The 52,271-nt window shown below is 38.9% G+C and overlaps 2 pseudogenes; both read left to right on the top strand.

Annotated features, from left to right (window-relative positions):
- Positions 1–21,366: 21,366 nt before the first annotated feature.
- On the top strand, positions 21,367–22,591 carry LOC115506187 (annotated as a pseudogene).
- A 7,686-nt stretch (positions 22,592–30,277) lies between these two features.
- Positions 30,278–30,564, top strand: LOC115506188 (annotated as a pseudogene).
- The last annotated feature ends 21,707 nt before the right edge of the window (positions 30,565–52,271 follow it).

The raw sequence follows: 52,271 nt of genomic DNA, 5'->3' as shown, positions 1-52,271 counted from the left end.
ATAGCTTTCTGAGTGCCACACACATCACTATACCAAAACATTTAGGTTTATTACTGGTGCGTACCTACCACGTCAAAACAAGAAAAGAAGAGAAAAGTAGGTTTCAAGTGTTATGGCTTTTTTTTTGTTGTTTTTTCCATTTATTTATTTTTGAGAGACAGAGTGAGACAGCACAAGCAGAGGAGGGACAGAAAGAGAGGGACACACAGAATCTGAAGCAGGCTCCGGGCTCTGAGCTGTCAGCACAGAGCCTGAGGTGGGGCTTGAACCCATGAACCGTGAGATCATGACCTGACCTGAAGTTGGACACTTAACCGACTGAGCCACCCAAGCACCCCTCAAATGGTATGTTTCAAGGCAAAATGGAGGGTGGATTATTTTGTTACTATGTGTCAAAGCACTGCATTTATTATGTGACCACACAATGGCTGCACTGAAAGAATATACTACACATTGATGTTACTAGGCTAAACCCTTGTCTCAGCATTCCAACTCACAGGAAAGTAAGAGAAAAAAATAGAGAATTTTAATTTAAAACAGAGTGTCTCATCACAGCAAAATTTCTGCACAAAATAAAAAATGAAAATGAGGCTGCAATTAAGTAACTTTCCAAGTGATTTGTTATTCAAGCAGAAAGCCATCTACCAATATGAATTAATTAAATTGTGCTTGATTCCAGCATTTAACGAAATGTGCACTTACAAAAAAAAAAAAAACAAAAAACAAAAACATGTTTAAGACTATTAGCCTTTCTGTGAGAGCAGTTGCTTGCAGAGTTGAGAGCATGAGGAACAAGGTCAACAACCAATTTAAAAACAAGGCAAATGATTTTAAATTATTTCCCTTGGCTCTTGATGAGTTGGCAGATGTTACTCATACTCCTTAATGATTGGTTATTCAAGGAGCCAGGCCATGTTTGAAATGACTGAAGGATTAGCCTCTATGAAAAGTAGGCCTAGAAAAAGGATAGGCAAGGTAATTGAGAAAATGCTAATTCAGTATAAGCTGAAGTGGAATCTACCATGATGTGTTACAGCTGATGGTGGTAAAAATACGTGTGCAGCAGAAAAATGTTAAGTTGGAAAAATTTACACAGTTTTGTAAAATGGTAAGGTTGTTCATTGTATTGTTCCATCAGCAACTATTTTGCAGAAAGTCTGTGAATCTATTGTGGGCTACTGAAACAGTAATGTCAACAGTGAACTTCAATTGCTTTTAAGAACTTAACAATTGTTGGTTCCATGAACTTTTGTCAGAAATAGAATCTGAACATCTTGACTTGCCTAATTACACATCAGTTCAAAGGCTTAACAGTGAAATTTTATTGTGATTTTTTAAAATTTAGGGATAAACTTATTTTTTTTTCCTGAATGAGAACCATCCTCAACTACTAGTTGTTGTTTTGTTTTTTTTTTTAATGTTTATTTATTTTTGAGAGAGAGAGAGAATGCAAGCAGGGTAGGGGCAGAGAGAGAGATGGAGACCCAGAATCCTTAGCAAGATTCTGTCTGAGTTGTCAGCTCAGAGCCCGACGTGGTGCTCGAACCCATGAACTGTGAGATCATGACCTGAGCTGAAGTTGGATGCTTAACTGACTGAGCCACCCAGGTGCCCCCTGCCCAACTACTATTATTGAACACCAAATGGCTTTGTAATAGATTTTGCTTCAAATCTGATGATGTTTCTTAATAAAATGAACCTAAAATTACAAGTTAAAAGAGTTTTCTTATGTGAAACTTATATTGCAGAAGAGTCTTTTTGAAGACAATATTGTTTAAATAGTAAATAATGTCAAGTTGCTTTATACACTTCCCATGTTATAAAAAGTGAAACAAGAAGAAAAATCTCTATTTCTACATAAGTCTACACAGGGTATATCTTCCACGTTCTAAAACCAGTAGCATTTTTTTGCATCTCAGTGTAAGATCCAAAGGAAATTTCCATATTTCAGTATCAATTTACCTGTGCAATTGAGGAGCTTCTATACTTCAATTAGAAGTGATTAATTTTCTGGTGAAGCCACTCTGGAAAACAGTGTGGAGATTCCTCAAAAAATTAAAAATAGACCTGCCCTATGACCCAGCAATAGCACTGCTAGGAATTTACCCAAGGGATACAGGAGTACTGATGCATAGGGGCACTTTCACCCCAATGTTTATAGCAGCACTCTCAACAATAGCCAAATTATGGAAAGAGCCTAACTGTCCATCAACTGATGAATGGATAAGGAAATTGTGGTTTATATACACAATGGAGTACTATGTGGCAATGAGAAAGAATGAAATATGGCCCTTTGTAGCAACGTGGATGGAACTGGAGAGTGTTATGCTAAGTGAAATAAGCCATACAGAGAAAGACAGATACCATATGGTTTCACTCTTATATGGATCCTGAGAAACTTAACAGAAACCCATGGAGGAGGGGAAGGAAAAAAAAAAAAAGAGGTTAGAGTGGAAGAGAGCCAAAGCATAAGAGACTCTTAAAAACTGAGAACAAACTGAGGGTTGATGGGGGGTGGAAGGGAGGGGAGGGTGGGTGATGGGTATTGAGGAGGGCACCTTTTGGAATGAGCACTGGGTGTTGTATGGAAACCAATTTGACAATAAACTTCATATATTGAAAAAAATAAAATAAAATAAATGTTTAAAAAAATTAAAAAAAGAAGTGATTAATTTGCAATGTAATAACATTGTTGAAAGGCAAATATTAAGAAAAGAATCTAATAGAATTCTTTAAATGTCGTCTAAGCAATAAATATGTTTGATTAAAAGTGTATGCTAATGGATTAATAACAGTATTTGGCAATATCTATCTGCAAAAGACATTTCAAAGACACAATCCATAAAATCTCATTATAGAGTAGCATCAACAGATGAAAAATTGCAATCAATTTTAGTAATAGGGAATGCCCAATCAAGCAAAATGTTATTACCCCCCCCATTCCATTCTTCTCATTAGTAGACAAAATTGTACTCAATTATTATTACTGTTTTTTAGATATCATTAATAAAATTTTGAGGAAATTTGTTTTATCTCTCTTTCTACAAATATGTACATAATATCATCAATTTTGTCTTTTGGGCTACAGAGCCTAAAATATTAACCTACCCTTTACAAAAAAAAAAGTTTGCTGACCCCTACTATAGAGTTATAGGTGAAGTGTAAGTTCCTCTACGGGCAGAGTAGCTTGTACTAAACTAGCCTTCCCACAAGTAACATGTACAAAATACAAAAACCAACTATTTGAAGACACTGGAGAGCAATTAAAAGTGGGCAGACCCGGGAAGGGATTAAACCACTGAAAGATGGGACCTTCTGTGTGAGACTCAAGTTTATGTGGCATTTCCGTGAGGTATTTCCCAGTCTACATGACTGCAGTGCAAGCCTACTTGGCTTGAGATGTCAGCTGGCAGAATTCAAAGCTGCTAGAGTACTTTGGAAATTGTAGAGGTTATCTCAGAGATGAGGGAGTCACAGAGGAAGAGTCCCCCAATCCCTGTATAAATGCCACTCAAATTCAGACTTTGTTACAAGAAATGCCAAAGGAAGTTCTTAAGCTTGAATAAAATGTTATGAGAAGAAAATCTGGATCTCAGATAAAAAAATCAAGAGCACTAAAAATTTTCATTATGTGGGCAAATAAAAATATCATATATTTTTTCTCCTTTTAATGTCGTTAAAAGACATGAGTGGTTAAAGCAGAAATTATAATGCCATTCTGTGGGACTTATAATGTGTATAGATTCAAATTAGTGCAAAGAAGACTGTTTCAAGGAGCTTACATTTTACGCGAAGTGGTACTATATTAACTCAAAGTAGATTCTTTTTTTTTTTTTAATTTTTTTTTCAACGTTTATTTATTTTTGGGACAGAGAGAGACAGAGCATGAACGGGGGAGGGGCAGAGAGAGAGGGAGACACAGAATCTGAAACAGGCTCCAGGCTCTGAGCCATCAGCCCAGAGCCTGACGTGGGGCTCGAACTCACGGACCGTGAGATCGTGACCTGGCTGAAGTCGGACGCTTAACCGACTGCACCACCTAGGCGCCCCTCAAAGTAGATTCTAATAAGGTAAGGATGTGTCTTGTAACCCAACAACAAAAAAAAGGCACCGATATAGTAAGCCAACAGAGAAATGATTTTTATCAAAAATTACCCGATGAATACAAAAGAAGACAGGAGAGGAGAAACAGGGAAATGGAGAACAGATGGAACAGATAGAAGACAAGCAGTAAGGGGCGCCTGAGTGGCTCAGTCGGTTGAGTGTCCGACTCTTGATTTCTACTCAGGTCATGATCTCACAGTGTCATGAGTTTGAGCCCCACATCAGGCTCTGCACTGACCCTGCAGAGCCTCCTTGGGATTTTCTCTCTCTGTCCCTCCCCCACTCACGCTCTCTGTCTCTCTCAAAAATAAATAAACTTAGAAGAAAAAAAAGAAAACAAGTAGCAAAATTAAAAACCTAAACTCAACCTTAGCAATAATTACATTTTTGTGAGTGGACTAAACACTCCAATTAACAGGAAGATATTTATACCCTGGGTTAAAAAGCAAGACCCAACCATCTACTGTTTATGGAAGATGCACATTAAGTCTAAAAATTGGTATGGTTATATTAATACCAAATACAGTAGACTATAAGATGAGGAGTAACACTAGAAACTAGGAAGGATATTTCAAAATGATAAAAGGACCAATTTATTAAGAGGACATTACAATAGTAAGTATGGATTACCAAATGATAAACCTTCAGTATATACAAACTAAAAGAAACAGACAAACAATGGCAGTTGGAGATTTTGCCACCAACCTCTTAGTAAATGATAGAACAATAAATAAAAATATTAGTATGGATATGGAAAATCTTAACAACACTTTCAACCACCTTAACCTAGTAGACATGTATAGACGACTACCTCCAACAACCACAGAATACATGTTCTGTATGGAGAATACACATTCACAGAGCATGCACCACAATAAGCCATATGCTAGGCCATAAACACCGTTTCAGTTAATATCAAAAGACTAAAATCTTACATAGTTTTAAAAGCGAATTAGAAATCAGTCATGATAAGAAATCCAAGAGAGTCTCAAATATGTGGAAATTAAACAGCACACTTCAAATAACATCTTGGTCAGAAAAGGAATCACAAAGAATGTTATAAACTATTCTGAACTGAATGATGAAAACCCAAGCTAACAAAATCTGTGTTTTATAGTTAAAGCAGTGTTTAGAACAAAATTTGTAGCTTGAAATGCTTATGTTAGAAGATATTAAAGTTTTAGGGGTGTCTGGGTGGCTCAGTCAGTTAAGTGTCCGACTTCAGCTCAGGTCATCATCTCACGGTCAGTGAGTTCGAGCCCCGTGTCGGGCTCTAAGCTGACAGCTCAGAGCCTGGAACCTGCTTCGCATTCTGTGTCTCCTTCTCTCTCTGCCCTTCCTCCACTCACACTTTGTCTCTCTCTCTCCCTCTCTCTCAAAAGTAAATAAACATTAAAAAAAATTTAAGGAGATAATAAAAGATCAGTGATCTAAGTATCTATATTAAGAAACATGGAAAACAAAAAGAAATTAAATTTAAGATAGAAAAAAAGGAAATAATATTAAAGCAGAAACTAAAAATAGTAAACATAAGTAGAGACCATTACCAAAGCCAAAATTGATTCTTTGACAAAATTAATAAAACTCATAAATACCTAGAAAGTTTGAACATGAAAAAAAGAAAGAAGATACCAATTGCCAATATCAGACGTAAAACAGGGAATATCACTGTAATTCCAATAAATTAACAATTTAGGTGAAAGGGACAAATGTACTAAAAAAGGCAATTTATAAAGACTGATACAAGGAGAAATTTTTGTATAATTCTATATCTATCAAAGATATTTAATATACTATTAAAAATCTCCCCACATGAGTTTCACCTCAGTAAAATTCCTATAAAGAAAAAAACAATAACCTCCCTCCCAAACCCACTCCAGGTCCCAAGGATTTCTGGTTAATTTTATGAAACATTTAGGAAAAAAAAAATGGGGGTAAAACAATTCCAATCCACACATAGAGGATGAGGGAACACGTCCCGACTCATTTTCTGAGGCCAGAATTAACCTACAACGCCAAATGCTTTACAAGAAAAGAAAATGACGAGCAAACATTCCCCATGAATCCAGATGCAAAAATTCTTAAGAAAACATAAGCAAATCACATCTAGAAATGTACTGAAAAGATAAGACATCATGACCAAGTTGGGTTTGCTATAGGAATCTGCTTTTGAAAAATCAATGCAATCTACTATGTTAGCAGAATAAAGGAGAAAAACTACATGCATATCTCAATAGATGCAGAAAAAGTGTTTTACAAAATCTAATATCCATTCATGATAAAAATTCTTAGCAAAATAATAGAAAGGAATTCCCTGAATCTGATAAAGATCGTTGTTAGCTATTATACCTTCTACTGAAAAACTGAATTCTCTCCTTTTAAGATCAAGAACAAGGCAAAGAAGGATGTTCAGTCTTACCACTTTTATTCAACATTACATGAGACATGCTAGTTAGTGAAATAATACAAACAAAGAAATAAATGACTATACATAGAAATGAAAGGAAAAAAAAACCTGTATTTCTTCATACATTAACATAATCATGCACATAGAAAATCCTAAAGAGTTTACCAAAAGCTGTTAGAGCTCATAAATAAGTTTAGCAAGTTAGCAGGATAGTCAATACACAAATATGTGTGTTGCTATGCACTATGTGCACAATTGTAAATTGAAAGTACTTAAAATTGTATTTATAGTAGCACTAACTTATATAATAGCATCAAAGAATATTAATTACTTAAGGATAAATTTAACAAACTATGGACAAGTCTTGTACAATGAAAACTATTGAAACACTGCTGAGAGAAGTTGAAGAACTAAATGAATGGAAAGATAAATTTTATTACTGTATTGAATGACTCAGTATGGTTAAAAATGTCAACTTCCAGGTCTCCTGGGTGGCTCAGTCAGTTAAGCATCTGGCTCTTAGTTTTGGCTCAGATCACAATCTTACAGTTCCCGAGTTCAAGCCCTGAGTCGGGCTCTCTGCTGACAGTGAGGAAGGAGCCTGCTTGGAATCTCAATCTCTCCCTCTCTCTCTGCCCCTCCCTTGCTCTCTCTCTCAAAAACAAAAACAAAAACAAAAACATAAACTTAAAAACAAAAGTCACCCCCAACACTGATATATAGAATCTATGCATTCCCAGTCACAATCCCAAAAGGATTTACTATAAAATTGATAAGTTTTTTCTTTAAAAACACTTTTTTTTTTTAAGTTTATTTATTTTGAGTGGGTGAGGGGCAGAGAGCATGCACTGTCAGCACAGAGCCCTACTCAGGGCTCGAACTCATGAACCATGAGATCATGACCTGAGCCAAAACCAAGAGCTGATGTGTAACTGACTGAGCCACCCAAGTGCCCCAATAAGTTTTTTCTACAGTTTAAACAGATATGCAAAAGATGTAAAATATCCAAAACTGGGGTGCCTGGGTGGCTCAGTCAGTTAAACATCCCACTCTTGTTTGATTTAGGCTCAGGTCATGATCTCACAGTTGTGAGAGCCTGCTTAAGATTCTCTCTCTCCCTCTCCTTCTGTCCCTCCAACTCGTACATGCTCTCTCTCAAAAAAAAAAAAAAAAAAAAAAAAAAATAAAAAATGAAATTAAATTAAAAAAATAGCCAAAATAATCTTGAAGGTAAAGAAGAATGTTGGAGGATTCATACAATTATATTTCAGGACTTAATATAAAGTTACAATATAAGGCAGTAATCAAGATAGGGTGGTGTTACTGGCATAGACAAAGATAGTTCTATAGATCAGTGAAACAGAATAGAGTCCAGAAATAGACCCACACTTATATGGTCAATAGATTTTCATAAATGTACTTTTTCAATGGGAAAATAATATCTTCTCAACAAATGATTCTGGAATAACTGAATAAATATGTAAAAACAATTGGAGTATGATCCCTATGTCATACTACATATTGAAGCTAATTCGAGATGAATCTTAGTCCTAAATGTTAAAGCTGAAACTTATAGAGTTTCCAGAAGAAAACATAGGAGAATATTTCTGCAAACTTCAGCAGGCAGATTTTTTTCTTTTTTTAGAAAAAGTACCAAGAAAGCACTAAACATAAAAGAAAACTAACTTCATAAAAAATTTAAATTTTAAAGGTCTGCTCTTCATGAGTAAATGAAAAGGCAACTAACCAAAGACTAACAAAAGTCTTGTTACCAGAACATATAAAGAATTACAAATCAATAATAAAGAGACAACCCAATAAATAAACACTCAAGACTGAAACAGGCACTTAGCAGAAGATGACAAATCGTCAAGAAAGACATGAAAAGATGATCAACATTATTAGTCATCAGAGAAAGGCCAAATAAAACCACAAATGGATTCCATTGTATCCTATAGAGTAACTAAAATTTTAAAAACTGACAACACTAAGTACTGGTGAGGATGTACAATACCTGGAACTGTCATACATTGCTGATGGGCATTACAGTGGCAGAAACATTTTGAAAAACTATTTGGCAATTCCTTATAAAAGAAACCTAGAAATTCTACTCCTATGTGTTTGTTTAGCCAAGGGAAGTAGAAACAAATGTGCACTGAAAGACCTGTATAAGAATGTTCCTAGTAGCTTTATCCTTATTAGCCAAAACATGGAAACAACTCAAACACCCATCAAAAGAAGAATGGATAAACAAATTGTGATATATTTATACAACATGATATTTATTCTGCAGCAACTTAAAAAAAGTGAAGTATTGATACACAGAATAAAATAGAAGTCAGGCATGATTGAGTACACAGTGTATGATTCCATTTATAGTAAGTGTAAGAACAGGCAAAACTAAACTGTGGAGATGGAAATTAGAGCATGTGGAATGGGCATCAACTTGTGGGGTGATGGAATGTTCTATATTTTGACAGGAAGGTTGATTACATAGACACATTTTTCAGAACTCATTGTACACTTAAGTTTTGTGCATTTCATTATATATTAAGTATTAGCTCAATTAGGCAAGTGCAAATAAGTAAGAATAGCAAAGAAGAGACTGGAAAGACAGTTAAACATAAAGGGCCTTGAACACCATGCTAACGAGGTCAGATTTAGCTCTGTAAGCAACGGGGAGCTACAGACGGGCAACTACTGACAGGCAACAAGTAGGATGGTGCCTTAAGGACTACATTTTAGAAAGGTTACTAAGGTGCTTCACATGCAGAAAGAAGGTATTTTTCCTAATATTCTTTTTTTAATTGAGAGAAAAACAGAGAAAACACGAACGAGTGCACACAAGTGGGGAAGGGGCAGAGAGAGAGGGAGACAGAGAATTGCAAGCAGGCTCCACACTCAGCACAGAGCCTGACTCTGGGCTTGATCTCATGACTGTGAGATCATGATTACCTGAGCCAAGCTGGACGCTCAACGGACTGAGCCACCCAGTCGCCCCTTCCTAATACTCATTTTCTTATGTCACTGATGGAAATGTTTGAGATCTTTGTTGTTAAGCGTAGGATAGCACACAAATCCTCATGCTTATTCTCCCTCCACCACTCTATTCCCAGGAGATCCTGTGTATATCCTGTAATTTTGTTTTCCAGATAATTAAACATTACAATTCCTATATCAGAATTATTTTCATAAGTGTATTCTATAGGCTGATGTGGAAATCTGGCAAGAGACCCAGAATTTCATTTATTTACAGAATGGAGTAGATGCTACACTCCAGAAAGCAAAGGCTTTGGATTTAGAAATGTAGTTTTAGTTACAGTCCAGGAGCCTTATGGGGAAAAAAAAAAGAGTCAACATAAAAAATGAGACGATTTTACATAAAGATGCAAATCTGTGGTAAGTTCTGTGCCCGTACTCTCCACTTTGTAGCAGCTCCCTCCACCCTGCTCTACTCAGACCTTGTCCCTCTCTTGGTTGTCAATGGCATAGAGGCTGTGGTTTCAAAGGATATGGTGCTGCCCGGAGCAGCCTTCACAAAGCCTCTGTGGGGTTATTTTATTTTTGTTAGTGTTGTCTCTTTCATTTATAGTTGTAGAGAATGTAAATTAGGATTAAAGACGTGAGGGAGGCCTTGGGCCCATATGGCTCACAGAGCATGGTTTGGTTAGGTCTGCTCTGTTTTATAAATATGCAATCAAACTGGATTTCTGGAGTCACTGCTGTGGCTCTTCCATAATTTTCTGGAAACGTCCATTACCTATCCATCTTCTCCTCTGATAAGTTTGCAGAAGTCAAGCCCAGCAGGCCACCAGTTCTCAATGAAGTAGCTATTTCTATGAGGTAAAGCAAAACTTCTGGTTAAAATGAAACAGGTCTGCTCACTCAGCTGTATCACTTCAAAGAGAAAAACAAATAAAACCCAGCTTCCTGTCATCTCCCAGCATTAAAGGATGACAAACTACAATTGCTTTCCATTTTGACTAGAAGCAAAACTACAGATGAATAACAGAATAGATTAAAAAGCCAAACACACTGAAGTAACCTCTTCATCAGCAAAAGTTAACTAGTTAAAAAGAGTGAAAGAGTCCCACACCAATACCTCTCCACCTCCCAAAGAAGGTAAGAAAATAAACTTTTTTCTAAACATAACCTAAATAAAACCTTCTAAATTATAACCCAATACTATACCTAAGCTACTTAAATCTGCAATACTTTTCAACTATCTACAAGGGACAAAAAATAAACTACTAAAATAATAGAATCGTACAAGCTTATCCTATTCTAAAGAGGACTTCCTCTTCCTGCTACCTGACAGAGGTTTTGACTATTAGTGACCACAATGGGGACTTTTCAGGCACTCTGAGACACGTCACCACTCTACCTGAATGTCTTCCATCCTGACTCACTGGCCACTCATTCATGTATTCACCATGTACTCATTCATTCATTCAGTGTCTATTCTCTGTCCCCAAATACTGTTAAAGGGGCCACATGGAAATATTATACACACTTTTATGGTCATTGCTTTAAAAAAATTTTTTTTTAAGTTTATTTATTTTTGAGAGAGAGACAGAGTGTGTACAAGGGTGGGGGAGGGCCAGAAAGAGGGATACAGAGGATCCAAAGCAGACTCTGTGCAGTGAGTGCACAGCCATACACAGGGCTCGAGCTCATGAACGTGAGATCATGACCTGAACCAAAATCAAGAGTCAGCCCCTGTGGTTGTTGCTTTTGGATGATGCCCACATTTGATTACTCTGTAGAGCAATAGCATGTGCTTTTTCACAACTTTCCAACCCCACCCTGACCCCTTAAGGCAAGAATGGAAGCTTTTCATGAGAAGGCAACCACGTTTTGATCCCTGTTCTTTTAGAATATAAGTTAGAGGGATGTCAAGAACAGCTGTGGAAACACTTTGATGACAATTACATTAATTAGATCACCAAAGATCCTGGGCAAGCCATACTTTCTACCCTCCGCATCCTTACCTATAGAAGAGTTGAGAGTAATTAAGGGTATTTTTTGATGTGTGGCTCACAACTACTTGGGGTGCTTTTTTTTTTTTTAATTTTTTTTTGATGTTTTATTTATTTTTGAGACAGAGAGAAAGCACGAGCTGGGGAGGGGCATTGAGAGAGGGAGACAGGAACTGAAGCAGGCTCTGCACTGACAGCAGAGATCCAAATGCGGGGCTTGAACTCAAGAGAGGTGAGATCATGACCCAAGCAGAAGTTGGGATGCTTAATGGACTGAGCCACCCAGGCACCCCTGGGGTGCTTTAAAGAAAAAAAAAGTACATTCCTAGACTCTACTCCCAGAGTAGAGCACCCCAAAGAGAGTCTTATATGCTGCAAAGTTTGACAACCACTGAACTAATGATCTCCAAGGTCACCTCTAGTTCTAAAGGTCATGACCAGGTCTGCCATGTAGCAGAGAGACTGGCACTGAGAGGGTGAGATTTTTTATTGAGGTTGGAGACTTGGGGGTAGGGAGATAATTTTGGAAAACAGAACTTGAGAAATTATACAGTTGAGTATACATAAAAAAATTATACAGAAACAAGTGTGATATCTACCCCTCAGAAGAGTAAAAACAATATCATTTTGAAATGAATACTTCTGGTGTGTTTTGTAATGGAGAATGCTACTAAGAATAACCATTTTAAAAATGTGTGGTTGATAAATTAAGCTATAATTAGAAGGAGAATAAGAGAATAAATTCCAGATGCCTCTATTTCATGTAGCAGCACCACGACACTTAAGCAAGGGCTGTTGTACTGAAGTTGGAAATGACAAGTGTTTGCCACAGAATGGAGTAAATATTTTTGGTAGAATGCCTTTAATCATCATTCTGGTGGTGGATTATACTTCACTGGTGAGAGAAGGAAAACAAACTGAAGAATCTTAGCATTAACTGAGGAAACATAACATTTTGATTTACAGTTAACGGTGATTGTTTGGAAACTGTCATTTATTCAGCTGTTTTGAGAGCTGCTGAAATAAAAAGCATATTTCTGGGTCAGAAAAATTACAAGAAGGAAAACATAAATCCTGTCGCTAAGTAAACCGACCTCTCTAGGCTGGAAGTAGCCATACACATTCGCTGGGATTTTCAGTCTCTCCCAGAAATATGATTAATTATTGAAGAAGCAGGGTTAGATGGGTTAGATGATGTCCTCAAAACGGACACAGTGAGCTCTTGCCATATCAACACTTTAGACCACGTCTATTATCTCTTTCTCTGACCTAAAAATTACTTTCGAAAATACACATGTCCTTCCAAGTTTTGATATGATGGCCCTCTAGAGGGGTCTAACCTTATTACATTTGCAAACCTGTGCATCTTTTAGAGCTCCCAGGACATCCTGACAGATGCAAAATTTATATAATTATTTTCTACTTAGAGCTCAGTGAGCACTGCATCCTCTCTGGTAGCACAACAGCTATTAACTTGTGGAATATGTTGCACGGTACTTTTGTAAATAATGTTATGCATCCCAATTCGCATTGTTGCCCAGAAAAATCATGTACAGCCCAAATTTCAACTACTTTGTCCCACTGTCTGCTTAAGAACACTATCTGCTTATAGCACCATTAAATATAAAAAAGAGTACAGGTCTCATTTCAATCTTCAAAAAAAATTTTTTTTCAGTTTATTTTTGAGAGAGAGAGCCAGCGCGTGAGCGGAGGAGGGGCGGAGAGAGGGAGACACAGAATCTCAAGCAGGCTCCAGACTCTGAGTTGCCAGCACAGAGCCGGACACGGGGCTTGAACTCACGAGACTGTGACCTGAGCTGAAGTCCAACGCTTAACTGAGCCATCTAGACGCCCCACGGGTCTCATTTCAATCTTTTACAACGGATCTTTAGGTAACCCCCTCACCATCTCCCCTTTGAGTAAGTCATTCTACATTTCCGTTGCCTCCTCGATCCATGCCTTCTTTGGATCAGCCCTCAACCAGTTGAAAAAAAAGAAAAAAGAAAAAAACACTATCTACAGCACTAGAAGGGTGCCTGGTATTCCACAGGAACTCAGCAATGCCTCTCCAATAAATAAATGGGTTATAGGGGCGCCTGGGCGGCGCAGTCGGTTAAGCGTCCGACTTCAGCCAGGTCACGATCTCACGGTCCGTGAGTTCGAGCCCCGCGTCGGGCTCTGGGCTGATGGCTCAGAGCCTGGAGCCTGTTTCCGATTCTGTGTCTCCCTCTCTCTCTGCCCCTCCCCCGTTCATGCTCTGTCTCTCTCTGTCCCAAAAATAAATAAACGTTGAAAAAAAATTAAAAAAATAAATAAATAAATAAAAATAAAAAAATAAAAAAAAATAAATAAATGGGTTATACTACTTATCACATTGCTATAATAATTTGTCTCACATGCCTCTCTTGGTGAGAGCTGTTCTATTCATAGTTATATGACTAGCACTTAGTATGATGCCTGTACACAGTAGGCAGCTAATAAAATATCAGTTGAATGAATGAGCTGCAGTCAGCAAATCAGAAGAGCTGTATCTTTTTACCGAGCTCATGTAGGCATCTCTGACTCACTCACTTTAAAGCCCTCAGTTCCCCTGCCTAGGAGTGTAGACCCACGGGTCATATAGGTATGTTATTGTCAATAAAAATGGATTTCTCCCACTGGAAACCTAAGTTGGTTCAAGTTTGGTTTCTCTCTCTCAGTCTTCAAACGTTTTGAGAGTGACATTAAATTATAGGTTAGTCTTTGTCCAAAAAGGAGTGGGTGGAGAATATGCCATAAAAAGAGTATCAAAGGAGAAGGAAGACAAGCGGAACTAAGATCTAATATTCGCACTATGAGCCTAACTGTACTACTTACTATAACTCCATGAGGCAATATAATCATGCTCATTTTCACAGATCAGAAAAATAATGTTCAGTTGGTTGGGAAATCTGATGAAGACAGGTTAGCCATTAAATCTCATACTTTTGCTACTATAGCATACAATGTAGGCACAAAAGACGCCTTCTTACTTCAATATTCTCTTTCGTGTTGTACTTCTTCCACTTATAATTACTTATTATCCAACCAAATTAGCTAACATTTACTCAGAGCCTACCATGAGCCAGATACTAAAGCTCATTGCTTTAGATATATATTATCTCTGAAAAATCGTATGAGCTTTGTACTGTCCCCATACCATTGATATCAAAACTGAGTCTTAGACTTACTTTGAATATAGTTCATAAGCAGTAAGCAACAGAACAAGAATTCAAACCCTGATTTGTATGAATATAACCCCTGGTCTTCCCACTTTACCACGGTGAGCATTGCATTTTTGTTAAAATAAATAAGGGTGAAACTTCAGATAACCCACCCAGAATTGTCTCTGAATCTTGCCATTGCCTTGGAAGGGAAGGAAAAGTTCTGGTAAGGGAAAAACATTCCAGCTCATCAGCCGGTACCTTTGACCTCTTCAGTGTACAAACCATGTCATAGTAATAAGCCCTCAGCCTTTAGGGCAGAAAAAGGATGAATGGAGTGGAGAAGTTTTGTGCAAGTCACTTTATATAGAATAAATAGGAAAGTGAGTTTAAGTCACCAGATAACAGATATGTGATGATGCAAAGTACTTCATGACAGGTATATATTAGTTCTGAACAATAACTGAAAAACACAAGGATGATCCTCAAAACGATATCACCATAACTTGCAAAATATATAATAAAATATTGACCATCCTTGCAGAATACACCTAATAAGCTTTGAACTCTTTAGTAAGTTTAATATAAATAAGGAAGTAGCATTTCTGTATGCTAAACCACCTCTTTTCAAAAGCATTTGGAATTGATAAAATTAGTTTAAAAGCATTTTGAAATTGATAAAATTTTTCAAATTGTTTCATGACTTCTACCTCTACAGAGACTCTCTGAAGCTTCACTTTTAATCCAAATCAGTTTTCAGCAAGGTATGAATTTCAAATTAAAATTTTGACCCTTTTTCATCTAAAGGCATTTTTTCCCCATGTGACCTCATGGCCATTAGAATCAAGAGTAATCTAAGTATCATACTGTTCCTGATTAGCAACTTTGTATCATGTACATTCCAGAACTTCCTTAAGAGTTTCTTTCAGATTCTAAGAAACAGCAACAGCAACTGCGTTACACTAAAATGCTACTTCTCACATGCCCTTCAAAAATACTTATGTGCCTCTGCATGTTATGCTGATGGAATTGGCAATCATAAAGTCCCACTGCAATAATATGAAAATTGCTCAAGTAATCATCAGTCTATGCCCAAGAGCTAAGCTGTTCAGGCTGCTTTCCCATAATGTGTAAGAATGGAATTTTACTTTTCTTAAGATAATTTTTTTAATTTATATATATTTTTAAAAGTTTATTTATTTTGAGAGTGAGAGAGCACATGTGCATGTGCATGCATGCAAATGAGGAAGAGGCAGAGAGAGAGGGAGAGAGAGAATCCCAAGCAGGCTCTGGGCTGTCAGCACAAAGCCTGACACGGGGTTCCATCCCACAAACTGCAAGTTCATGACCTGAGTGTAAATCAAGAGCTGGACACTCAACCAAGTAAGCAACTCAGGTGCCCCAAAATTTATGTAATATTTTAAAAACAATTTCTTTGATTCTGGAAACTATTAAATGCACTAAGAATAACAATGAACTTTTAAAAACATATTTTCCAAATCTGATGCACAGACTGACAAAAAGGAGTGTAATTACAGATATCTTTTTTAATGTTTATTTATTTTTGAGAGAGAGAGGGAGAGAGAGACAGAGCATGAGTGGGGGAGGGGCAGAGAGACAGGGAGACACAGAATAAGAAGCAGGCTCCCGGCTCTGAGCTGTCAGTACAGAGCCTGACTTGGGGCTTGAAGCAAGAACCATGAGATCATGACCTGAGCCGAAGTCATACACTCAACCAACTGAGCTACCCAGGTGCCCCAAAAGGAGTGTAATTAAAGGATAACAAGGTAGAATTTTTGAAATTGGGACTGTTCTGAAAAATCTTGGGACTTAAGAGTGACCATGACAATCATATAGCATTTTTCACTTTTCATTATCCTTTAAACAAGTAGTCTGCAATTCCTCAATGTTAGCAATGCAGTGCTCTGAATTTAAAATGATAGTAGTAAATCATCAGAATCTGTTCTTTATGTCTGAAAAAGAATTAAGTCATGCAGAAAATGCCTTATGGTGTCTTTGAGTGCTCATGCATCAGTACACTCTATTGCTCTGAAAAACTTCTTGGAGAAGACGCAGAGGCAGATTCATATTTGCTTCTTAAGAGAGTCATAATATGCGTCCTCTACTTTCAAGTTTATTTCCATTTGCTCAATCAGTGATTCTGCTTCATTCATAAGAATCTTAGAGTTAGGAAATCAGAAAAGATGAATCTATAAGCTGTTTGCTGCCACTTACTGGATAACCACTCTTCTTGCCTAAATAAATGGAGAGGAATTTTTAACTATTTCCTGACAGTCATATTTATGAACGTTCAAATTTCTACAAGGGTCAGAAAAATGTCTGGGACAAAATTGATAAGAAAATTAATTTTCAAATCTGTTATATGTCTTCTTGATAAAATACATACTCCCTCCTGGTATCTAGTTTATTTTTTGCCCAGGAGAAGAAAAGGAGAGTTTGTATCTAAAGGAGAAGATCTAGGAAAGAGACGAAGGGTAGAATACCCTACAGAATAAGGAGCGAAGAAGAACATTAGCAGTTAATTATAACTCCTAGAGTGTTCCGACAGCACAAAGCTACAAAATGGGAAGCTCTTCTCTGAATGAGTATTGTCTGTTGCCTCCACCACCGATGTTTGTACAGTTTATTTGCTTTGGTACAGAATATTCCAGTCGCATGGTCATGTCATTTACCACAGGTCAGCTCCCCCACTTATGCAGTCCCCAAAATGTATGAAAAAGAAGCCTTTGACCACTGTCACAAACAGGTGTCTAATCTTTCTACTATTACATTTTTTTGCTCTTGGTTGTGCCTCAGCTGTTACTGAGGTCTGCATACTTGAAGCTAGGAACATCAGCTCATCCAAATATCCTACTTGGGGGTGGGGAGTGATTTTGGCTTATGAGGTAATTGTAGTCTTTTGTGGACATCTGTGTAAATTTAGTCAGAATGCCTACAGTTCTCATCCCCAAAAAAGTTTTATCAAAAAATGTTATCAGAAAAAAAATTTGAGTTAAATTAGCCCTGCATGACAGAATGTTATATATCTGAGCTGGAATCACCTTTAAAGGCAACTCATAATTCTTAGATAATGGAGTAGTTTCTTCTCCAAGAAGCTAGTAGTTTCTTTCTCTCATACAGGAAGATGTTTTTGAAGTGAAGGACAATGCTGATATTGATGATAATTAACAACATGGAGCTCTTTGCATGTGCTAATAAGCATCATGCATAGACCATTGCATTTACTCTGTACAACACCATGAGTAGGTAGAAGAATACGATTTGACAGATAAAGAAACTGATACTCCAAAAGGCAGAGCAACTTTTACAGGGTGCACAGCTATGTAAGTGCAGAGATGGGACTGTTACTGATGTTGACAACAGAGCACACCTCTTAACCACTATGCTTTCTTACAACCCCAATTAATTTAGGTAAGTATTAATATTCTTGGCATAATAATTTTCTGGCTACAATTTGTCAATATTACAATTAATGAAATATATTAGCTTGTATATTTTTTAAGATGTGTACAGAATAAGCATCTATATCTCTAAACCAGATACATTTGGGGGGATTATGACTCTCACTGGGCTACCTCTACTCTCGTCTCTCTCCTCACACTCAGTCTATCCCAAGCAGACTTTGTGCTGACCCTCAAGGGTGCTCCTCATTCTGCGTCCCCGTGGCAGCAAAGGCAATGTCTCTACTAGAGAAAGAGAAGAAAGATTGTTGGATAGATCTGGTACATTTCACAGTGGGGACTGGCATGACCTGCCAGCGATTTGGATGTGGATGTTCTGGAAAGGAAGGAATAAAGGCTATCTCCAGGTTCTTGGCCAAAAGTCCTAAGTGGGCCATTTTATGAAAAGGGAAGCTTGGGTAAAGAGCAGGCTTAGGCTCCAAAAACTTTTTTTTGAACATGTTAAGTTTGAGGTGTTTATGAAACACTGAAGTGGAAGAGTCAAGGAGGCAATTGGTTTGGGGTGTGGAATCAAAAGACAGGACTGGGTCAGAAATTAAGAGTGGGGATGTGTATTCATAGAGATAGCACATGTAAACACCTCCAGCAGTCTTCTCCTGACTTCCAGTCTGGGTTGGAACCTCCCTGTGTCCAGCATTGCACTCTGAACTTCCCCCTCTACTGTGAGGATGATTTCCTCCTTTACTGACACCATCCCACAGCCAGAAAGTGTCCCCCATTCAACAGTGAGCTAGTTTCATGGGGCCAGTGACTGGTCTCCCAATCTGGTTCGGTGAATGCTATTCACCCAAAAAGAAAGTGGGTATCCAACATTAGCCCACACTCAAGGCAAGAAAAATAAGCTACACCCCTTGAAGGGAGGAGTTTTAAAGAATCTGTGGACGTGTCTTTAAAACCACCGCACTTGACAAAACATTCTTATGCTTTCGTTGGTTTTGAGTTTACACAAGCAATCTCTGAGTGAGTTGAACACTGAAATTTCACTCTCAATTTTTGAGATGACTAGTTATGAACCAAATTCTTAACTCTTCTCAAATTTGACCGCAGGGTTATCTTTGCTTTGAGACCAAACTTGGAATTACAAAAAACTTTATGACTTACAGAATTGTTCTTACTTCTAAACAAGTATACATGAAAGAATACTCAAGATTGATTAATTTCATTATTAGTTTACATTGATAATCAGAATAATACTACCTTTCTGCCACCAGACTTCTAGGAGAAGACAAAAAAGATTAAAAAAAAAAAAAAAAGAATGCTTGCCAACTTTGCAAATGCTGAGTTTTAATTGCTAATTTACTTTTGTTAATTTACAATGGGCAGTAAAATGGTTAAGTGCTGTTCTTATCAATATCTGCTCTTTCAAGAAAGTTTGCTGAGAAGTGGAAATACTATCGCTAGTCATGAGGTTTTTGTTTGCTCAAGGATTAGTAAGGCAAAGAGAGCCAAAGGCCAGCTCTAGAATCTGTGTGATGTTATATGTTATCCTAATATATCATTAAATGAAGGCTCTGCTAAATCTTTTAAAAAGAAGTTGGTACAAGTCTCTTATTATTTTTTTTAATTTTCTTAATGTTTATTTATTTTTTTTTTCAACGTTTATTTATTTTTGGGACAGAGAGAGACAGAGCATGAACGGGGGAGGGGCAGAGAGAGAGGGAGACACAGAATCGGAAGCAGGCTCCAGGCTCTGGGCCATCATCAGCCCAGAGCCCGACGCGGGGCTCGAACTCACGGACCGCGAGATCGTGACCTGGCTGAAGTCGGACCCTCAGCCGACTGCGCCACCCAGGCGCCCCCTTAATGTTTATTTTTGAGAGAGAGACAGAGTACTAGTGGGGGAGGGACAGAGAGAGAAGAAGACACAGAATGCAGAGCAGGCTCCAGGCTCTGAGCTTTCAATACAGAGCTGGACATGGAGCTCAAACCCATGAACCGTGAGATCACGACCTGAATCGAAGTCGGATGCTGAACCTACTGAGCCACCCAGGGGCCCCTAGAAGTCCCTTATTTAACTTCGTTCTTAAGAAACTATTTTACAATGTCATAAAATCATTTTTTTAAATATTTTTATCAAGTCATTTTTGCCAAAGTACCAATGGAAATACAAGATCATCATTTACATGCTATAAATCAGGTGTTAACTTCCTGTTTTCTTCTGAAAAGAATCATTAAATTTTTTTGCACTCCATTTTCTCTGCCATCATTGAATTTTCCTATATTCAACTACTATTAGTATTTCCTGCTATTTCAGACCTGACCTGAGCTTTTCTCTTCACTAGGTAAAGTGCCAGATTACAGAATACTGTCATGTAGATATATTTTCACTGGTTTAAAAAATGTACTCTGTGAGAGCAGCAAAAAAGAGTAATTCCAGACCCTCATCTGCTTTTGTGTTGAGGGTCCCTGGACCTCTTCCCATTAGATGAGCATTTGCTTCCTGCTGGAATACCTAAAGAGGTGGGAAGTTGGTGCCTCACATGGCAGCCAGTTCCATTTTGGGACACCCATAATAATTTTATATAGAACATTTATTTTTAAATAGACCGATCTACATCCCCCATTATTATTATTATTATTATTATTATTATTTTGAAGGGGACAGAAGGGCAGAGAGCGAGGGAGAGAGAGAGAATCCCAAGCAGGCTCTGCACCGTCAGTGGGGCTCAAACCCACAAACCATGAGATCACAACCTGAGCCGAAATCGAGAGTTGGATGCTCAACCAATTGAGCCATTCTTCTGAGTAGCTGATTCTAACTGATTTCTCAGGCTGTGCTGCATGATCTCATTCCTCTTCTCTGACTCAGGTACTTCAACCACTCCACTCTTTTTCTTGTAGAACAGTGTTCTTCCAGCAGTTTCTCATGTGTTAGATTTCCTCAATCCTCTCAACCCAGCAACCTGCATCCTTCAGGCCCGCTCTTTTTCAGTAATGGACTGTCAGGAATCTGTTCCCAGCTCAGAGTTTGGTCACACACAGCCAGATCTTTCCCTAGCCAGACTACGCATAGGTCCAACCCCACGGAATGATACTGCCCTTATCTACACACACTGGGTGGGAGGGAGGCACTAACAGCACAGGACCCAAGGCTTGTTGTGTGGAGGGAATCGTGTGAAGCATTTAGCCCAGAAGCTGATATATAGTAAGCATTTAGTAAATATTAGCCATGTATGTAATTTAAACATCGAATCCTGCTCTATTGTCAGCGTCTGGTGGTGGAATGTCTCACAGGAACTTCTCTGCTCCCAGGCATGGGTCCTTGGGCTTCCTGCCTTGGAAATGTAGCAGCCAGAACCACTGGGAAGGTGAAGAGCTTCCCCAAGGATGACTCTTCCAAGCCTGGCCACCTCCCTGCCTTCCTGGGATACAAGGCTGTCATGGCTCACATAGTATGAGAGGTCCACAGGCCAAGATCCAAGGTGAACAAAGAAGGATGTTGTGGAGGCTGTGGCCATTGTGGAGATGCCACCCATGGCGGTTGTGGGCAACATGGACTGTGTGGAGACCCCTGGAGGCCTCTGTGCCTTTAAGACCATCATTGCCATGAGCACATCAGTGATGAATGCAAAAGGTGCTTCTATAAGAACTGGCCTAAGTCTAAGAAAAAGGCCTTCACCAAGTACTGAAAGAAGTGGCAGGAAGATGATGGCAAGAAGCAGCTAGAGAAGGACGTCAACAGCAGGAAGAAGTACTGCCAAGGTGATCTGTGTCATCGCCCACACTCAGATGCACCTGCTTCCTCTACACCAGAAGGCCCGCCTTACGGAGATCCAGGTGAATGGAGGCACTGTGGCCAAGAAGGTGGCCTGGGCCCATGAGACGCTACAGCAGCAGATGCCTGTGAACCAAGTGTTTGGGCAGGATAAGATGATTGATGTCATTGGTAACACAAAGGGCAAAGGCTACAAAGAGGTCACCAGCCACTGGCATACCAATGAGCTACCCTGCAAAACCCACGGGAGGCTGTGTAAGGTTGCCCATATTGGGGCATGGCATCCGACTCAAATGGCCTTCTCTGTGGCTCGGGCTGGGCAGATAGGTTACCATCACCGCACTGAGATCAACAAGAAGATCTACAAGATTGGCCAGGGCTACCTCACGTAGGATGGCAAGCTCATCAAGAAAAATGCTTCCACCAACTATGATCTGTCTGACAAGAGCATCAACCCTCTGGGTGGCTCTGTCCACTACAGTGAAGTGACCAATGATGTCATCACGCTGAAAGGCTGTGCAGTAGGAACCAAGAAGCCAGTGCTTACTGTCCACGAGTCCTTGTTGGTGCAGACTAAATGGCGGACCTTGGAGAAGACTGACTGTAAATTCATTGACACCACCTCCAAGCTTGGTCATGGCTGATTCCAGACGGCGGAGGAAAATACAGCTTTCATAGGACCACTTAAGAAAGACCAAATTACAAAGGAAGAAAGAGCTTAACGTCAGCAGCTGATTGTGCAGCTGGTGGAATCTCAATAAAAATTATTTTCCAGTGGTGGGGAGGCGGGGGATAGAATCCTCTTTTTTATCAACATACTGTGGGAAAGAACTGTCACCTCCTGCATCCTGAATACCAGAATACGCTGAATGTAGCCCAAATCCAGATTCAGCTCCCTCATTGTACATGGCTCACTCATACTGAGATCATCAAAACTCCTGAGTCTTTTATATACATGCTCCTAGCTGACCACATCTTTCTCATCTGCACTCAAACAGTTTGTTTTGCTGTTGTTATTCTTAGTGTGGTTTTCAAAAATTACTTAATTTTAATATGTTAAGCACAACCTATGGAAATCATTTTGGATTCTGTGTACTCACTGTACTTTCCAGCTGAATGGAACTCCTGGAAACTCCAGTTGTTTGCATCCCTGCTTCTGAGACTTTACAGGATACAGTGTATTCTTTGCCAAAAAGAATAGCTTCATTCCTCACAGCTCCTTGCCCGGCTGGCCTGGGAGCAGCTGCAAGTTCCCAGTTAGCTTCAGGCTTTGCATGGTGTTCTAGGCTTCCATGAATCCTCTGGTGGTTCCTCTTCCTTATGCAACCCATGTGTGTTTTCTGGTGGGGCCACTTTTCACATATTGTTTGCTCAGTAAAACTGTGGGTCATGTCAATGCCAATCAACTCTCACCCTCCAGTTTACTGTATCAGTTAGCATGTCCCACCCATCAGGCTCATGGGAGGTGATGGAGTTGCTAGAGAAGATATTTATGAGGTTTATGCAAACCCCCATTCCCTACCTCTAGCATTAAACTTAGACTTCCAAAACACATGCTCACTTTCTCCCTTTTGAGAGGACAAAATACTTACAAGTCAAAATTCTAGTTAATTGGGTTATCTTGGACAAATTTAGGAACTTTTCTGGACACAATAAAATGGGGGGGGGTGGACTGAGATTACCCCAGTTGCCTAAGGAGCAGAGAATTCTGTAATTCATCTTAGTTCTGTTTCCACTGAAAAATTAGTCTCGTGTTAGGGTCTCTCCAATCCTGTGGGATTATAGTATCAGTATTGTCCAGCTTTATTGTTTGTTCGTAGCTTTGAACCAACAATGCAAAGTGATCCATGATGATCATAATTTCCAACACAAGCCCACAGCAAATACCTTGGGTGTCTCAACATTTTCAATTTTCTGGGGTGAAATACTTCCAAAAAATTATTTGCATATAGAAAATTATTGCCTAAATGATATGCAATCTGAGTTCCACACTTAGACATGTATATACTTATTTACTGGAATTCCCCATTGGTTGCCCCATGAGACACCTCACACCTAACATCTTTCCACACAAAATGCCTCCTCTTCCTGAATGGTTTTGGTGAGCAGCACTACCAGAGCATTGGTTGAAGGAGTCAAACCAGATGTCTTCCCTTCCCTTCAGTCCCCCTGCTCATCCTGCCTTTGTCCCTCTACCATTTGGTCATCAAGCACTATTGAAACAAGTTACTCTATATCAGTCAAAACCACCTCCTTTTCCTCTCCTCTGCCACTGCCTGAGTTCATGCCTTTCTCTGTAACCGCCTCCATGCTCACAGTCCTCCTGTCTGTCCTCCACCGTGCTATGCTGCCAATGCAATCAATCAAAACAACAAATCTGGGGGTGCCTGGTGAGCTCAGTTGGTAGAGCATGCAACTCTTGACCTTGAGGTTGTGAGTTTGAGTAACCTTATCCTTTAATTCCAAGCTCATACACTCTTCCTTTGTGAAGCCTTCCTAAGAGACACTCAGTCTCTGTGTCCCACTCCTTCATTAGAGAGTAAGTATCTGCTTCCTCGTCTGACCCCCTCTTTTGTTCACAGTGGAAACTGTGGGGGCCTTTTTTTTGTCTTTGTATTTGTAAGATTAGTACAGGACCTGTAACATAGTAGGGCTCAATAAAAGTCTGTTAAATAAAAGAGAAACCAAACAAGAATGTCTAGTGGACTGACACTAAATAATTAAAATCATTATCTCTGCTGATCACATGATTTGCAAGGCCTATGACAAAGTTCCAGAGGAAGAAGGCATCACTGGTGTCCCTCATTATGTCATCATTTGCATGCCTGCTTCTAGAAAATACTGTAGAATGGCGTTTGACTAGGGTGGCAGTGCTAAGCCTCTATGATTGGGGCATGGTGACCTGCCAAAGATATCCATCCCATCAACCTTCTTGAGCACTTTATGCATTGTCATTAAGAAGAAAAACAAGCTCTTCTCATTGGAGCAGGTCAAAAGTAATCACCTCTCCCTAGTGATAGGTCCCACTAAAATCTGCTTTGGGGGAACTTGGCTGCACATGGATATTCAAAACACACAAAAGCAATGAAATACATAAATAAATATACATATAAATAATCTCAATCTCAGAGAAAATGTACAAGTACAGCATAAGAAACCTTCTTTCCTTTCCCATTTGAGAGTAAGTAAATGGCTGGCATTATGCCCCATTAATCTCCAACACTTCAGCGTGTATTTCCTATCAAGTAAGACATTCTCCTATATAACCACAATATAACCATTAAAATCAGGAAATTAATATTGATACTTTACTATAATACAATTCTCAGGGTCTACTCAAGTTCCATCAGTTATTGCAAGCATGCACTTTGTAAGAAAAAGAGGCAGTCTTAAATTCAGATCTTGCAAAACAGACACCACATTTAGTTATCATATCTCCTTAGTTTTGTTCTATCTGGAACAGTTCTTGGTCTTTCCTTGACTATCCTATCATAAGCATGACCTTTTCAATGTTTACAGGCCATTCATTTTGCATAATGTTCTTCAGTTTGGGTTTGTCTGGTTCATCTTCATGAGTAGGTAGGAATATCACAGAAGTGATGGTGATGTGTTCTCATTTTATCCTATTCAAGTGACATGTGATTTGTATTTGTACCATTACGGTGACATTAACTTCGATCACTTAAGTTCCTATCTGCTTGGCTTCTGCACTGTGAAATTATTTTTTTCCCCTTTGTAATTAATAAATAGTTTGTAAGGGGGTTTTGATATTATGTATCACTCCTCATCAAACTATTAACTTAGTCATTACTTTTTTTTAAAGCTAATTTATTTATTTTGAGAGAGAGACAGAGAGTGCAAGTAGGGGAGGAGCAGAGACAGAGGAGAGAACCCCAAGCCCGCCCTGCACTGTCAGTGTGGAGCCCAATGCAGAGCTTGAATTCACAAACCGAAAGACCATGACCTGAGTCGAAGTTGGAGGCTTAACCAACTGAGCCACCCACACACCCTTAATCACTACTTTTTAAATATATGTTTGAACTCATGGTTTTGTACTTTATTCAATGCATTACAAATTTTTTTTAATGTTTTATTTATTTTTGAGGAGGTGGGGAGAGGGGCAGAGAGAGAGGGAGATGCAGAATCCCAAGCAGGCTCCAGGCTCTGAGCTGTCAGCACAGGGCCCGATGCGGGGCTCGAGATCACGTACCATGAGATCATGACCTGAGCCAAAGTTGGACGTTTAACCAACTGAGCCACCCAGGTGCCCCCATTTTAGTCTGCTACTATTATTATTCGTTTTCTTTCTCAAATTGCCCTAGATTTTTCCAGTAAAAGTCCTTATAAGGTGGTCTCTGTGTCCCCATTATTCTTTGAGCACTTCTTTATTCCAGGCTGTACAAGAAGTTCCAGACTCATCTCGTACTTTCTCTACAGCAGTACTGAGGTCAACCAATTCTCCAAGGACCTCTGAAGAGGGACACTTAGAAACCAAGATGTGAATGCTAGATGCATGCAATGCTATTGGGAGTGCCACTGCTCCCAGACCCTCTCAGGGGACAAAGCTAGGAATATGCATATTTGAATTTGAATATCTCGCTCCCTCTCTTTCTCTTTTGTCTGTCTATTGAAAACCATGAGTTCACACCCCAATCTTCAATTCCAGCCCAACACCATTATCCTTAATATTTTCTTACTTGTCAATCAATGTAATGATTCCTCTATAGCTGACACAACTACCTCCATCCCTGTGGATGCCCTCTTCACCACCCGCATGCCAGACAGCTCCTTCACATGGACACACTCTTCACTTGCTTAGGCTCTGACACCCAACCTGGGCCACCAGGAATCTACTAGTGCACCCACATCATTCACCACCTTGCTCAATCCCACCTACTAGGTTTTGGACCAAATTGAACATGGCTCAATTCCTAGTCTCTAGACTGTGTCTGTGACCTCTTGCTTTCTAGGTATACATCTTAGTATAAACTATGGCTCTAGACTACAGATTTTGTTAGCCTCCTCTCAAGAACATTGGAGCCCTATTCCAGCCTAAGGCTTTAAAAGCTGAAAATCTAATACTTCCCCACTACCTCAGATGGGGGGCCATCCTTATTCTCTGTTACCATATAAGAATCACAGTCCTGGCCTGACCTGCTTAGTAGCAGACCTAGAATGTGTCAGGCCACAGCTTTATCATGCTCACTGCTCTAAGTTTTCTTCTCATTTTTGGCCCACAGACATTTAAATCTTGTCTTGGGCACAGCAATATATCCTTACAGATTTCTCTTTTTATACTTTATGTAACATTGCTATGTATTTGGAATACAGAAAACTAGACAAAATCTGGGAAGAGGTAAGAAATGGGAGAGAGTTTCTATATCTTTCAACAGGATGATAATATAGGTAGAAAGGGTCATAAGTTAAAGTGCCAAAATCCTTTTAAGAAGCAGTATGGAGTTTGACTCCTTTGTTGTAATTTTTATTATTAAGACTATGAGTTCTGTGGGAGAGAGTAAGAGGGGTGCTGCTGAGGGGCTCCCTGGGTCTGGCCCTCAGCTTTGAAGGACTGTGCTCAGAGCTGATGGGCACTCAGAACCTGCACTAATCCAACTTCAATGCCTTTATTTTGATGCTGACTAAGGTAAAGTTTCAGGTATGTATTGCACTGGTCCCTTTTAATGCCCTGGAAGCAACTTCATATTTGCCATTTTATATTTTTTTTCTCAAAAAGAGCCCCCCTAATTCTAAAAATGTTTACAGTTCTGGATCTGTCCCTCACAAATTCTGGATCTGTCCCTGTAAGGAACTTACGGTTAAGTCTCAGTGTAAATTTCCAATGAAGGAAGGTAATTTTCTAGAGAGCATATGAGTTAATGGAGGCTGAATTAATCCTCAGAAGGTTCCTAGGTTGCTTTGAGAGCAAGAGAGATGGGTGACCTTGGGGGTAGTTTATGTCGACCATGTAAATTTCAAAGCTATTCTGACCCACGTATGGAGTGTGTCTATAATTCCTGCGTGATCAGTTTTGTATCTCTTGACTATCTCCTTCCAAAAGAATACTTTATTAACTGTGCCTCAAATCTTACTTTTTCTTTCTTTAGGATTCCATATACACCACCTCTTGCCAGTTCTTAATTAACACATTCTTTTTTTGTTAGTGGGTAAAATAATTGATTAGGTAACAGCTTTCAACTCATCTTCCCTGCTTGCCCCTTGATCAAAATCTGACTGTTCCCTAATGCTTTCAACTTTATATTCACTAATCATCATCTAGGCTGGATTAATTCTATCATCTACTCTACAGATTTGCTGATCCCAGTTTAGTTCTCTGAAGGCCATCTTGTTTCCAGGTTACAGGGTCATCTATTGTCCCCGTGCATTAGGCTTTGAAACTATAAACACAATTTGAAATTAAAAATCGTTAAATAATTTAAAAATTGGGAAAAATCCTATAGAAAGTAGACATGTAAACGGTTTCTCCCTTTATTAAAAGCTTTACTGGGGAAAGCTTCTGGAAGGCCTCAAATATAGAAGAGGCACCTACATTATACTACACAGACAGCAAAAGCAGAATATCCACAGATAGGCAGAAGATACACTTTGCACTTTCTCTGGATGAAACATCAAGCGTTGTGGATTAATTCCATCGCAGGCAACCACTGCTTTAGGTACACGGTGCCCACGGCAGTATACCTAAAGCAGTAACAGAAGACTTCTTTCCAAAGAGCTTAAATCTAACTCAAGAGTAAAACATACAAATGCAACATGATTCTGGTTATTTTCAAATTATCAGTAATTGTTAATAATTATTGGAGATAAGCCAAAGAGGTAAAGCCTGAAAGAAATTAATAACAAAAACAACAATGATGGCTGTCATTTATGAAGTCCAACTAGGAGATACTACCTGTGGTGGTATTCTTAATATCTACATTTTACAGATGAAGAAACTGAGGTTCAGAGAGGTCTGACCAAGATCACATGGCCAATGGAAAAGGAGAATTATCATTCAAATCATTACTCCACATGGGCAAGTCAAGAGTTTGAGAAGAGTTTGAAAAGCAATCCAGGGGAAATGAGGTGAACAAGGCAGCCAAGGACCACCAGGCTGATTTAGTCAGAGGGCAGATCTAAAGTGGAAGACAGGAGGCAGCAGAAGGGTAAGGGAGGGGGTTAGCTGCCAGCTGAGAAGAGAAGGGGGCTGAGAGGTTCTCAAAAATTTAGCCCTTTGGAGTTGATGTGATAAGCATGCAAGAATCAACCAGGGGGAGTGGTCCTCTTCTCATATAGCATTTTGCAGACCTGGCATCTAAAGACCTGGTGGGAAAAAGAACAGTCCTTGCAACCAGTAGTGTCATTAAAAAAGAGTCTACGTTGAAGAATATTTACCCATCATCTAGGATGTGCCTAAATACACAGTAAACAAAGATATCAGCAAAACAGTAACAGTGCAGTGTAAATGCTATAAATGCAAGAAACAGGGTGACAATAGGGTAACTGGGGTAGGGGAACCAACTTTAGATAGAGAGATATTGGTCAATGTACCCTGTAACCACTCCCTATTCACGCAAATAGGAAACATGAATGAATCTCAGTGACTTTTTCAGAAATACATAAAAAGTGAAATATACATATGAAATGTACCTCATATATATGTGTGTATATATTAATTAAATATACACATATTTAATTACATGAAACTACAAAGGTGTTGCATATTTTTATAAGAAGTGTTCCTTATTGTAAAACTAGCTATAAGGAATGTGCCCTTGAAAACCATCAAAAAGAATATAAACTGAATTCAAAGTCTATGATTTCATAGGGAAGTTTCCAATTAGAAGGAAATATTTGGAACACATTTTGAAAGACTTAGAGAATAGTGGCATTATAAGGCAACGTTTCCATTTCAAAGTACAAACAGAGTTTGAAATCTGCTGGCTTCACTAGAACATTTTTTTTAATGTTTATTTATTTTGAGAGAGAGAGTGAGAGCAGGGGAGGGGAGGGGCAGAGAGAATCCCAAGCATGGTCCAGGCTGTTAGCAAGGAGCCCAACGGCAGGGCTTGATCTTACAACCGTGAGATCATGACCTGAGCAGAAATCAAGACTCAAAGGCTGAGCGGACTGAGCCACCCAGGTGCCCCTTCACTAGAATATTTGTTAGTGAAAGTTGTGCTGTTAAAGAATAATCCCAGAGGTATCTGAAATTCCTACAAACTCCAGGAAATGCAAGTGCCCTTGGAGCATGCAACCTAAAAGGAGTTGGTTTCCTAAAAGCAAAACACCCTCAGATGTATCCCAGGTGTCCCACACTCAGAGAGAAAAACATGAAAGGTCACAGATGTGAAAATTACAAATGAATCAACAAGATCCACTCAGTCTTGATAGCAGGCACCCCCGACTCCAAGATGGCATCATCTGTACCCGGGAAGGAGAAGAAGCCCATGGATGTCAAACTAGGAGGGCTGCCGAGCTGGATAATGATGTGGGATTTCACCCCAAAGGTGCTGCTGGAGCATTTCAAAGAGGTTACTACATCAAGTATGTCAATCTGAAGAAAGGGGTATCGCTGGGATTTCTATGGTGCTGGCAGCTTATGTGCTTTTCAACTACTGTTGTTGCTACAAGGAACTCAAACAGGAGTGGCTAGGCAAGCACCACTGAAGAGGGCCCAGCATGGAGGCACATTCTGCATTGCTGACCATGATCTTTGCCTGGCACTCTTGAATCCTTACATATTCTAATTTAGAGTTAATACCTACTAAAAGATGACTTGTACATGGAAAAAAATCCACTCAATCTTTCTTTCATTAAAATAATACTAACTACAACAAAAGAAAAGAATTATGGAGCAGAGGTGGCTATACCACAGGGCTACAGGAGTTTAAGCTTTGGGATCTCCTACCCCCCTGCCCCTGCCCCCCAATTTGCAAGACCCCCTTCCAAGATCCTATAAGGGATCTAGCAATGTATTTCTCAAGATGATACGTTTTTGAAAATTTAGAGAAAATTTTTAATTCGATTTCTTTTTTTTAATGTTTTATTTATTTTTTTAATGTTTTAATGTTTATTTTTGAGAGAGAGAGACACAGGGTGCAAGTGGGGGAGGGACAGAGAGATGGAGACGCAGAATCCAAAGCAGGCTCCAGGCTCTGAGCTGTCAGCACCGGAGCCTGATGTGGGGCTCAAACTCACAAACAGCGAGATCATGACTTGAGCCAAAGTCGGATGCTTAACCAACTGAGTCACCCAGGCACCCCTCAATTCTATTTCTTACCCTATATTGTATAAACTTTAGGCTCTAGACCCTGGATCCTGCTGACAGAATGCCTGCCTTGTACTACACACTACATTCAATGCTGGAGATACAAAGATGAACAAGGCACATCCTTCCTAGGGAGAAGCTTGGTGTAAAACAGAAACAAGAAAAATAATTGCAGTGGGACACCTGCTTGGTTGTGGACTGTACAATGGGAACAGAAGCCCAAGGAATGCTCTTCTGTTGTTGTTATTAGCCTATTCATTAAAAATTTAAGCTTGGATTTCTTTTTTTAAGTGGTGAATGTCCATTCATATGACACTTAAAGTAACACAGGAACTTGGGACAGTCAGGAGAACCGAAAGCACCAAAAGTATTCAGGTAATCCATACGGTTCATATATAAGAACATACATAAGGAGATAAGAATGGAAAAAGAAGGGCAAGAGTGTGGGGCTTGGAGTTCCAGGTAAGGGACTCTTGCCTCTGTTCCAGATGGGCTTTCAGCAGAATATTACTATAAATAAGCACTGCTTTAGAATGGCAGTTGTGTTGGGGTGCCTGGTGGCTCAGTCGGTTGGGCGGCTGACTTCGGCTCAGGTCATGATCTTGGCGGTCTGTGGGTTTGGGACCCATGTCGGGCTCTGTGCTGGCAGCTCAGAGCCTGGAGCCTGCTTCTGATTCTGTGTTTCCCTCTCTCTCTGCTCCTCCCCTGCTTGCGCTCTCTCTCTCTCTCTCTCTCTCTCTCTCTCTCTCTCTCTCTCTCAAATAATAAACATTAAAAAAAAAAATTTAGAATGGCAGTTGTGCATGGAGCTGAGCTGGTTGAATGGAGACGTGCTGGCAGAGCAGTTAAGAAAGTCTGGTCCAGGTAGTAGCAGCAGAATGAAAAGTAAGGGATGGGCTTAATAGACACAGGAGAAGAATCAGAACTTCAAACCTGATTTGGATGTGATGGCGGGAGGCCTAAGAAGGAGCCTCACATTACTCCGAGGCTTGGTGGACAATTAATAAGGTAAAAATTAATGACAACTCAAGAGGAAGACTGTCTGATTTGGGGAGGAAGATGGTAAGTTTGAGCTCAGCTTCATTACTTCTGAGATACTAGTAGGTCAACAAAGTGAAAATGTCACATTCTTTGCTACTCAGTGTGGTCTGTTGGGCAGCATCATTGGGACCCCCTATGAACTTATTAAATATGCAGTGCTTAAGCCACAGTCCTGCTGAATCTAATCGGTATTGTAAATCTGCACATGTAAAGCCCTGGGATCTGTCTTGGGTCCAAACTGCTCAGGACATCACCAAACTTCCTCTATTCTGGGGGTTAAAATGTCCAGGATTTAGGACCTGTTCTATAGATGTGATTGGTACAAAGGAACCGCAGAAAAAAATAGATTTTTAAAGTTGTGTGGGACCCTTTAAAAACTTCTGCCTATGCAGTGTACCAAAGCCAAACAAACACCTGCGGACCATGTGTACAGCTGTCACGGCCAGCTGACTCATCTACCCATCTGCCTGTTGCATCACACATTTTCCTCTGTAATTAAGGGCAGTGATAGTAACATCAAAGAGAAAATAACTTACAGGGATTGTAATGAACTTGTCAAATTGTAAGAATTTGGGTATAGACAATAAGTGAGAATTTGAGTATAATGCCATAATTATAAAATCAGTATCTTATACTCTTCAAAACTCTCCATGTTTATAAATACTGATTTTTCCTTGTTAATCACATAAGTCAATTCTTCAAGTTCACCCTAAGACAGATATCTGTGTGTAAGAAATCACCTCCCAAACTCACCAGAAAAAGCAAACATAACTATGACATTTTCTAATATCCAGTTTTTGCAAATGCACAAAAAAATCCTTTCCTTTTCTTTTTCACTTCTGCTGTCTGAAGAGTATTTATACAATAGTGCAATGCTATCTTTTAAACTTGGAATATGATTTGGCATGCCAGTTGAATGTGTTGGGAATGGGTTTTTAAGGAAAGTTCACTCTAAGTAAAATAATGTGTATAACAGCATGTGTAACCAGTAAAGACCATATCACAATATGCTACTATATTGCAATTAGATATACTCAGACTAGTGACCTAATCACTCAATTATTCTGAACACCAACCAGGTGCCAGGAATTTGGCTAGACATTTTACACATATGAACTCTTTATAAGCACCTTAAGATCTCAATTGCACAGAGTTCTTGGATGTTCATATTTTCCTGAAATCTTCAACAAAAGGAAAAAAATTAAAGGTGACCCTCATTTGGAGAATATGCAAAGGCAATATGTTTACCAATGGTATGAATTTTATTTTTATTATTATTTTTTTAATTTTAGAGAGAGAGTGAGTGAGCAGGGAAGAGGGGCAGAAGAAGGGAGTGAAAGAATCTCAAGCAGGCTCCATGCTCAGCTCAAAGCCCGAAGTGGGGCTTGATCCCACAATCCTGGGGTCATGACCTGCGCTGAAATCAAGACTCAGATACTCAACTGACTAAGCCACCCAGGCACCCCATGCCAACTGTGTGAATTTTAAAAGAGGGTGTAAATGAAATGTCACTGTTTCATGGGCATAGACTGCTTCAATCAGCACCAGAACTATTAGGACAAACCATATATGACATTGCTGCCCAATGTCAAACTGGCATTTAGCAACCAACTGTTGGCCAAATAGAATTTCATATGGTTCAGCTTATACTGTAATTAGGTAATTTCTCTTGGGCCAACTCATGCTGTAAGTAGACAACAAAATCAAAAGTGAAGCCCAGAGTGAACATCTAAGATTATTTTCTTTCCTGTGGTTGATTTTCAAAGTACAGTCATCTCTCTAATGCTATTGCTACACAGACTCTTAGTGTCAACTCTGAAACCTGACTGCCAAGAGAGAACCTAAATTTCATGACGAACCACGGGTCAGAATGCCCTTGTCTGATCATTGCTCCAATCATCAGAGAAAAGTTGACAGATAGTGTGATAGGGTGGATGTCAACCCCACAGAAAAAACATTTTTTGTTTGTTTCTTTGACTGAAAAGGTACATGTGATTTTTCAGCTTCTTTGAACTAAAAATCTAAAAACTTAGAAGGCAGGGGAGTCTGGGTGGCTCAGTCGGTTAAGTATCCCACTCCACCTCAGGTCATGATCTCATGGTTCATGGGTCTGAGCCCCATATCAGGTTCTCTGCTATCAATCAGTACAGAGCCGGATTTGGATCCTCTGTCTCTCTCTCTCTCACTCTCTCTCTCTCTCTCTCTCTGTGCCGTCCTCCGTTCATGCTCTCTCTCTCAAAAATAAATAAATACTAAAAAAATAATAATAGGGGCACCTGGGTGGCTCAGTCAGTTGAGTGTCTGACTTGGGCTCAGGTCATGATCTTAGGGTTCCTTGAGCTGGAGCCCTACATTGGGCTCGCTGCTGTCAGCGCAGAGCCAGCTTTGGATCCTCTGTCCCACTCCCTCTGTCCCTCCCCCACTCATGCTCTCTCTCTCAAAAATGAATAAGCATTAAAAAATAACTTAAAAAACCCTAAAATGCAAAGACCTAAGGGTAAATGGTATCTCCTTGTCTAAAATCTGTTGCCAAAAAAGCTGACCTGACACAAATAAGAAGCTAACTATGTTTATTTTCAAGATATCTTATTTCATGAAATCAAATATTGAATGCATGGCCAATTCATGCCTGTGAGTGTAGGGCTAATTTTGTATCGTGGCAGGATAATGGGATGAATACATTCTCCAACAGTTACAGGGGGGGAGAATATTGTTTTCTGGGAGGGTTTTTTTTTTTTTTTAGGAGATACTATATATATCACATTTTAAATTGTATAAAACCTTAAATGGTCAGACAAGGGTCAGCAGAGTGAGTGTAATTAACTCATTAATTACAAAATCCTCCAAATGTATTATTTCCAAGTTAAAAAAAAAAGAAAAACAGGACAGGAAATCAAAAATGGATGACACTGAGGGTGGGGTGGGGGAATGGGCAAAATGGGTAAAAGGGAATGAGAGATACAAGCTTCCAGTTATGGAATGAGGAAGTCACCAGGATAAAAGGCACAGCCTAGGGCATATAGTCAATGGTATTGTAATAGTGTTGTATGGTGACAGATGGTAGCTACACTTACGGAGAGCAAAGCATGTTGAATCACTATGTTGTACGCCTGAAACTAATGTAATATTGTGTGTCAACTATATTTAAAAAAATAAGTGACAGAGATTAGTGGTTATGTTAGTACGAGATATAGAAAATAGCATAGTACTAGACAAAATAAACATTCAACAAGTTTAACAAACTATTACTATTACTACAATTGTTATTATTGAATGTGCAGAATTGTCTTTGAAATAATAGCTCATTTTATTTTATTTTTATGTATGTTCATAAGGTGTTAGTTTGGTTTCAGATTTCATCAGTCAGGTCAAGAGAGTAAAGATGCTTTTTTCTGTAAGAAATTATAAAATTAATTATGCATGCAACACATTATCTTATAACTTATATGTTGCAATAGTCAATTCTCATAGCAGAATCTGTACAAAACTGGAATCTGAAAACCTGGATTTGAGTGTGGGCTCTGTACCTAGTGCTAACCAAGGAAAAGTTGCTTGAAGTCTGTGAGCCTTAATTTCCTTATCCACAAAACAATGCCGGCCTATAGCAGCAATAATAGCTAACTTTCAGAGTATGATGTTTCTTCATTGCCAGGGCTTTTCTAAGAACTTTACACACATTAACTCGGTTACTAATATTTCATCTAACATCTAGCATTTACTTAGCAAAAAAGGGGGATCGTGCTGGTCAGTCTCCATTGTCCTCCAACACCTGCCTTGCCCTGCCCTACCAGGAAGCTGACTCCCGCAGATCAGACACTGGGGCTCCAGCCACCAGACTTTCAGTTCAGACAGGGGGTGGCACCAGGAAGTCCCCAGAAGCTGGGAGGAGAGAGATGCTGGGGTATTTCTTCTCCGCTTCCTTCTTGATTTAGCAACCCTATTCTAATTTATGTATGTTGTGGTGTATGGCAGGGGCGGGGGATGGGGGGCTGTTCCCCAAGACTAAATTTCCTGCCTGACAGCCTCTTTTCCATGGTTCCTCTTCTCCCTAGGTTCAGTAAACACCATTTTCTTCTTCAGCCTCTTAGCCCCCTTGGTAACAACTTTCTATGGTTGCCAGTCTTCTGGTACCCCAACATCCCTCTTTTGTTTCCTTAACTCCCTTCCCACATCACCCTAAGGAGTTGTTTCATTAACATGTCTTGATTTGAAACCTTTAAGTGGAATGCTCTTTCTTGCTGGGACCCAGACTCTTACGGGGCTTTACTATTTCAGCATTTTAGTCAACTACATTACTTAGTATGAGAGTATGTTAAACAGAGCTTTGTTTTATTTCATTTTGTTTTTAATGAATTGGTATGTTAGGAAATACGATCTTGCATTTCAGTTGTTTTAAAAAACTAAAAGATTTGTTTCTAATCTGAACTAGTTCACTTTTTTTTTTTTTTTTTAACAATCTCTTTCATTTGGTTCACACTTGAAGGAAAGGGTATTTGGGATTTAATTTAGTTCTGGAGTTCAACACATTAGCCTGCTATATTCCAGTTAATGGTTCATGGTTTGGTATGGTTCAGGTTCAAGCATAAAACCTCGAAATACTGGAAAAGGCAAGTTGGCAAGTTGAAGTATGGTTTCTCTGAGTGGGGCTAATGCACACACTACAAATATGAGGCTACATTCCTACAATGATAGAAACTCAAGGTCATCCTAGTAATAAAACAAAGTTAGTGATTCTCACTTAAATGAATGGTTCATCGGCCCCTGGATTTCCCTGTGTATATAGTTGAGCTTCCTAAACAAAATTATGACAGTGTGTTCATGTTTTCTAAGTGCTATTATATCTCATCTGTTTCTTTCTCAATGAATTCCCTTCTCAATTAGATCAGTATTTCTCAAAGTATGGGCCCCAGACCACCACCTGGAATTTGCTAGAAATGCAAATTTTTGATCCGCACCCCAGATCTACTATATTAGAAAATCTAGGGGTGGGCCCAGCAATCTGTGTCCTAATAAGCTCCCCCGGTTGATTCTAGTACCCAATGAAGCTTGAGAAATACTGAATTAGATCATACGTTTCTTGAAGTCAAATCCTATCTAGTATTTCTATGTTAGAATTGGGCTCTACTCAAAATCATGTTGATATTATCAGTTTCATGTGTGTGTGACAAGATAAAAGGGGCAGCTGATGGACTGCCCAAAGACCTAAATGACAGAGCCAGCATTTGAACTTGGGCAATCTAACTCCAGAGCTTAGCTTACTGAGCACAACTACGCTAGAATCCCTCCCTAATGGCCACACAAGAGGTGAGACATGAAGCACTAGGACACTTTGAGCAAAATTTGAGGAACAATATTCATGTAAATTTTTTAACTCTCAAATATCCTTAATATGAAAATGTGATACGTATTTAGAATAATATATATTTGCTTCATTTTTTATCCGGTAGAAAAAGTCAAGATGTAATTTTGTTAATATACATCTAAATTTTCAAGCACAAGTCTCTGGTTATCCTGAAACCTAATGAGTTTTTACATTTTTGCTATTGAAAGCCAGTTTCTTTGCTTAATGAAAACCAGGCAGAGCTGAACACGAAGAGTACAGCTACAGTCTGTGATAAAGCCATGGACACATAGTTCTAAGCATTCCAAATGGGTTTAACTGTATCTTCTGGCTTTCATATTTCTTTCTTTAGGACAAAAGGTCTGTTTTAATTATACATACTTTTGTTTGTTTGTTTTTTGTTTTTGTTTTTGTTTTTTGTTTTTTGTCTGGAGCCAGATCTCATAGCTTCCTGAGAAAAGCATAAAATGGACAGGAAAAGCATGGGTGGGAGTAGGTGGGGTTGATTTCTAATCTAGGGATTCCCTTAGTTGAAACGAATGATGTTTCACTACGCAGGCACATCTTCAGTGTCACAATGAATAATGTATAATGGTTTAGAGAAAGATATAATAAAAGATCCCTATGTTCCAAAGCCAGTAATTTGGGCATTATGCTAGTTCCTCCTTCTCTCGCCCCCAAACACAATCTGTCACAAAGCCCTACGGATTCTAGCTGCCAAACCATTCTCAAACCTGCCTTTTCTTTTTCAGTCATATTACAACTGCCTTAATTCAAGACCTGGACTCTCTCCTGCTCCCCTTTGCCTCATTGTCATCACAATTATACTTTTCTTAAGGTCATGCTGTTTCCCTGTTTTCAATGTCACCAACGACCCCCTCCCACACCCAGTTGATTAAGTCATTAGCAGGCAACCTCCTGTCTCTTCTCCTTGCTTAACAATGTGCTGTACAAACCAACCTGTTTCATACTTTCCAAACTTTGCTTCCCAGCCTTTTCTCCTACCTGGATTCCCTTTCTCCTCCTGGGCCAAGAGAGCAATACATTGCATTTCTTTCAAAACCTAGCTCAAAGGGAGCTTTCTTCACCCCAGGAGCAGGAATTTCTCTGTCCCTTGCCATCACTACACCTTGAACATTATCTCACAATTCATCGCTGATAATTTTAGTTATTTATTTGTATGCCTTGCTCAGTTCGGATTTCCAGACATTGCACACAATGCCTAACATGAAATAGGACACATAATTTAAGGAATGACCGTATTCCTCAATACTGGATAATAGTCTTTAGCTATGTTAAATGATATTGGGTATGCACACAACTTGAAAATCTTTTAACTCTCATGCAAATGATTTCAAAAGCCAGATGCTTGGAGTTGAAATAGCTTCATTGCCTCTGTCACCAATAGCATTTGCTCATTCTTTATCTTCAGTTATGAAGTAAGTACAAAAAATGGTTTTATCAACCACAAAAATCTTCTTCCTATTGTTGGAGTTTTATAACAGTATGGCACAAAGGAATCATAGAGAAAAGCTAGCTGACCAACTTATTTGCCTTATTCTGCTTAAATCACATATTTTGGGTTTTAGTCCAGATATGTCTAGTGTGTCCAAGAAATTTGACTTTGAAAATGAACTTGAATTGACTAAATTATTTGGTGTAGCTATTAACCTCAGAAGTCATATTATAAAAGCTTGAGATATAAAACAAAATGCAAATGTATTAATTAACAATAAAAGATATAGATGTGTTTAGAGACCTTACTATTCCTATCCACTCCTGTTAAACAGGAGGCAAAATTAGAAATCAGAGGGCCATATGTTAAGTGTGGAGTCATAGGAAAGGGAAACTGCCAGTCTTATGAGATGTTTCTTCCAGACTAGAAAAAAGCCAAATGAACCATCCCTGACTTCGCTGTTAACAGAGCACACTTCTCCTCCGGGACCTGGACGCACTGCGTCTAGTAGGGTAAATGACTTTCTCCTGACCAATGCAGGAGAAATACTACCAACTCTCTGTTTGGGGGGGATGGGTTTGGTCTTTCCTGCTGCCTAGATTCTTGCTTTCTGCTTGCAATTTTCACTTGTTTTTGTTTTGTTTTGACAGGGCATAATAAGGCGACCTCAGAACTCACCCCTCTCACTCTTGATGTTCGCTCCTTGGCCTTTTGTCCTGGCCTGGCCTTGTTATCCTAGTTATGATTTTCACTTCCTCTTAATCACATTACAGGTAGACCAGAGAATAAAGCAATCACCCTGGATAAGACATAGTCACAGTTTTCTCAGGCATACAGTTATTATTTATCTCATCTATAGGTGACAGGTCTCATCTGCCATACTTTCATACTTTCTGATTTTTGTTCTCAGACAATGGCATTCTGGAAGCACCTAACGGTAGTCCCCTAGATACTGACTATACTTGACACATGATGGTTTTAACAGCTATAGTCCCAAAATAATGCTTTGAAAAGGAAGAGGTAAAATTAAATATGAAGAGCTGAATCTTTCTCATACTGACCCTTCAAAACACTTCTCTTTCTGCCTCTACTCAAAAGCAGAAGATGGGAGGTGACCTTCATAAAGTTATATTGGGTAGAAAAATTACTCACTGCCAGAGGCTAGGAAGAGAGGCTCTCTGTTCACATGATCTCCCCCGTGGTTTTCCGTGGTTGCAGAAGCTCAGAAAAGTGTGTATACAGGTATTCTCTGTGTGGCTCAGGAGTTGACTTCATTTTTTTTTTTTTTTTAATTCTACTCATGGGATGCCTGACTTCTTTTCCAAGGTTGGCCACAATCATTCATGGCCTTGAAGGACATAACTTGTGCATTATCTGCATTATGTTTCATACCTATATAACAGAGATAAAAGATACTTTTGAGTATAAAAGTAGGTTTTGATCTACTATATAGATTGAAACCAGTGTCAGCTTCCAAGAAAAAAGAAATTATTCAATGTATTTTTTAAAGGTTTTAATCCTAGTTGCTCTATTTTGGGCACTTTTCTGAAATGTGATTCCAATTATTTATATAATAGAAAAGAAAAAAGCTAAGCCTCTTTCAGTATGTGACTCACAACTCACTACCCACACACAACTTTTAAAATTATCTTTACACAATATTAGCATATTTTGGCGCTTAACTATACTATAGCTGGCCACTTACTAAAACTTTCAGTTGTTTCTGTGAGGATCACTTGTTTTATGGACCCTTTTCAATAGGTTCATTCACCTTCCCCTGATCTAGATTCTTGATTCTTCCTCCTCATCATAAAATACTCAGAAAGATTGCTTATACATTTGCATTAGGAACTATAAAAAGAGCACAAAAGAAAATGGGCCTTAAAGAAAATTTTAGAGTACACTGACATGCAATACACGAACAGCAAAATAAGGAGAGTGAGTCACTATAAAATTAGTCAATTGGATTCAGAATGTATGTTTTAGAGATAAGTGTATTTAAGGTTCATAAAAGTAGATGAGGCAGATAATACTGACTTACATGTGTAGAATGTGTGGCATATAATCCAGTGGTGAAGACAAAGGCATTGGAGCGATAGGCCTGGGCTCACAGTTCAGCTTTCCAAATTACTTGCCATGTGACTACTGATGTGACAATATCTTTTGGACCTTTGGCATTTAACTGATCTAGGCCTCCAATCACTCCTCCGTAAAATGGGGTTTCTAATACCTTCTTGTTTGTTGACTGAATGATATAAAGTATAGGAAAGTACTGAGCACAGTGCCTGGACATAGCGAGAGTTCAACAAATAGTTGTGTTTTACTCATATGTGGAACTTAAGAAACTTAACAGAAGACCATGGGGGAAGGGAAGGGGAAAAAATAGTTTCAAACAGAAAGGGAGGCAAACCATAAGAGACTCTTAAATACAGAGAACAAACTGAGGGTTGATGGGCGAGCAGGTCTAGTAGAGGGGAAAATGGGTGATGGGCATTGAGGAGGGCACTTGTTGGGATGAGCACTGGGGGTGTTGTATGTAAGCAATGAATCACAGGCATCTACCCCCAGAACCAAGAACACACTGTATACACTATATGTTAGCCAACTTGACAATAAATTATATTAAAAAAAATAGTTGTGTTTTAGAATCACTGTGCTTTCTACTTATTCAAAGAGTTTTCAAATGCATCATCTTTTCTGATCTGGACATCAGTTTGGTAGAGAAGATCAACAGGTATTATATACCCTTTATAACCCCCCCCACACACACACATCCATCTTCCAGTTAGATGAGGAAAGAGAGATGCATAAAATGGAAATGATCTGCTTAAGCTATTGACAGCATCAGCACAAAAACTGAACTAGAACTCTTTCTACTCCGTCTCACCAAATAGGAAGCATAGCCATAGGTGTTCTCGACTCCAGACAGAGTGGCACCATGTATGCAATTACTGTTCTCTGACCAGACTAGGAAAACTTTATAGAAAACATTAAAGATTTCCAGGACTATTTGAGCGGTGGGTATACAAGGTGACTTTTTAGATGAGGTGTAAGATTGGTGCTTAGCCCTGCTTGGGGAAAATCTCACCAGGGGTGTATTCTAAGGGGATGGACCCTTTATATATGCCAGAGAAGAATAGAGATACATCAATTTCTTCTGCAAGTAGGACATACCCACCCATAGAACTGTAATAAAGATTAACTTGGTTAAAATGCATGAAGGAATTTGTACGTGGAGCTGTTACAGAAGTTGAGACTCTGGACATAAAGAAAGTAGGAAAAATTATGCAGCTCCGTTCTTTTTCCCTTTAATATATGCTATCTCAGATTGTGTAAAATCCTTTTACTTTGTTAGATTGCCTGAATTTAGGTTAGGGAGTCACTGAGGTTAATAGGCATCCATTTATAAGGTATACATAGTTCTAAAGTTTACTTATTGACCAGCCATTTATAAATTAATATGTTGTTTAATCAGATTGTTTTCCTAATTTTTATTTATTTTTATTTTTTTTATGTTTATTTTATTTTGAGAGAGAGAGAGAGAGCGCAAGCATGAGTGGGGGAGGGGCAGAGAGAGAGAAGGAGAGAAAGAATCCCAAGGAGGCTCCACAGTGTCAGCACAGAGCCCAACACAGGGCTCAATCCCACAAACTGTGAGATCATGACCTGAGCTGAAATTAAGAGTTGGACATTTAACCAACTGAGTGCGCCCCACTTTTTCTTTAAATGTTTATTTTATTTTGAGAGAGAGAGAGAGGGAGAGTTGCTTTCCTAACTTTTAAATGACACTGAAGAAAAATCAGAATAATTCTGGCAAGAAGAAGAGGCAGATAATTTGAGGATAAAGAGCAATTTGGGTAGTACACAATATTGGGTGTCCAAGTAACATAAGAGTGGGGCGCCTGGGTGGCGCAGTCGGTTAAGCGTCCGACTTCAGCCAGGTCACGATCTCGCGGTCCGTGAGTTCGAGCCCCGCGTCGGGCTCTGGGCTGACGGCTCAGAGCCTGGAGCCTGTTTCCGATTCTGTGTCTCCCTCTCTCTCTGCCCCTCCCCCGTTCATGCTCTGTCTCTCTCTGTCCCAAAAATAAATAAACGTTGAAAAAAAAAAAATTTAAATAAATAAAAAAATTAAAAAAAAAAGTAACATAAGAGTACAGTGTTTTTAAAGGGCAGAGAGTTGCACAGAAGGAGATGGCAGAGTCTCAATATTACTATATGGCAAAATTTTCCAGATTTATGCCTATAACAAGAGAAAGCACAGAAATATTTTTATTCTTCATATTCCTCTTGCATAAGGAGGCCCTTATGCTTCCTGTAACCTTAACTTATGGTCCCACTCACTAATATTTGACTCTACAATGGTTAAACAGATGTTTTGGGCTGGCCTGGGAGGCTATATTATTTCTATGGGAAAATTAGTCCCAAGTTTTAAGTAAACAGCCTACAAATGACATTTTTTAAACATAGGAAATATCTATGTTTATATTATACATATTGATTTAGCATGCTAGTATCTTTAAATAAGAAAAAGGCAATTATAACATCCTTTATCTTTAGCTCTCTACAAATTGAGTACATCTCTTGATTTTCTACTGTTATTGGCCAGTGTATTTTTCTGTATTACTTTACAAATGTAATGAAACAGCAGTAGAAACTGATATGTTTTATATATTTTTAAGGATAGTTCCAGTTATTTAATTACCGCCAAATTGGTTTAGGGGAATCGTCCAAAGCAAGGAGACCATCCTCTGGAAATACCTACTATAATGCTTCACAAAAATAAGCTACTGAATAAATTCATATATTTAAAAAAATATAATTAGCAGTATTTACTTGAATCCTTGCTAATCATCAAACTATAGTAAAGATATTGGATCTCTTTTTCTTTTTTTTTTAAGATTTTTTAAAAAGTTTATTTATTTTGAGAGAGAGAAAAAGCATCAATGGGGGAGAGGCAGATAAAGAGGAGAGAGCAAGAATCCCAAGCAGGCTCTGTGCTACCAACGTGGAACCCAATGTGGGGCTTGAACTCATGAACTGTGAGATTATGATCTGAGCCAAATTTGGAAACTTAACCAACTAAGACATCCAGGTACCCCTGACTTCTTTTTCTAAATATACTATTTTTCTTTATTTGCAAACCTGACTGCAAAGCCCCAAATATGAATAGCACCAAATTCAGTACAGAAGTTTTCAGAGCAAATGACATTTATTTGGCATCATTCTTATCCTAGATGACGTCCTTCATTTTTCATTGAATTTAAATCACGGTTACAAAATTTATGAGTTAATCTGAGCCAGCTTCTAAAGTATCACATTAACACTGAAGACATTTAAACACAAGGATTTAGACCAATACATCACCACTCAACACGTTTCAGGCCTCTCCCTCTTCATCCTAGTCCAAGTTACCATTATCTCTCATCTGGCATTTTATAATAGCCTCTGAAATTGGATTTCTTTGCTCTCACTCGGCCATCTGCAATCAAGCCCCAACACTGTGGCCAAAGTGATATTTTTAAATAAATTAGATCACATCACTTTTCAGCTTAAATTCCTCCAGGTGCTGCCCACTGCACTTAAAATATTAATTCAAACTTCCAATCATAGCCTATCAGGGAATCCATGACTTAGTTTACCTTTTTTCTTGTCCTTCCTCCACTTATTTCTACCTTCCAACCCTACTGGCTTCTCTGTGTTTCTCAAGGAAGTCTAGTCTGTTTCCTACCCAGGTCTCTGGCACTGTAACTTCCATCAGGAATGTCCTGGCTCTTGGATTTCACAAACCTGGATTCTTTTCTTTCTTTAGGTCTTAGCTATTCCCTGCTTGTCTCTGTAATGTTGCCCCAGACCACCCAGTGCCTCTTTAGAATATGAGCTTGTCTTATTTTCTTCATAGTTTCTGCCACTGCTATGATTATTTTATTTATAGCTCTGTTTGTCTTCCCTCCCCACTACAATTTAAGCTCTCTGAGAACGGGGATCTTGCCTGGTTCTTAGACACTATCACTGAGATCTGTTCCTAGTTACTTAATAGTAGTTGAACTCAGGGTATTTTAAATTCTTATAACCTATATTTTACAATAGGAGGAGACCTTAAATACTACAAAGCAGAATCTTTTCATGTTATGGATAATAAAGCAGAGCACAGGGAGTTAAAACACATATTTGGAAAGTTGTAAGACCAGTAGTAGAATCCAGTTCTCCTAACTCCACAACTGCACATGGTCTCTCCATTATAGCTAGTTGTCCTGAATTTCCCTAGTTGCCTAATTCTTCAGCTAGCTTGATCATTATTTCTTCCTCTTCCTTCCTTGTACAATTTTTTTCTAAGATTTTGTTTTGTCTATTCATTACTGCTAACATAATTCATTTATTTCTGAGGCTTACTAACTCCATGAAGTGCTTTGTGATGCTAGTTATGAGAAATATCTTATGAAAATAAACCATAATGTGAAAAAAGCCAGTCTCCAGCAGTACTGCACACAGTACATATAACAAAGGCTCAGTTGTGTTGTTGCAGGGAAGAGTCAATAATTAGTAACACATTTCTAAAGGTCTCTCTTGCATAATTTTTGTGTCCAGATGTCTATGACATTTGGGTTCTAAAATAGAGTTCCAAATACCACACATTCATGCACATTTTCCAAGAATAATTGGATGATTTTCGAATCTTTCTATTTAATAAACATCAGGACTAAAGATGGACTACTTCACAATATCAAATTTATTCATTTTAAACATCCGTTTTGATGTGGAAAGCGTTTGGAATAAACACAATTAAGAGTGCCCAATTGTAAATCTTTTGAGGTTTTTGTTCATGATATGTCTCTTCCAACTGCTAGTAGTGTAAAAATGGAAAGTAATTTACATAAAAATTTTCAATTCACATGTTCTTGGAGATTAACTATTTTCCCCCCAGTCTTATTGAGAAATAATTGATATACATCACTGCATAAATTTAAGGCATACAGTGTGATGGTTTGATTTACATATATTGTGAAATGATTACCACAACAGGTTCAGATAACAACCATCCTCTCATATAGATAAAGTAAAGAGAAAGAAAAAAAGAAAACTCTTAGGATCTACTCTCTTAACAACTTCCCTATCTATGACACAGCAGTGTTAGCTGTAGTCATTATGTTGTATATTACATCCCTAGTACCTATTTATCTCATTATTGCAAGCTTGTACCTTTGACCACCTTCCTCCAATTCCCTCTCCCTCCTCCTATTCTTCACCTCTGGTAACCACAAGTCTGATCTCTTTCTATGAGATTTGTTTTCTTTTTAGATTCTCTGTATAAGTGAGCATACAGTATTTGTCTTTCTCTGTCTTATTTCACTTAGAATAGTGCCTTCAAAAAAAACTAAAAAAAAAAAAGAATAGTGCCTTCAAGGTCCATCCTTCTTGTCACAAGTGGTAGGATTTTCTCCTTTTGTTTTGTTTAATGGCTGAGTAATATTCCATTGTGTGTGTGTGTACATATCCATATGTAGATATACACACATGACAATGTCTGTATCCATTCATCAATTGATAGACACTTAGGTTCTTTCCATGCCTTCGCTACTGTAAATAATTTTGCCATGGGGCACCTGGGTGGCTCAGTCGGTTAAGCATCCGACTTCGGCTCAGGTCATGATCTCACAGTTTGTGAGTTCGAGCCCCGTGTCGGGCTCTGTGTTGACAGCTTGGAGCCTGAAGTCTGCTTTGGATTCTGGCTCCCTCTCTCTCTGCCCCTCTCTTGCTCACGTTCTGTCTGTCTGTCTCTCTCTCAAAATTAAAATAAACATTACAAATTTTCTTTAAAAATAATGCTGCTATGAACATGGGGGTACAGTATCTTTTTGAGTTAGTGTTTTCACTTCCTTTGGATATATTCCCAGAGAGATTAACTATTAGCAATGCCCATGAAACCCTTTGGTAGATCTCCATGGCCCAGAGTATAAAGTCCAAGTGCCCTAATAAGATACAAGCCTCCTCTTCTGCACCTGGCCCTGACTACCTCTTCCACTCCCCCAAATTTATGCTCCAGGAACACTGAACTGCCTATGTTACCTGGAACACAGTGATGTGCTTCTTGTTTCAGTGCTTCTTGTCTTTGCACACACTGGGACCTTTCTTTCCACTTCTCCCACCTTAGTTCTATGCACCCTTTAAATTCTAGTTCGTGTGCCAGTTCCTGTAGGAAACTGTCTCTGATGCCCTCAAGTTGGTTGTGGTAGTTCTTGAAAGCATAACTCCCTCACTGGACTACACTGAATTATAACTGTTTATGCAGGTTTCCTGTTGGGCCATGCACTAACAGGAGCTCATCTTTGTCTCTAAGCATCTAGTACAAGGTAAAGTTTAATAAGGCTTTCACATAAGAAAATTAAAGTACAGAAAAATAAAGGTTAGACTTCAGTGAGAAACCTTAATTAATTACAACAAACTAACTACTTGAATTTACTGGACTTTTAGACTGTTTATATTTTTAAAAGTCTCAGGAAGATGTTTTTACCTAGGATCTCTTAAAAATGAATGAAAGAATGAAAAGACAATTTTCAGGATATGTCATAGCATAAAGCAAGATTTGGCACAATCTTTTAAACCTTCAACATCTATTCCAGTGGCCACCAATCCTTGGAGAACTGAGATTCCTCAAAACGAGTTAAAATAATCTTTAATCCACTATTGTAGTTTGAATATCTATGTATGTATAATTCAATAGTGATGCTGTATGAATATTTGTCTTTATTTTTTTTTAATGTTACTTATTTTTCAGAGACAGAGACAGAGTGTGAGCAGGAGAGGGGCAGAGAGAGAGGGAGACACAGAATTCGAAGCAGGCTCCAGGCTCTGAGGTATCAGCACAGAGCCCGACACAGGGTTGCAGCTCAAGAACTGTGAGATCATGACCTGAGCCCAAGTCGGACACTTAACTGACTGAGCCACACAGGCGCCCCTGTATGAGTATTTCTAAATGCATGTTGATATTAATAAAATATAAACCCATTTAAGCAATAAATAATTCACAGAACCAACATCAAATATATTTTTCCAATCCACGTATTCATACTTCATTGAATAAATACATACTGAGAACTAGTACCTGCCAGTCCAGGTACTGGGGATTCAATAATGAACAAGTTAGATGTGGCTCCTGCCCTCAAGGTGTTTACAGTCTAGTTGGAAAGAGACAACAAACAATAACAAATTGGGTGAGACTTATGAAAGGAAAAACTAGGAGTTATGTTAGAGAAAAATAGGAGAGAAGGAAACATATTCCAAGAAGGCTTTTCCAGGAAAGTGACTTTTAGACTAAGATCTAAGGTCTATGAAGCAGCCAGCCAGGAAAGAGGTGAGAGAATAGCATTCCATTCAGATCAGCGTGAGCAAAGGCCCAGCCAAGTAAGAATCTTAAGTGTTTGAGGACATGAAATGAGGTCAGTGTGGGTGCAGCATACTGGGCAATAAGTGAGATGGAGTTGGAGAAGTAGGCAGGAACAGATCATTCAGTATGGGTCGTTATAAGATTAACTTCTAATCACAGTAGGAAAAACTAGACGGGATAGGCTACTTACTGTCTATCTACATTACTAGATACAGTAAGTGCTATCTTATGCTGCATGTAAATAAGCATTTGTGTTTCCAGATACTCAAGTAATATTTCTAAAAATATTTCTTTCAAAATGTAGAAGGAACACTGGCATACTGAACAGTTTCCTAAAATATGGACAATTTCTTCTAACAGATCTAGTCAATTATGCATTGATAGAAACGTGGACCACCACAGTATCCTCCTAAACCAACCTTAAACAAATATCCACAGAAAAAAAGGAATTATTGAAATTAGGATCCAAGGGGCAAAAAATTTTTTTTCTTTACCTCTGGGCACACCAAATGGCAACATTCTATCGAGTTCACGATAGTCCAGCCAACTCAAAACGGTTATGACCTGAGATAGAGCTCATAGAGGAAGCAGATGCATTTAGCCAGGGATGGATGTTGCCGCCTTCATACTTGAATTCCAGAAGATCACTATTCTGTTTGCTAGTCTACACTTATTCTCATTGTTTATTTTCACATAGCTGAGTTTTTGTGCTTCCAAGGTATTCTCGCATATGAGGGGGAGGCTATGCTTCTATGTCCTTTTGTGTTTGAAGGACAGTCTTAAATTTGAAATAAGAATATGGTGATCATAAACATATACAGTATTTTATGATTTTTTTAAATGTTTATTTTATTTTATTTTATTTTATTTTATTTTATTTTATTTTATTTTTGAGAGAGAGAGAGAGAGAGACAGAGCATGAGCAGGGGAGGAGCAGAGAGAGGGAGACATAAAATCTGAAGGAGGCTCCAGGCTCCGAGCTGTCAGCACTGAGCCTGATGCAGGGCTCAAACTCACGAACCGTGAGATCATGACCAGAGCTGAAGTCAGTTAATCAAATGAGCTATCCAGGCGCCCCAGTATTTTATGATTTTTAAGTACCTTTACCAATTTGTGAATGCATGGATCCTATAACTAGAGGCATTTGTCCTCTATAGTACTTTGAGAAGAGATTGAGAAATCAGCTGTCAGTGACTTCCCCGGGGTCTCCAAAGTTTTGGTGATGTAAGCACTTTTCTTCATTGAGTTAAATTTAGGAGGAAAGAAAAATCTGCTGAGTTTGTGTTTTTTATGGCAATAAGCCAATTTTCTTTTCCATATGTTGTTTGCCCTAGGGCACTCATAAGGTACATGGGATTCATTTCCACTGAAGGAGAAGCCTTAGAGCATGGGGGAGAACATGAATGAGACAAGATGCTATGAGTAGCTGTTTACTATGATCTGCAAAAAAATATATAAAAATTAGGACCGAACCATAATTGCACCAAAAACCATAAAATGCCTAGGAATAAATATAACCAAAGAGGTCAAAAATCTATACACTGAGAACTATATAAACCTTATGAAAGAAAATGAAGAAGACACAAAAAAAATGGAAAAAGATTCCATGCTCCTGAATAGGAAGAACAAATATTGTTAAAATGTCGATACTACCCAAAGCAATCTACATATCCAATGCAACCCCTATCAAAGTAACACCAGCATTCTTCACAGAGCTAGAATAAACAATCTTTTTTTTTTTAATAATCCTAAAATTTGTATGGAACCAGAAAAGACCCCGAATAGCCAAAGCAATCTTGGAAAAGAAAACCAAAGCAGGAGGCATCACAATCCCAGACTTCAAGCTATACTACAAAGCTGTAATCATCAAGACAGTATGGTACTGGCACAAGAACAGACGCTCAGATCAATGGAACAGAATAGAAAACCCAGAAATGGACCCACAAACGTATGGCCAACTAATCTTTGACAAAGCCAGAAAGAATATCCAATGGAATAAAGACAGTCTCTTCAGCAAGTGGTGCTGAGAAAACTGGACAGCGACATGCAGAAGAATGAACCTGGACCATTTTCTTACACCATACACAAAAATAAACTCAAAATGGATGAAAGACCTCAATGTAAGACAGGAAGCCATCAAAATACTTGAGGAGAAAGCAGGAAAAAACCTCTTTGATCTTGCCCGCATCAACTTCTTACTCAACACGTCTCCAGAGGAAAGGGGAAAAAAAGCAAAAATTAACTATTGGAACCTCATCAAGATAAAAAGCTTCTGCACAGTGAAGGAAACAATCAGCAAAACTAAAGGGCAACCGACAGAGTGGGAGAAGATATTTGCAAATGACATGTCAGATAAAGGGTTCGTATCCAAAATCTATAAAGAACTTACTACCTCAACACCCAAAAAACAAATAATCCAGTGAAGAAATGGGCAAAGACATGAATAGACACTTCTCCAAGGAAGACATCCAGATGGCCAACTGACACATGAAAAAATGCTCAACATCACTTATCATCAGGGAAATACAAATCAAAACCACAATGAGATACCACCTTACACCTGTCAGAATGGCTAACATTAACAACTCAGGCAACAACAGATGTTGGCGACGATATGGAGAAAGAGGATCTCTTTTGCATTATTGATGGGAATGCAAGCTGGTGCAGCCACTCAGGAAAACAATATGGAGGTTCCTCAGAAAACTAAAAATAGAACTACCCTACGATCCAGCAATTGCACTACTAGGTATTTATCCAAGGGATACAAGTATGCTGTTTCAAAGGGGCACATGTACCCGATGTTTATAGCAGCACTATCAACAATAGCCAAAATGTAGAAAAAGCCCAAGTGTCCATCAATGGATAAATGGATAAAGAAGATGTGGTACATATATACGATGGAGTATTACTCGGCAATAAAAAAAAAATGGGGCACCTGGGTGGCACAGTCGGCTGAGCGTCGGGCTTCGGCTCAGGTCATGATCTCGCTGTCTGTGAGTTCGAGCCCCACGTCAGGCTCTGTGCTGTCAGCTCTGTGCTGACAGCTCTGTGCTGTCAGAGCTCTGTGCCTGCTTCAGATTCTCTATCTCCCTCTCTCTGTCCCTCCCCTGTTCATGCTCTGTCTCTGTCTCTCTCTCTCTCAAAAATAAATACAGATTAAAAAAAAAATGAAATCTTGCCATTTGCAACTACACGGATGGAACTAGAGGGTATTATGCTAAGCAAAATTAGTCAGAGAAAGACAAATATCACATGACTTCACTCATATGAGGACTTTAAGACACAGAACAGATGAACACAAGGAAAGGGAAGCAAAAATAATATGAAAACAGGGAGGGGGACAAAACATAAGAGACTCGTAAATATGGAGAACAGAGGGTTATTGGAGGGGTTGTGGGAGGGGGGATAGACTAAATGGGTAAGGGGCATCAAGGAATCTACCCCTGAAATCATTGTTGCACTGTATGCTAACTAACTTAGATGTAAATTAAAAAATAATAATAATAATTAATTAATTAAAAAAAATTAGGACTGAAGGCTGGGGATTAGTAATGTGCACAAAGTGAGGCTGGCATTCATATAAGCCGGCAGATTTTCTTGATTTGTTGTGCAAAACAGGTTGCTGGAAAGTCAAGGCCAGGAAAGCTTGAAGTACAGGCCCTTACAGAGATCACAATCCATTGGGATTTCAGACAAAGAGGTAACCCAGGGTTTGATTAAGGGCTCTGAAGAGAGAAGAAGAGGGGTGCCTGGCAGGCTCACTTGGTAGAGCATGCAACTCTTGATCTCAGGTTGAGAATTTGAGCTGCACATTGGGTGTACAGCTCACTTAAAAATAAAAATAAATAGGGGCACCTGGGTGGCTCAGTCGGTTGAGCGTCCGACTTTGGCTCAGGTCATGATCTTGTGGTCCGTGA

The sequence above is a fragment of the Lynx canadensis genome, chromosome F2, assembly GCF_007474595.2.
Source record: "Lynx canadensis isolate LIC74 chromosome F2, mLynCan4.pri.v2, whole genome shotgun sequence".
Taxonomy (NCBI): domain Eukaryota; kingdom Metazoa; phylum Chordata; class Mammalia; order Carnivora; family Felidae; genus Lynx; species Lynx canadensis.
The sequence above is the reverse complement of the archived record's forward strand: the minus strand, read 5'-3'. Positions and strand labels throughout refer to the sequence as shown.